This window comes from Thalia democratica, chromosome 2 (assembly GCF_965202585.1).
Source record: "Thalia democratica chromosome 2, ktThaDemo2.hap1.1, whole genome shotgun sequence".
NCBI lineage: Eukaryota > Metazoa > Chordata > Thaliacea > Salpida > Salpidae > Thalia > Thalia democratica.
Window position 1 is genome coordinate 106,606,985 of NC_139166.1, and position 72,089 is coordinate 106,679,073.

The following is a 72,089-nucleotide window of genomic DNA, read 5'->3' on the forward strand; positions in this document are numbered from 1 at the left end:
TTTTTAATATTGTTTAAGAAAATTTTTTGATAAGTGCAAAAATGTTAAAATATTTTATAATAATACTAAATAATACATCATTATAAACATATCTACTTCAGTTTAAAGTTATATCTGATATTTTAAAGTTTGTATTATTGTCGCAAAACTAATTTCTCACATAGATAAAACAAATTATAGTATAATTATCATACTTTTTTCGCAAAACATATTTCTTACATTATTTCAAAGTATACTGCAAAATTATATTTTTATTTAGATATTTTAGTACATACACTGAATTCAACATTTTCTTATAGAATTTTTTATTTTTTTAATTTTTACAACTGTATTTTAACGATTAGCTTTAACTTTTCAAAAAAAAAACAAGAAAAAGTATCTTAAAGATTATTTATAAGTTGTTTTTTAGTTTAAATTAAACTTTAGAAATAAATCTTGCAAACCTGTCTTAACAAAAACAACAAGTTATTAATAATATTGTATCAAACATATAATATTTTTTTGTATGTTAAACTTAAATTTAAAAAAGTTTGGTTTAATTTTTGTTTATGTTTAAGACTTTCTACGCTTATACTTTCTTAAACATTTGTAGAGTAAATAAATTTCGTAAAAACAAACTTAGCTTATTTTATCATCATATTCAAACTAACCACTAATTTTTTTAATTTGTAACATAACTTGCAAATTATTTTAGTTACTTGCAATAAATCATATAAGAATACTTTTGTAATTAAAAACGAATTTCACACAATAAAAATTATTAAATAAATGTAGCTCTTAATAATATAGTTAACTTTAACTTTAAAGACTTTATAAGTAAATATTTGTTCTTTAATATTTTTTATTATTTTTCTACGCAGTTAATAACTATAGATATTTTCTTAAATTTATAACACTTTAAAAGTGTTTTAAGTATAAACCAAGTTAAAAACAAATTAAACAAAAGCTGAGTATTGTAAACAGTTTCTAAGAAATTTTATTGATAATATACTCATCAAATATGCTGCTTTCAATAAAAAAAACACTTATTTGTACAATGCATAAATTTCAAAAGATTATTTAATGGTGACTTTAAATGCAATTAAAGTGTATTTTCTGTATAAAATACTGATTTTACTTTTTGCTATCAACTGGGTATGTTTTGTTGATTATATGTATTTATTTTTATTATCAACGACTGTCTTTAATAAACCGAAAAATAAGGTAACTTTTTGGTAGATTGAACTCTTTTCAATAGTTTTTATAAAAAAAAAATATAGTCTTAATAGTTGTAAACTACCTATTGAAACAAAAATTCATGAAGTTTATTCTTTTAAACTGAAAATAACAACTTATCTTACCAAAATTGAAGGACATAAATCTGCACTAGTAGTATAGCAAAAGGACCTGATTTTAGTATTTACGAAAACATTTCAGTCATTAGTTATAACTAAAATATAATTTAATGTGATCGTTCAAACGCTTATCGATTTTGTCTTCACTGATTTACTATTTACAACTATTTATTTTTTAAGCAACTACTATGAATTCGTTTTGTTGTTATCTAGTGCTTAACAAAAAATGTTTTGAAGAAAATTTAAAATTAATTTATTCGATGTTTATTTCAATATTTGAAATACTCTTGAAGCATTTTAAAGGTTTCATGAAAGATTTTCATTCAAGCTACATTACCAAAAGAAATTACATAACTTTATTTTTCAAACAACAAACTGGCAGAAGGGATTATATTAAAAAGAAAAAGCTTAAAAACAACTAAAAACTAACAACCAGCAATCCAAGTGTCTTTTTTTTCTAAAAGTAAAGTATGTTTATAATATATAACAAAAGGGTTGATTATGCCAATTTGATCATCAGACCACAAGCTTTCAGTAGACTGAGACTGGTTTCGTTTTTGTTAGGACTCATCAGTCAATAACAACCGAAAAACTTGAAACTACAAACACAATCTACAAACGATTTATCATGATAAAACATGACTACTGTAGACTTTCGCAATTTTTTCATTTATAGATGTTTTTAGTGAGGCAAATATAAATAGCAGTATAAGAAAATATAGTATTTGCTACTTGGAGCAAAACATATTTGCAAGAGTAAAATAAAGTTATGATTGTAGTTTTTAACTATAAAATATAGATCAATTTACATAAGGAATTTTTTATTACTTTATTTCTTAGTAATTTTTTGAACTCAGACGCTTTAAACTTAATCAATTAAAAAAATTGTTTAATTAGTTTTTTGTTAACTATTACAGTGTTGCAATATAATATATCTAGTTTATTAATAGCAATAATTGACTTATAGTATAGGTGATAAATTTTATTTTAATTTTAGTATTTATAGCTATACAATAACATCGTACAAAAAATTTACTTTTACAAAGTATAAATTAGTTTCAGTAGTAATGACATTATTCACAAAAAATTTTCAATTACCTATAAACTACTTGAAAAAATTGTGAGTATGATTTTTTTGCTTAATTTTGACTTAATTTTGATGAAATAAGTTCTTTTGTGTAAGTTATTTTTTTAAGTTAAACTTATTTTACAGGAAAAACTTTTAAAAAGGAATAAAAAAAGTTTCAACAAATTGGAAATAAAGGTTTTTTTAGAAACTGTAACATCTAATAGCAGCAACATTTTTTTTAAATTGTTTAGAAACATATCCTACAAAAACTAAATAGCTATACAGTTTTTATATTTATATATATATATAATTACTCAAGTCAAGTAAGATGCTTTTTAAAACATACATTTTCCAATATGGTGAAATAAAAAGTTTGTGTAGAACAGCACATATTAAGGTATATAAAAAAGCCTAGAACCTAACTTCTACAAAAAAATAAATATAACAACTGTAGGAAAAATATTATTGAGTTAAATTTAGTCAAGTTTTAGTAATACTAATTCCGTTTTTAAAACTTGAATGTGAATGGAAGTATTTCTTTTTAAATTGACTATCAACTTGTATTTAGGTTTTTCATTGATTTATCCTGGACAATATAATGTCTTATCTGTAATCACTATCGGAATTCTTATTAGAAAAACTATTTTTAGACTTTAACTATATAAAGTATCTCTTCAATTGAAAGTCTTCATAAGTAGTATAGGATTAATTTTTTTTTTTTAAATACTTATGTGCAACATTTTTAAGAAATATCTTACTACTTTATAACTTTTATGTAACATAAAAGATCGATTAAGTCGTTCTAGCGATGTTTATATATCTTCTCAACTATTTTAAATTTAAGTCAGTCTTACTACTCCAAAAATTTTGGTCTATAGAACATAATCGTTTACTATTTAAATATCAATTCTACTTATACTAACGCAAAACCTTGCTTACTTGTTTTACTGCTCAAGACATTTCAGTGTTTAAGAATTACTCAATTGAACAAGTGTTATAACTTTATAAACAACAGCTTTTCATAATAGTTTACATGTAACAATTTTAGAAAGATTTTTAATTGTTTAGCTTACAACTTTTCAGTTTCTAAACGTTATTAAATTTCCAGAAAAAAACTGGTCTAATTTGCTTTTACAGATTTGTTTTTATACATAAATAATTGCTTATCAATATGATTTAGTTTTATCAATATGGCAGTATGGACATTTTCTTAAATACAAATTATCATTAAAATATGGTTTTTTATTTCAGTTTAACCTACAATGCTCGAATTTAATTTTAAGTATTTATTACTTACTAGTTGGTCTTTGATTTATGAGGGACATTATTTTTTGAACTTTTTTTTATTTTAAAGATATAAATATTGATGTATTTCTAAAATAAACGAACATTTTCAAAATATTTGCTATTCAAAACTATTAGTTTATTAATCATTCGTTGGGTTTATTTAAATTTGTATATAATTGTGGCAGACTACCTAAAAACTTAGTCACACAGTTTCTCTTAACAAATATGTATTAATCTTATACATTAATTAAAAAGTTTAACAAATACAAGCATCACAACTTAGTTTATTTAACTTAAAGCACCAAAAACTGCAAAAAACATCAATATACAAAATCAACCAAGTAATTCTTCAAAAATAAACAGAGTATTTTTTTTTTAAGTTTTACAATTGTGTTAGGATATTAAATTTAATAAATTCACCTTAACTTTTTTTTATCAGTTCAACTAACTTTGGGAGTTTTATTTATAAATTTTTATCAAGCCATCCCAATGAATATTATCAATCTAAAATTTAAATATGTTTAACAATCTAAAATGGCATTCAACTGTTTGACAAACGAAATAACTACCGCTTAAACAACTTAATAAATTGATTTTTTTTAAATACTTATATTAGCATATTACACTGGTAAAAGTGGCAACTCAAAACTTTTAGCACAAAATCAAATCATCCTGATCAAACTCTTTTTTTTCAGACTCAGGGTTCTCAGAAGAAGTAGATTTAGGTTTTAGGTAGTAGACGAGTCGGGATTTTCAGTAGAAGGAACATCAGTTTCTGTAGTAGATTCAGGTTTTTCTGAAGTAGGTTCAGGACCCTCAGATTCTTGGTTCTCAACGGTCCTGGAATCAGATTTGTCCTGAGTAGAATTTTCAGCAACTACAGATAAAGAATCAGGACTGTCAGTAGAAGATGGAATCCCAGGAGAGGAAAATACAATGCTATCTTTTTTCTCCTCAATATATCTGAACAAACTTCCTACCAATTGGTTTCTTTGTTCTTTGTTCGGAATAACAGAATCAGGATAATCAGTAGAATTTACAGAAGAAGCTTCAGGTTTTTCAACTGAACTTTCAGGATTTTCCAGAACAAATTCAGGTTGTTCAATAGAAGTTTCAGGATTTTCTTGAACAGATTCAGGTTGTTCAATAGAAGTTTCAGATGATTCAGAAACTTGAGCAGTAGGTAGAGGTAAAACTTTGTTTCTTTCCTCTTGAGTGTTACCATACAACTTTTTCAGCTGTTGGCTTGAGACATAAATATCAGATTCTTCAGTGGATTCAGGTTCTTCTTGAGTAGCAGGACCAGGTTTCTCAGTAGAAGTTTCAGGAGTAAATAATTCAGGCACAGAATCAGTTTTTTCATGAGTAGATTCAGTATCTACAGGAATAAGTTCAGGTACAACATTATTTCCTTCCTCTTCGATATTCTCGTACAAATCTTCAAACAGCTGATTTGTTTCTGCTTGATTCGGGGCGTGCTTGGAAAAATTGTACCTACCAACTGGTTGATAAACAAGAAACAAAGTTATTTAAACTTATTTTATATGTTTGGGTAAGGTGGGTTAGGGATATGTGTATAAATATTTTTATAAAAGCTTAAAAGTTAGATGCTGACTCAGTAAATACTAGGGGTAACACCTTAACGTTCCTATCGAGCCGCTACATTTATATTATATTTAAATAAAGTAGTTATTCAATTAATGGAAATTTTTCAGTAACTTCATAACATATAATTTAAATCTGTTTATTTATTCCTGTACAAATTGAATGTACTGTTTATATAATTATTACAAATAAATTGGACTCATAAATTATAACATGAGGTATTATAATGACTTTCATTTAATTAATTTTTAATTATGTTACTTGGACTAAAACAAATAACATTTAATACGTATTGTAATAAAATCAGGTTAGCTTATTACAATTTTGGTTAATTTTATTACAAATAACATAATTTATATTTTCTATTTTATTGCTACTGGACTAATCCTACACCAAAAAAAAAGGTAAACCTTAATAAATGTTTTTTTAATTAAAAAAAACTTTGAGGACAATAAAATATCTTCTATAGAGTAAAATTTTCGAGCAAATTACAATTTTACTGCTTAACATGTAAAAATAGTATAAAATACCATGTTCTTTAATGCATTCTGTTCAAATTCCAGGTTTTTTTCAAAATTTCTCAATTTCCAGATTATTACAAGATTCCAATTTTTTGGCAACCCTGAATCTTGCATAAAAATATAAACAAACTAATATATAAATTGAAAAAATAAAAACAAAATCAAACGAATGTGTAAATTTTATTAAACAACATAGAAAACGCTTAACTGAAGTTATAGCTTCATACTTAAATAATAAGTCGAAAAATTTTTACCAGAAACAATTTCAACAAAAAAGAAGTTTTTTGTGCAGAACGAAAAAAGAGTACTTTCAATATTTTGAAAATTTTCATAGCAACTACAACTTTTTTTTAATAGAAAAAAATTAACAGATCATTTCTAAAAAATGAAAAATAACCGTTTGCAAAAGGTATAGAACTATTTAAATTTTACTTCAAAATTCTAACCCTATAAATATAAATTAACTAATTAACTTGTTTATAGCTTTTTAAAAATTATTTAATAAATTCATCTGTTAAAAAGATGTAGCACTACTAAAATCACAAAACATTTTCGGTACTGAAGTTAACTTGATAATTTTTCAACTAATTTTGTTGATAATTTTCTAATTTTTGCAACCTGGAGACTGGAATTCGTTTTTGTTTTTGAGAAGGTAGGCAGCAAGAAATTCAATCGGGTTTGGTGGCCTGTTTAAATATTTAATAAAAATTAAAATTGATAATACTTTTATACTTTTAATCTTATTTATTATACTACTTATTAGTAAGTTTTTTTTTCTTTTTTAAGATTAGAAAAGAAATTTAATCGGGTTTGGTGGCCTGTTATAATTTTTATTAAGAATTAACTTTAATAATACTTATATACTTTTTAATTCATTTATAATACTACTTATTAAGAATTTTTAAAAGATAAGCAGCGAGAAATTCAATTGGATTTGATAGCCTGTTAACAAAATAAAATATTTAACTTTGTAATAATTAGTTATTTTCAAATTTACTAATTTAATTACTTAGTTATCTATTTAAGAAATATTTGGATTTGGTGGTCTGTTTGAATAACTTAATCTTAATCAAATAGAAAAATATATAAAAACTAATAATTTAATTTGGTTACGCTGAACAGTTTTTAAACTTATTTATTAGATTTTTATTTATTTGGAAGTTTTTATATTTCAGAAGAAAAGCAGCAAAAAATTTTACTGGGTTTGGTGGCTTATTAAATTTAACAGTTATCTATATTTATCATAATTTAACATTATTTAAGTTTTTATATGGGTAAGTATTATGTGGGAAAGTGTTTTGTCTAAAATATCAATTGTACAGAATAAAATTATTAATTGTATGGTCTACATAACAAAAACACTTTTCATCCAACTGCAAACAAAACAGTTGCTAGCCACAAAGTAAAAATAACAAAGCAAAATAAGAATGTATGAACAGTACAAACATTGTAAGTAAATATTTGAATAAAATATTTTTATAATACATTTTAACTGGTTGATTTAGCATGTTTTATGAAACATCATAAGAATTATAATATTAGCTTGAGTTCCTCTTTAGTCATAATGAAATTTAAGTAAGAAATGTTGTCATTTTTTGTGGTAATATAAACGTTTTTTTTCTTGGGGTTTTTACACTATAACCAATTAACTTTATTTTAAAACATTTATAAACATTTGTATTTTTTTCTTTTTTAAGGCAGGTTTCATGAAATTCTAAAATAAAACTTGATTAGCATGAGTTGTTTTCGTCCATAACAAAAAATTAAGAAGGAAATTTAACTTTAAAAAACAACAACTAAAATCTCATTTTAATGCGATTTTTACATTATGACCAAACAACTTTAACAAAACTATCAATAAAACTTTATATATCTTTCGATTAATTAGACTTTTTAATTCCTATTTAAATTTAAATGTTTAAGTACTAATTCCTTATCTCATCTTATTACATATATAAAATTTTACTATCGGTATATTTCTAGTACATAGAACTACAACTGAAACTTTTCTTTTAACTATCAACTTTTTCATTAATAAGCGTACTACTTATTATATTATTTATATACTTGTATATCCTTTAATTACCAATACAGCTATAGTATATGAAAATTAAAACTTAAACTTCCGCTTACATAATTTTACCAATAAAACTTTATATCATATTTCAATGAGCCGGATTAATTTATTTTGTTTTATACAATTATAACAATTAAATATCAACAGATCTATACAAAAATAAATATATTTATTATATAAAAAAGCTTTAAGTTACTTTGAAAATTATGTTTTAAAACCTTATGTTGGAATCAAAATTCATGTTTTTTAAATATAAATATGACATTTGAAAATATTCCCTTATTTTAAATAACGGTTCTAATTATTAACTTGAAAATAACTTATAATGTATAAAAATCACCTTTTACTCCTAACAATTTAATTTAAAATCAAACACTGAAGATAATTAATGCTTTGTTTACATTTTTAATTACAATGTAATTATGCTTTTTGTTTAAAATTATTTTGATAGTTATATTTTAAAAACGATTGTTTATTTCAAAAAAAAACTTTTTAGGAATTTTAAAAATACTTTCTTGTTTTTATAAACAAAACTTATAACTTAAAATAGAAAACTTTAATTGCTTACTTAAAGTTTTATTACTCAGGTTAAGAAAAAACATGACATTTATTTTTTTTTTTACAATTCTAATCACAATATAACTATGACGAGTATCATAGACCTTAAAAAACGTGACATTAGCATAACCAAAAATTTTCTTTAACTTAATCAGGTATTTAGCATGCAAATATGTTTTTATTTATATGGTTTATGAAAATGTTTAAATAATAAACTATTTTAACTTTTATTTTCTGAGCTTCATAAAACTTTCATGAGTTAGATTAATTTATGAATTAGTCATAATATCTTACACCTTTGAAGTAAACAAGTTCTTTTTATTTGTTGAATACAACCGACTGAACATTATTTTTTAAAGTATGCTACATAAACATGGAGCTTTTAATAAATCCCTTAGTTTTGAATATTAGTTAAAAATTAATGAAAATATTCTAGTCCATTTTTTCTAAAACTTTACTTTTGTGTTAAAACAAAATCTATCAACTCAAAATTTTTAAAGTTCAGCTTAAAAAAAAATTTTTAGAACTAACATAATAAGGTATATTAAATAACTTATATTTAGATCTTAATAATAAGGAAACCATTACAATTAATTTTTGGCAAAACTACAAAAAACAGATATTGAGAAAAGTTCTCTATCATTATTTATATTTCATTAGTCAATGCATGTAATACTCTCTTGTTCATAGCTTATTACTTTTTAAGTATGTAGATATTTTTGTTATTGAGATTAAAAAAAAATTATAAAACAATAAAATACAATACTAATCTCTTCTAATCTGAAATCTTTTTACATTATTCCTTGGTTTTTTAATTTAGTTTAACCATGCATTTTGATTTAGAATACTTTACAAAAGAAATTAAATAATCATATTAATACTAATCTATACACTGTGAAGTAATAGATAATGTATTGGAGAAAATACTTTTAATCTTATTTACTAACAATAAAAAATAATTTAAACATTTTAATTAACTATTATGTACAACAGTACAAATTGAATTAATCAAAACATTTTAAACCTAATATTTTGTATAAAGATTTACTGTTGTTTACTTGTTAAACAAATTTGTTTGAATAGCTTACTTTTATAACTGCACAGTAATATTCTGGTTAATAATTTTCACTTATACAACTTTTTTATAAACCGAAGAGTTTTTTTTTCAACACTAACATAAATTTCAGTGGGCATTTAACTTTGCATTCATAAAAGCACAAATATAATATGCATGTTTAAAACTATTTTATTTAAACGACATAGTTTACATTTAACAACAAAATAAACTCGTCTATTAACCAAGTGGAAAATAAATATGACCAGACTTTAAATTAAATGCTTTTCTAATATGAAGCCAATAAATTGTCAAGATACACAACAGTTCAAACATTTAATACATGTCTAATTTAATTTTAATTATAAGAAGTTCACTCAACTTAAAACAAAAATAACCTATGTTCAATACCAAATAAAAAACAGATTTAAGTAATCAACTTTAAAAGACAAATTTACTATATTTTATATTTTCAAGTATTTTTTAAGAAAAATATAGGTGTTAAATAACCATATTAAAAGTAGTTTTAAAAACCACACACAGATTTGTAGAGTATCATGGGAATTATATATACTTGTGGTTTATTATTTCATACTGGCTTGAACTGTGAACTGAATTTATAATTAATTGATAATCCTTCAAGTAATTTGTTGCAATGCAAAGCATATTGCAAGAAGCAATATGTAAGAACTTCAAGCACTAAATTTAAGTATGATTTTTTATATTTGGATGTTCATTTCATTATAAAAGGTGGTCTTTTAATCAAACAAGCTTTAAAATATTTAAACTGAAAATCTAGAAAAAAATTTTAACTAATTATTTTAAGTATACTTTATTTAAGTTTAAAGTAAACCCTCACAAAACTTTATCACTTGGGTTAAAATTACCTTACAGTACAAACTTTTCAGCTAAAGCAAGTACTTAGATAGAATACTCTAGCTTTAGCAATGTATTCAAAATAATATAGGAAAAACACTAGAAGATTGATTCATAATAGATAAATTAAAAAAAAACACCTTTAATAGATAAGTGACCACTTAACGCTGAACAAAACTAACACATATGGGATAAAAGCCACAAATGCACATGCACCCAATTTAGTTATGATATATTCATTAAGTACACTGATAATAAGCCATCCATGTATGTGACGGCCCCTTATAATCAACTACCCCTTATGTAATAGTAACATTACATCCATAACTTTAATACAACTGCTTAATAATAGGCATACCAACATTTATTTAGCCAATGTACTTACACCACCCAATAAAACAGAAACTACAATCTGATCCAAATAAGCTATCCATATATCAAATACCCATAATAAGCTACCCACATATAATACCAATCAAAAAACAATACTCTTACTACCTATACAATTACAAGTCATACTTACCTCTCCTTAGCAAGGCTACTCATGCCACCCAACAGTACTGGTATTACGGTCTGGTCCAAATAAGCTACTTATATAGCAGCCATAACAAACTACCCATACAACATATTACTTATGACAAATAACCTATATAACACCACTTATACAATTACTAAATCTCACTTTTCTTTAGCAAGGCTTGACATTCCACCCAAAAGTACTACAGTTTGGTACAAATAAGCTACCCATATACAACAATACCAATTAAAAAACAATTACTCTTACTACCTATACAGCTACAAGTCATGTTTACCCATTATAAAATAATTACTTACCTGGCTTTACTCATACCACCAAACAATAAAGGTACTATAATTTGATCCAAACAACTTACCCTTATATAACAACACCCATAATAAGTTACCCATAACAAACTACCCATGCAATTATTATTACCTCTCCTTAGCAAAAGTTGACATGCCACCCAACAGTACTGGTACCACGGTCTGGTCCAAATAAGTTACCCATACAACAACACTCATAACAAACTACCCATACACATACTAATCTTACATTTTCTTCTAATTATAAACTACCCATAAAATGTATTAATTATACTCACCTTTCTTTAGCAAGAGTTGACATTCCACCCAAAAGTACTGGGACCACGGTCTGGTCCAAGTAAGCTCTGGTTGGGAGTCCTTGGAGCTCAACTGTCGGTTTCTGGGCTGCAGGTTGCTCTTTCTCCTGGACTGCTACCGCCTGAAAATAATAATAATTACATATCTTATTTTATTTCTAATCAAATATTAGTAAAGAAGGTGGTTTTTTCTCCTTGATTGCTTCTTTGTTGCTTTTAATTGTAAAATAATATTTTGCAACAGTATATTATTGAAGATATATGATTTCTTTAAATAAGTTATTTAACTTCTTGTTAGTATATAGTACTCTTGGCAGCTAGTGCCTTGGCAGTAATTAAATGTACCATTTAATTTTAATCATATTTAAATAATAATAATACAAGGAGGTTCTTTCTCCTGAACTGCTACTGCCTGGAAATAATCAATATTTAATTAATTAAATAAATATGTCTTTTGTTTTATTTTTACTTATATTTTAGAAAACAAGATTGTTCTTTTTACTGCTACTGTCAGTAGATGGATATTAAAATTAATTAAGGACTACAAATAATATTTACAATAAATAATACTTTGCAAAGTGTTGTTGTATATAAAGAAGGAGGATAAATAAATAATAAACATAATTTATAATGCCTAGATAAACATATTAACCCGTAAGAAAATGTAATCCTTATTTGCTTTTTTTGATGTCTCTACTACTGCCTAAAAAATTATATTTTAATTTAGTTACACCGTTTATTTTATGTAAATATTATATATTTCAAATAGTTAATGCTTTTTTTTTTTGACCTGGAAAAATTTGAGTTTTTAAAAGATTATAAATTACATGATTGAAAATTTTTTAATAAAATAAAATTGTGCAAATTAATATTAATTTACTACCAGGTTTTGGTTGCAAAAAATTACGACCTATAAATTTTCAAGTATACTAAATTTATTTTAATTTTATACAAGCTCTTTACATTTTAGTATATCGATCAATCATACTTAGTAAGACTAACAACCATATAATAATTAGCTTAAATAGAAGTTAATTATTGTGTTCGATCTACTTTGTGTAATAAGTGCTAGTTAAAGGAGTTATCATGACTGAAGAAATTAATTTCCATGATTGAAAAAGTGGTTTAAGTATTGTAATTTGTAGGTTATACGACTGAAAATATTTCAACAAATGCTACTTCCTATGTGGATGAATGACAATAAATAAAAATACGTTAGTACATATAAAAAAAATAAATGTAATAAAAGCTTAAATGGTGGTCGAATTGCTAGAAATACAAATTAAGTGAATTAATTAACCGCTACTTAACTGAATAGCTTTTTTAGCTATAAAATGTTAAACTGTTAATAGGGATTTAGTGCATTAGTTGAGGTTTTAAACTATTGTGAAATAATTTATATCACTACAGTTTAGTTGTAAGGTTTTAATTTATGTAAATACAACTTATTTTGACTATTGTTTCTTCCTTTGTTTTTACAGAGTAGAAAATTTATAGGATGTTAAAAAACTAGAACAAATGAATAATTTGTATTTGTTGTTAAGATAATGAGATTCTGGTATATGAAACTATTTTTTCTAAGTTTGTTTCTTAGAAAGTATTGTGTTATTAATAATGGTTAAAAGATATATTTAAATATGAAATAAAACAAACAAATCTGGTATTTGTTTTAGATAATTAAATTTGCTTTTAAAGTATTTGTCTGGTTTATGTTATCTTTGAAAAAAATATTTTTAAGTCCTTAAATAAATTTTTCAATTAATTAGTATGCTTTAAACACTATCTTAAAAATACAGAAACCAATTTAATTTTCATAACTTGGTATATACAGCTATTGGAAATTCGACTGTTTAAGCTATTATTTTGATTACACAAAAACTTATGTAGAACTACAAAATTCTATAGGTAGTCAAAATAATTCCCAAGTGCTTTTTAAGTGCAAACACTCATTGAATTTGCATAGTGAACTTTATGATTTACAAAATTTTAGCACGTTTTTATGTGGTTGATAACAGTTATATAAACATGTTTTATTTTACTCACAAACAATGTTTTTATAGTTTTTTTTGAATTACTTAGCCGACCTTAGCAAATTTGATTTTGTATAATTTTAGACTTTATAAATTTTAAAAACAAAATAATTGATATTAATTCTTGGCCAGGTTAATAAACATTAAAACATTTTAGTAATATATTTATATAGCCTATAACCAAGACACTGCATAAATATTAAGGCAAGTTATAAATACAGCTGATTAAATAATTACAAGCTTGTAAATTACTTGATAGTTAATTTTCAGTATATCGTGGTATATAAAAGTAACCAAAACTTAAAAAGTAAAAATAAATTAATGTTTGCTTAATTAATAATTTGTTAGAGATTAAACTAGATTATCCAATGCATTAAATGAAAGTAGGAACAGATTACATAGTAGATTATGAACACTTGTTGTAGTGAAATATAAGGTAAATTTTAACAATAGTAAATGAAAGTACGTATAGATTAAATAGTAGATTATAAATACTTAAAACCACTTGTAAATACTCAACTCAAGTTTTAAGTGGCTTATGTTTTATGCATAAAATCATGTATTTTTGAATAAAAAATATTTATTATGTAATTAATTACATAAGATAAAAATAAATTACCAACTTATTTGTTATTAATCACAAAACATATCTATGACTTTGTAAAAACAGTTATGTACTTATATTCAATATGTGACGTATGGTACAGTATAGTAGCCTTCAATTTTTTTTTTGCTTTAGTGTAATTTGTGCTTTTTTGAATTAAATCTTCATGTTAACATTTTTGATGAACTACTTGCAAAAAGTATACCCTAGTTATACTCACAAGCTTTATTTATAATGGCTCTATTTTTGGACAATAAGCCATTCGAAAATGGCAATACATTAACCATGGTAAGGTTTTCACTTCTGATGGTTTCAATCAAAACTACATGAACATAAGTTAAAGGTAAATAACAATATGAACAAAAGTTTCTAATTTTAAAAGGTTACTTTTATACATTATAAAGATCTTAATCGAACTTGAAATATGTGGTAGAACTTCAACAGGGACCATTTCTTATTGATAGCTATATATAATGTACGTTTATTTTATCTTTTTGTGACATAATAATTTGTATTTGTTATTAAATATGTACATTATTTAATTAAAATATATTTTTTGAATTTTCTTATAGTATATCAATTATAAATGTTAGAAAAATTGAACTTATTGACTTTGAGAAGGCAAAAACCGTTTTTCATTACTGATTATGAATACATGTATACTACTTAACTAATTATAATAAATTTATTATATCTAAGCTATACTTGCTGAGATGAAGCTTTAGCAGTGACCATTTATTATGAACATATTAACACATACCTAATATTTATGACATAAAACTGTTACTTACTTGAGCTTGCTGAGATGGAGCTTCATTAAATTATTTATTATGAACAACTATTAGGAACCAACTATTACCATAAATACTATATTAACACATATTTTATTTTATTAGTTTAATATTAGTAAATCTTACTTAAGCTTGCTGGGATGGAGCTTAAGTAAATTATTTATTATGAACATACTAACACATACTTTATTTTATTAGTTTAATATTAGTAAATCTTACTTGAGCTTGCTGGCTTGGTGCTTCTGCTGGGGTCATTTCCTGATCTTTTACCTCCGCTGGTTTCTCTTCATCAGGTTTTCCTTCTTCTTGAGCCTTAAATAGTGTTTTTAAATTTATTAATTTGAAAACTTTCATTATTTATGTATCCCCTACATTACCAACATTTTAAATATTACTTGAGCATGCCAAGCCTGACTATATAGAATTGTGTTGTTATTATTTAAATAAATAAACTTTGAATTCATACGCAGCTATGGAAATGCTTAACTAAGTTCAACTAAGTAATAATGAGCATTCTAATTAAGGGCATAGGGGGGGTAAACACCCTTTTTTGGTTTTTCATCTTATTTTATATAGTTTTTACTAAGCTTTAAGATGCTTTTTACAAATTTTAAAAATTCAAAATAATTTTTGAGATATAGCCGGTCAAAGTCAGAGCCAACAATAGGTTCCTTATGGGAGGCGCAAACTAAAACGGCAAAAATAGACTATTTTACTAAAAATCTATCTTCTCCCACGTTTTTTGAGATAACTACCTCAAATTTTTAGGAAATGTTCCTTGATATATTTAGAAAATTCTGTCGGAAGGAATTTTGAAAAAAATAAAAAATAAAAATTTTATATAAAAAATAAACAAAAAAAACAGTTTTTTTTTGTTTTTATATTATAAAATTTTTATTTTTAAATTTTTTAAATTCTGTTCCGACAGAACTTTTTAAATATATCAAGGAACATTTCCTGAAAATTTGAGGTAGTTATCTCAAAAAACGTAGGAGAAGATAGATTTTTAGTGATTTATAGTTATTTGCCGTTTTAGTTTGCGCCTCCCATAAGGATCCTATTGTTGCCTCCGACTTTGACCGGCTATATCTCAAAAAAATTTATGAATTTTTTAAATCTGTAAAAAGCATCTTGTAGCTTAGTAAAAACTATATAAAATAAGATCAAAAATCAAAAAAGGGTGTTTACCCCCCCCCCCTCTATGCCCTTAAAAATTTAGCCACACCTAAAAAGTATTAAATATTTTATCAATTTATACCTTACCATTTAATTACCATTACATCATTTTACATTACTATTAAATTTTTTAACAAAATATATTAAATAAAGATGTGCAAATTAAGTATTTTATTCAAAACCGGGTTTCGGTGACAAAAAATTGTGACCTCTTCAAGTTAAACAAAATACTAAACAGTTTAATGAGTTTAATTTTATTTCATGCAACTCAATCTTTTTATTTACATGCATTATGTAGCTTAAACAAGATCATAATAAATACTCAATTTAAAAATAACAATTAATAGGAAAAAATAAGCAAACTGAACATAAAATTGCAGTGCGTACAATATAAAGTAATTCAAATGTAAGCCAAAATATAATAAATAAATATAAAAGCAAGCATAGTGAATATTTTTGAGAGCAAGTTTTTTTTCTTGATCTTAATATAAGCTTTTAACAAGTAATTAAAAATATATTGTCATTAACAAATAAGTCTTAATGCAAGCCATTCGACTCTATATTTTTTGAGGAAGGCATTGACTTATAAAACATACAAATAAGCATATATATTTATATAGAAGCAACATATACAATGGTATAAAACAAGCCGAAAAAATATATATAAATTTGTGTCTCAAAATTAACAGAAGATGTTTAAATATATACTATAAAGTGATTGAATAAATATATTTTTCAATTACTGAATCGGATGAATAGTTGACAAGTTTGACAAATTCTTTCATTGGGTTTCTCCACTGAAAGTTAGTATTGAAATATACATATAATTTAAGTGAGTTAAAAACAAGTGTAAGTTTCAAGCAAAAATTTATATTATTGATTTATTTTTAGTGACAACGAAATAGATTTTTTTTTCATTTCAAAACTTTACAAATATTTTAAAGTGGAAATTTAATAAGTATTAAGGCCATAGGGGGGGGTAGACCATGTTTTTTACAAGTTGATCTTATTTTATACAGTTTTTACTAAGCTTCAAGATGCTTTTTACCGTTTTTAAAAATTCGAATTAGTTTTTGAGATATGACCGGCCAAAGTCGGGCCGCATAACAGGTTCCTTATGGGGAAGGAAAACTAAAACGGCGAAAAAAGACTAATGCATTCAAAATCTATCTCCTCCTTCATTTTTTAAGCAATCTTCTTCAAACTTTCACAGTCTATTCTTTATACAATAACAAAAAAACGTTATTTGTGACTTTAAAAAATTTCAAGTAAAAATACCTTTTTTTTGTAATTTTATGACAAAAATTAAAAAAAAAAGTGAATTTTCATCAAAAAAAATTTTTTTTTACAAAAAAAAGGTATTTTTACTTGAAATTTTTTAAAGTCACAAATAACGTTTTTTTGTTATTGTATAAAGAATAGACTGTGAAAGTTTGAAGAAGATTGCTTAAAAAATGAAGGAGGAGATAGATTTTGAATGCATTAGTCTTTTTTCGCCGTTTTAGTTTTCCTTCCCCATAAGGAACCTGTTATGCGGCCCGACTTTGGCCGGTCATATCTCAAAAACTAATTCGAATTTTTAAAAACGGTAAAAAGCATCTTGAAGCTTAGTAAAAACTGTATAAAATAAGATCAACTTGTAAAAAACATGGTCTACCCCCCCCCCTATGGCCTTAAAATGTAAGTAGATAATTAAATGTTCGTAAGTTTTCAAGTTCAATTTAATTAAAAGAAATTTAACTTACAACTTATTTTCAGTGACATGACAGATAATTTTTTCATTGGTCTTCAACTTAAAGTGGACAATCAAACAAGAAAATAAAATGAAAGTGATAGAAATATTATTAAGTAAAATAAATAAATCTATTGATTTATTCACTGAAGTGGGTATTTAATTAACTACATTGTGTAAAAATAAACAGATATTTTTTGTGTAGTCTATACCATCTTAACTGAATGAGGCTATTTAAATAAATAGTGTTTATGTGGATAATTAAATAAATAATATGAAGTGAAAAAGGAATAATTTTAAATGGAAAATTTGAAAGGTATATAAAAATTCAGTGATAATTAAATATTATTTACTGATTCATCATCTGTCTCTTCGTTGTAATTGTGCATTTTTTTACTTGATCTTATTGCTCTCGCTTTTTTTAACCAACCAGCGGAATCTCTTCCGTACTTCTATTTGAAGAAACAAGAAAATGCATATATAGTTATCTAATATTAAAATACTTCAGAAACATTATATGTTGATTTTTTGTGCAACTATTTTGTGGGAATAAAAATATTTAACCCCCTATAATTAATCATTATGATTAAAATTTTTCTCATATTGGAATGACTCAACACATAACTTACTAAACTTATAAATGGGACTAATTGCTGTAATCTGCATCTTATTTGATATATTTTTGAATTAAAATAATATTCAAAATAAATTATCCTTTTAGTTTGTAACTCAAACAATATTCACATCAGAAATTTGAAATCTATCATTAGCTATACATAATGGTCCATTATTTCAATAAACTTAACAGATTGGATAAGGAAATCACATAATAAAAGATATGTTAACTACAATTATAAATATTTTTACAGAATTCATCTTGAGAAATTTGATGTCCTTTTCTTTCTTTTAACTTTCTAGTGTTAAAAAAAAAACAAGAAAAAAATATTTAAGTAGCATAACAAAAACTTACATATTTTAAAACTTTTCAATTGAGTTTTTACAATTATAATTATGTGACCGATGATATAACTTGATTCTAAAATTTATTTAGTACAACTATTATGAATAATTATTAAGCTTTTTGTAAGAATATAGATGAGCATAAAATAAGTATACTTAATTTCTTTTATTGTTTTATCCGGCCATCAAGTTTTAGTTAATATCAAAAACTTAAACTAAAGCAATACTTTACAAGGTTAGAAAACTAGGCTTATAAAACTTTAATGAAACATGTATACATCTTCAAACTTCTATTAAATGTTTTAAATTATATTTATTAGCACCAATATAAATTTTGATATTTTAAAAAACATTAATAAAACTTATACATACACACATTTCTAAATAAAATACATTTTCCTAATATTATAACTAACATTTAGTTCATTTTGAATCTCATATGCACCAATATAAAACAATAAACTCTAATGTATCTGCATATTAATAAATACTTATACTCCTAGAAAAACATACTTACAGGGTTGCCACTAGTTTTTTCGAAATACTCTACTAGATACTTTTACCTACATATATCATCAAACACATTCCTACTCACATTTGCTTAAATATTGAATATATACTCTTAAAATTAAATACATATATTAAAGTTTAAGTTCACATTAGCCTCATAATACAACAATATAAAATATTTAAACTCACATTAACTTCATTCTGAACCTCGTTGGCACCGGCTGAAACTTGTGGCGCTTCCATTGGCTGATCGCTCGAAACCACTGGGGCGGAAACTGCTTCTTCCTTCTTATTGGCCGGTTCTTCTGCTGGTGGTGCATCTTCAGCAGGCTTCTCTGCAGCCTGTAGGATTGATTTTATTTGTTTATTTACATATGATAAGAATTTGCAGTCTATTATAAAAATTATTTTTTATACTTTTCGCCCATATCAGTTTCAATTATTTTTTATTTTAGCTTTTATGACAAAACTAATTTGTTATGAATGTTAAATAATATCAAGGCTCTATTTACAGGGTTGCCGCTTGCTTTTTCAAAATTTTTTCTAGGTTTTTCATATTTCTTTCAGGTTTTTAAAGGTACACATTTTTAGGTTTATTTTTAGTTAAAAGTTAAATTTAAGGTAAGAAACATTGTTAAATAGTATAAATAGATTGAAAAGATACTGTAAAGCTACTTAAAGTGAGTTTTTTAATAAAAAATATTTTGGTGATAACAAAAATTTTTTATCTATATGATAAAGTTTTTGTGTCAAACCGAAATTTTACTACTGAACATGTTAAAATTCTTTTTTTATTAGACTATATGTGGACTAAATGTTGGGTTTATTAAAAAATAACTTTTCAATATGGGGTAATCAAAAAATAACCCAACAAACCTCAAAGTAGTTATTGAAAATATTTGTTTGATGTAAAAATTTTTAACAATCTCAATGCTGTTATATCATTTAAATAAATTAACCACAATTGTTTTTTTTATTTCAATATTTTCAGCTATCTCAATATATTATAGTATTTAAGGCCATATAGGGGTAAGTCATGCTTTTTACAAATTGATCTTGTTTATATTTTCTACTAGGCTTCAAGTTGCTTTTTACCATTAAAATGATTGGAATTATTATTTGAAACATGACCTGCCATAGTCAGGCCGCATAATAGGTTCCATATGGGAAGGGAAAACTCAAACAAAAAAAAAATACTACTTTACAAAAAATCTATCTCCTCCTACATTTTTTAAGCAATGTTCTTCAAACTTTCAAAGTCTAATATTTATACAGTAAAAAAAATACGTTTAATTGGTCATTGAAATTTTAAGTTAAAAACTTTTTGTCAATAAATATTTTTTTTTATTATTAAAATTCATAAGTAACATTTTTACCTACAATTATTTTTACCTCATAATATTAGAAATTTTAATTTCTAATAATATAAGACAGATTCCCTGAAAATTTGAAGAAGATTGCTCGAAAAATGAAAGAGGAGATAGATTTTTAGTGACTTTTAAAATTTCTGAGAAAATTGACCCCAAAATATTTGAGGTCTATACGTTTGTATCGGACACTTTTTACAAGAAATAAAATATCTCAAAAATTAATTTATATTTTTAAATTCTATAAAAACTAGCTTGTAGCTTGTACTTAAAGCTTTCATATAAAAGCCAAAATTAATTTTTGAAAAAAAAATTGTTGGACACCCCCTATGTTATTAAAGTGAATAAAAAAACAGGTGTTAATTTCAATAAAAAAATTAACTAATGACTTTTTTTCAGTGATATAACTGACTTTTTTTTCCTATTGGTCTGCAACTTTCAGTGGACATTTAAAAAACAAAGGATGAAAGTGATTGGAAATATTATGAAGTGAAATATATAAATATTTTTCTATTTACTTACTTAAGTGGGTATTTAAATAACTATATTGTGAAAATTTAAACAAAAAGTTTTTGTTTAGTCTATTCCATCTTAATTGAAAGTGGATATTTAAACAAATAATATTAAGTGGATAACTAAATAAATATTATTAAGAGAAAATGAAATTATTTCAAGTGGAAGTTTTGAAAGGTATACAAAAATTCAGTGATAAATAAATATTTTTATTTACAGATTCATTGTCTTCGTCATCTGAAAGTTCAGAGTAGTCGTGCATTTTTTTACTTGATCTTATGGTTCTCACTTGTTTAAATCGCTCCCGCGGATCTCTTATGTACTTCTATTATAAGAAACAAGAAAAAACACTTAACTTATTAATTAAGTTAATAAATGTTTACAGATGCATTATAATAATCCATTTGGTTGGAATGAAAAACAATAAAAATTTAATAATTAATAATTGTGATTTAAAACTTTTACATGTTATTTTTTAGTCAATCTTTTAGTTCTTACTCTTTTACACAACATACAGACCATTATAATTTATTTACTATAAACAATGGCATTAAATCAAATTAACCACTTTCTAATTATTTAAATATTTTTAGCTATCTCAATACATTACAATATTTAAATCAAATAAAACCTGAGTGGCTGCAGGTTCAGGTGCAGCTTCTTCCTGTTGTTGTTGGGGTGCGGCTGGTGCGGGGGTCTCTTCCGTTTCCATGGCAACGGGTTCCTCTTCAACTGGAGCTTCGGGTTGCTGGGCAGCTGCTGGGGTGGTTTCTTCAGCTGTATATAAAAATAATAACAAAAATAATAAAAATAAATAAAAATGAAAAATTGTTATTCAATCAACAACTTAAGCTGAGCAAATCAAAGATTTAAAACTTATTATTATCAGTTTCAAACTCTACTATAAATATTCTTGTTGGAGATATAATTAAAATATGTTTAAGGTGACATGTTGTAATTATAGTAATATAAATTTTTAAGTGTGCATTTTAAACTTTCCAAAATATTAGCTTTAAGATCAACAGCAATAAATTAGAAATGGAAATAAAAACTTAAATGGCAATTATAAAGCCTGATGTTATTTAATGAAAAAAATAAGAACAAGTATTTAACTTACAAAAAAAATTATTATTTTATTGAGCTTAGCTCTGGATATCTTTTTTTTACATTTATTCTACTAAATTTCTCATCGCCAAAGTATTAAAATTGTTCTAGTTTTATGCAGCTAAAATTATTAAACACATATTGTATATAAGACTTTTTTTGGTATAATTGTTATATAATAAATAGATAGATATTTCAGTTTATTTTTAAACTACATCATAATTGATTTAACATTATAAAATAAGAATAAACATTTAGTAAATTACTTTACATGTTTAGTGTTCTTAAGTGCTAAACATGATTAATATTAATTTAGTTATCATTTACACTTTTAATCATTTTTGATAATAAATATGAGCTTTGAGTGAAACATCTATAACGGGCTTGAAGTATGCATTTTAAACTTTCACAAACTTCAATTTTAAATTAGCAGCAACAATCAGAACTATAGATAGTGAAAATTACACAAAAAAATGTAGTTTAAAAATTAATTTTTTATGAACAAGATTTTTATTTAAGATAAGAAGGTTTGTTTTGTATTTGTAACACTATATTACCTATACAACAATAAATTTATTTGCTTTATTTATTCAAGTCATTTATACTTATGACTATTTTTAATTTATATAAATAAAAACAGTGAGACTTACGGGCACTCATTTTTGTAGATTAATATGGAGTGAATTTAATACAAGTCTGAAAAAAAATACTTGTTTTACAATTAGTCAGTGCTAACATAGTTATCAACTCAATAAATAAATGTAGATTATCTAACAAAAAAACTATTCTGTCAATGCACTAAAAGCAAATAATCAACTTAGTAATAGTATTAAAATTTAAATATAGTGTTAAATCTTAACAATTACTAAATAAGAATGAGACTAGTGTTAAAAGTTTTAAATAATCTTGGATAATGCAACTTAGTATTTCAAAAATATTACCAGAATTATATAAAACTGCAAAAAAAGGAAAACAAAATACTTCCAAAATACATTTAACTTACATAAATTTAAAAGTAACTGATTCCAAATGTAGAATAAAGATAATTATGTCAAGTTATAAAAACCTTATTAGATAGGTAATTATTTTTACTCAAGTATCTATTGAAAAAAATCAATATTATATATCCAGTTTATAACCATTTTCAAAATGTATAAGTGTAAAATAGCTTAAAGCTTTTTATTTAGCTGTTCAATTTATAAAATGTAAAGTAATTTATAAAATATATGGGAATTATATTTATTTTATCTATCTTTTTTGCATTTCTGAAATAAGAATTTCCAGGTTTTTTTAGCCTAAATTATCAAAATCTAGTTTTTTTTTTCCACGATTCTAAATTTTGTAGCAACCCTGCAGAAATTAAGAATTATTTTAAATCTGTTTCATTTTAATTTTTTCAAACTTCAAAAAAACCATGGTTTATTTTGTTAAACATTAAAGCTAAAATTTAAAGAAAAGATAATAAAATAGTGCTGTATTATTACAAAAATTTTTTTTTCTAATTTTTTGTAAGGTTAACTTCTTTATTAAACTACAACAATTTTTAATAGATATGGCCAGTCAAAGTTGGGCCGCATAATAGGTTCCCTATGAGAAGGGAAAACAAAAACCGCAAAAAAAACTATTTTATTTAAAATCTATCTCCTACATTTTTCATGCAATCTTCTTCAAGCTTCAACAGTCCAATCTTTATACAATAACAAAAAAAAAATTTACTTTGGACTTAAAAAAAACATTTTAAAAATATTATTTTTTAAAAGAAAAGCTTTTTTTAACATTTGTGATAAATTAAATTTTGTTAAATTATTTAAATTCATGAGTAACGTTTTTTTTTAATATAAGGAACACTTCCTGAAAATTTGAAGAAGATTGCTTGAAAAATGTAGGAGGAGATAAGTTTTTAGTGAACTTTAAAATTTCTGAGAAAATTGAACATAAAAAATCTGCATTGTATACGTTTGTATTGGAAACCTTTTACAAAAAATAAATCATTTAATATCTGATATTTTTGAATTCCATAAAAACTGGCTTGTAGTTTGTAGTTAAAGCTTTCTAATAAAAGTTCAAGTTATTTTTGTAAAAAATACTGTAGTACTCCCCCCACCCTATGGCGCTAACTAAAACGTCAAATAACTAGAAATCACTAAAAATCTATCTCCTCCTACGTTTTTTGAGATAACTACCTCAAATTTTTAGGATATGTTCTTTGCAGTATTTAAAAAATTCTGTTGGAACAGAATTTAAAAAAATTAAAAAATAAAAATTTTATAAAAAAAAAAAAAACAAAAAAATATTTTTTTTTTTGTTTATTTTTTATATAAAATTTTTATTTTATTTTTTTTTTTAAATTCCTTCTGACAGAATTTTCTAAATATATCAAGGAACATTTCCTGAAAGTTTGAGGTAGTTATCTCAAAAAACGTAGGAGAAGATAGATTTTTAGTGAAATAGTCTATTTTTGCCGTTTTAGTTTGCGCCTCCCATAAGGATCCTATTGTTGGCTTTGACTTTGACCGGCTATATCTCAAAAAATATTTTGATTTTTTTAAATCTGTAAAAAGCATCTTGTAGCTTAGTAAATACTATATAAAATAAGATCAAAAACCAAAATAGGGTGTTTACCCCCCCCCTATGCCCTTAAAGTACCATTGATAGATAAATCAACAACAATGTTGCATTTTTTTGAGGCAGAAATGCTTAAAGAGACTAAAAATTACCCAGAGTTGGCTACTTGAGTCATCCCGGGTTGAAAAAATTAAAAATATTTTTAATGAGCAAAACACTGAAAAAAATAATATTAATACACTCTGAATATAAAACTGTACCAAGACATTACCATAAAAACTTTGAAAAAAACATAAAACTATCTCAAGTTTAAAAAAACTTTAAACTAGTCATATTTGGTTTAATTTTTTTTTTAACTAGCTTGAGAATAAGACAACCCTTAACTATTTATATTTGAAATATTAAATTCCAAATACTTTAAGTTAAAGCAATAAATGAATAATGAAACATATAAATTTGGTGTGGTAGTGATTAGAAAATTAAAATAAAAAATTATTGGCGTGCCAGAATCTTATTTATTATTTCCCAAGACGGTTTTTGAAAAACTTCTACCAGGTTATCTGAATAACTTCCAGGTTTTTGAAAGTAAAAGGTTTTTTAGCCTATATTGTCAAGTTCAAAGTGTTGCCGGGATTTTAGGTTTTAGTTCACCCTGTAAGAGTTCTGAATTTTTGTTATAAAATTCAGAATGATATCATACAGGGTTGCCAAATATTTTTGGCAAATTATCTCAAGATTTTTAAAATTTGTTACAGGTTTAAAATTCCAAGTTTTAGGTCTATTTTCAGTTTAAAATCAAGTTTAAGCTAAATAACTATGTTAGAAAGTATTAAGACATTGAAAAGATATGTTGAAGCTTATTTAATGTATATTTTAACAATAAAAAATTTGATGCTGACATAAAAATCATATATATACCATAGATTTTAATGTCAAATTGAAATCTTACTACTTAGAAGTAAGAGTTGTTAAAATTTCTGGGTATTTCCAGGTAGATATTTTTATTCAAAATTTTGCTATTTCCAGGTTTTTCGGGTTTTTAAAGCCTAATTTGTCAAATCCAGAATTTCAAGTTTTTTTTAGCCTGATTTGTCAAATTCCAGGTTTTTTGGGAATCCTGTATCATAGCATTTAAAATGTATTTAAACCTTAATGAACAATACCCAATTGTTGTAACATTTTAAATCTTTTACACTTATCAAATATATATTTTATTAACTTGAAATTTAGGTCAAAGAAGAAAAAAATCAAGAATTTTATTTGACTTTTTGCTTTTTAACTATGTTATTTTTTATTAATTAAAGTAACTTATGTGATATATGAGTGAGAGATAAATAGAACTCTATATTTATGTATAACATTTATATTTATTATTAAACCCTTTGAAAAATATAAAATATACTTGTTCATTAAAAATTTAATTTTTTGAACAATATCAAAATATTGAAAGTTGTACAACTAACACTAGTTATACTGGGCTTTTTGGGCAATAAAAAAATAGTTACTTTTTATCTTAATTTTTTTTCAAATAGCCTGAGTGTACTTGATATGTTTATGTGTGGCAATCACGGCCTTCTCTAAGCATTTTTATAAACAAACTATCTCAAGTTTTATTGCCCAAATTTTTTGCATAAAAAACTTAATTTTTGAAGGTTTTTTAGAGAATGTTCTTAAGATGTTATCTAGGGCATAGGTGGGTTAATCACCTTTTTCACAATTTAATCTTGTTTTGTAGAGTTTTAACTAAGCTATAAGATGCTTTTAAACATTTTTCAAAAATATCAAAAAAGAATTTGAGATATTGCAGGTTAAAGTCGGAGGCACCAAAAGGTTATTTATGGAAGGTGCAAACTACAATGGCAAAAAAGATCATTTCACTAAAAATCTTTTTTTTTTATTTTTGAGATAAGTACCTCAAATTTTAGAAATTGTTTCTTGCAATATTTATAAAATTCTCTCAGGAAGAATTTTTTTTTAAATAAAAACAAATTTTTTTTACAAAAAAAAAAGTTTTTATTTTGTTATTAAATTTTATACTACAATTTGTTTAACTCTGTTCAGTCAGAACTTTCTAAATGTTGGAAGGAACATTTCCTGAAAGTTTGAAGTAGTTATCTCAAAAATAGTAGAAGATGGATTTTTAGTGATTTCTAATTATTTGACATTTTAGTTTGTGCCTCCCATAAAAATCCTATAGTAGTCTCCAGCTTTGACCAAATGTATCTCAAAAACTTTTTTGAGTTTTAAAAATTTGTAGGATCAACTTGTAGCTTAGTTAAAACTCAATAAAATAATACTTAACTGTGAAAAAAGTGATTTTGAACCAGAAGTTTAAAACTTTTAGATGCATAAAAATTACAACCTCATAAGGTTTATTTGAAAAATGACTGCCAGCTAAATAGCTTAATATAATGATATATGATTAATAAATAGCTAAAAAGCTGAGTGGACAATCAATAGTAGCACATAATGCTGTTGGTATGTGTTTTGGCCATGGGTTTTGAGTTTGAAATATTCAATTCAGAGTTTTAAAGTCTCCATTAGGCCTTACATATGCCAAAAAGTTACAGATGAACAACAATAGAATTTTCTACTTTTTTATTTGATTTCTTTTAAAACTGTAATAAACTGAAAATAAAATTCAGCAACTGTTTTTTATTAAATAGAAAGCAGGTGTACTTTTAAGGCAATTGCAAAATTAACATTTGATTTTCTTTCTGTGGGTCGCTTGAGATTTCCACTACTAGCAAAATTCCCTCAGGTACACAGTAACAAAAACTAATTAAATTTTATAACCAGAGCGAAAAATAAACAGTACACATATAAAACAAAATAAAATAGAAAACTACTTTTTACGTAATAAATTATTATACGACAAACACTTTATTTTTAGAAATTTATTATGTCAAAAATCGAACAAGACAAAATTGCAAAACTAATTTTGTGGTAATATTTAACTAATAGTTTATACAAGTTGAAGTGAAGCAATTAGTCTTAAGTTAATTTATACAAAACAAAAAGGGATATGTCTTAAAATACTTTTTTTAGTGAAAGTAACTAATATATAATAAAAAATACATAATAATAATAAAACATAACACAAAAAAGATGTTAGTTATTGAAATTTTAGTAAATTTTTTGAACATAATTAAGTGTTTTTAAACTATAGCTGAGTAAAATATTTTATTTAATTCCAAACATTAATTTTAAAGTAAAATAACAAATCAGACAAAAAAAAAACATTTTTGTTAGTAAGTTGTTTAACTAGCGATGTACACTAACAAACTTTATTTTTGAGTCCTATAAATTGTTTATTATTAATCAAACGACAAAAATACGCACAAAATATCAGTTATCGAGTTGCACACTACTTGGATACCTTTTAACGTCTTGTCTAACTATCTTGCTTATATTAAAACTTCTGTAAAAAAAAAATTTGAATTAAAGGAATCTGATAAATCTTGATTTATTGTAATTAATCTAATAAAACAAATTTTAACCTTTATTTTAGAACTTTAATAAACTTGAAATATGCAACCTTGTTCGAATACCAATGATATTGTAACTAAATTAGACTATTAATTCAGTAGTTTTGTTCAAAAGTTGCTTTTATTCATAATTAGTACTAAGATTAAATTTCTATTTCAAAAATTAAATTCTTAATAGTGGAAACAAAAGTTTTGTTACAAAACTATATAACTTTGAATACTCTTAATAACGTAAAATATTTTAAAACCATTGTTTTTATTTTTTTTTTTTTTAATTTTGATAAAAAAAAACAAATTGCGGTCATTAACCAGCTTGTCTAACTTTTTAGTGCAAACATTTTAAATACGTCATCTACATGGTTAGCCAATGACTAACTCGCTGTAAAATAAATTTTGGTAACAACAACAGATCATTAACCATGAAAATGCTAAGACTTAATGGTCTCACCCACTATATATTCAACCAAAGCATATTTTTCGTTTGCAAACGCAACTGCGCAACTTTGCAAGGGCAAAATTAGTTTATATGTAAATGGTATATTATAGCTGTTTATTAAGTTTCGTACATTAGTTAATAGAATTATAAATTAAACTGAAGAGAATTCTTTTTAGCGGCGATTTTGGAATTAACTAGTTATTTTTATAACGTTTCACATCTAGATCAACTGTATTTAAATTATTAACATTGGTGAGGATAAATAAATAGTTTCCTTTTTAAAAGGTAGTTTTTGGATAATGTTAACAAGCTCTAGTATAGTTAGTAGTAACAATTGTAAAAAATTTCAGTTAATGATTTTTGTAAAAGTAATTTATATACCGGAATACATTTTGTTATAGTAATTAGTTTTTAACAGTTTTAAACTATTTTAAATTGACAATGTCGGTATTAAAATGTCTTCCAGGTTTTAAAAAGCTACACGTTCAAAGGTCTATTTTTGGTTTAAAATTAAGTTTATGGTAAAAAATTGTATTAAATAGTATTATTAAACTGAAAAGATATGTTAAATCTTTTTTAAATGTTTTTGTTTAATTTATTTTTTTTTTATGATGAAAGATTTTTTTTTATCTTTACAATAGATTTTTGTGTCAAATTAAAATTTTAGTACTTCACATGTAAAAGTTTTAAACTGCAGCTTTTCATTTTTTTTATTGATTTTTGTTCAAAATGCTAGATTTTTTTTTTAATTTTTCAAATTACATTTTTTTTTATATTTTATTTATATAATAATTTTTTTAAGTACAAAGCTATGTTTTAGGATTAAAAAGATATTAAGTAAAATTTTTTACTTATATGTGTTTGTAAAACACATAGTAACACGATCAAAAATGCTCAAATTGTGAAGTTTAAAAAGGTGTAAGATATATAAATGCAAAACCCGCGATTCAGGAAAGCGAGCCGTAACGTGGTGGGTTAATGTGTCAGACCAAAATTTTTATGATCTAGGGTACCTGGGTTCAAAGCCAGCCAGTTGTACATTTTTTAATGTGCTCATTTACCATTTCTATAGAATAAAATATTTATGATCTATAATCAAAGATGTATTTTATCTTAAAGTATATTACTTAGTTCAATAATTTTCACAAAATTTTGTTGTAAAAAACAAACATTAAAAAATTATTATTTTTTATTTCATAATTGTTACTATAGTACAGATAAATAAATATTTATTAATTAAAACTTTATTTTTTGCACAAAAGTGTTTAAATATAACAAAAGTACGAACATGTTTTCATCAAAATGTATAGAAAATAAACAAAATAAGAAACAGTAAAAATATAATAAAAAACTGGTAAAATATTATAAATTTTTTAGTTTGTTTGAAAAAAAAATTTTTGCAAAAATATACTCTATTAACTTTTACACTATTAAAAATATTTACTAATACAAATAGTTTACTACCATCCGGCTTTATAATAAATTAAAAAACTAAGCTTTTAAAAGCATTTTATTAACTATAAATTAGTTGGAAATTAGTTTGTTTTACTTAATTATTAAAATCAATCAAAGTTGAGCATTTAAAAATCAATGAATTTTAAAATAAACAAAATTTATGTAGCTATAGTTTAGTAAATGTAAAGAGAAAAATAAACATCAGTAATAATTTTTTTGTAGATATAAAGTTGACTTAAAATGTAAAGAAACTTTTAAAGCAATTGATAAAAAAATGCTTTAAACAGTAACTTTTTTTTTAAGACACTTAATAAATTCATCAAAAATAACATCAAAAATTGAAAAAAATAACTAAAAAAAGGCAAACCTGTTCACATTTTTAAATTGTAATTAAAAACTAATAAATAAAAAAGGCAGACATGTTTACATAATTAATAAAAAAACTGTATTAATAATCATTGATAAAAACTGTTTCTAAACTAACATACAAAAGCTAATTTGAATCTAACTAATACACTAGTTAAAATCAATGCAAGCCTGGTCACATTTTAATAAAACAAACTATATGAATTAACAAAATTGAAAACATGGATCAAACTTAATTTGTCTAAGTAGTACACTTAACATAATTTAAAATCAATTTTTTTTTTGGTTTGTAAATAATTAATATTGTAGTATAAATAGACATATAATGATCAAAATGAAGTTTTATTTTTTTGCACTAAAAATAAGTTAAGTATCATGTGTTTTCATCAAAAACTTATAAATAGAATCAGAAACAGTAAAAATATAACAAAAAACTTTTATAATATAAAAAAACTTTAAGTTTGTAAAAAAAATAATTTTTCTAATATATATCATGTTTACACTCATTGTTCTAAATTATATAAAATTCAGAAACAGTAAAAGTACGATCACCAACTTAGATAAAAATTGTTTATATATGATTTTTCAAACTGCTACCAAAATTAATATAGCAACTTTTAATTGTTAAAACAAAGATTAAAAAATGGTTAAATTCGAATTGGAAACATACCAACAATTGTATGCAAACCTATCTTGTCAATTCCTCTGACTGCTACAGAAATCTATTTCTCCCAAATCTTACATACATTGTTTGACTTACCTACCCATGATTCAGAGGCATAGAATTAGAGGTGCACGATTATTCAAATTCCATCTAAAAATAAAATAGGCTCTTATATGCTTATAAGAAAGCTTTAAGTATAAACTACAAGCCAGTTTTTATATAATTGAAAATTTATATAAGTTTTGAGATGTTGTAATTTTAACATACTTGTTTAAAAGTTTTTGAATTTTGCTATTTTAAAACATTAGAAATAAACAAAAAATCTAATTACTACAAGGAATGTTTATATAGCAATCAATCATATAGAATAATTTTTTATTATAATATAAATAAAAACTAACATAAGTGTGAAGTATGATGTCCTTTTCCAAAGATTGAGCACTGTCATCCTATTTCTCCCTCTTGTATGAAGCCATTATTTACTTTAATAAATAATATACAAATTTATTTAATTTGTATATAAAAAATCATAAATCTGTAAATAAACAAAAGTTGAATAATATTCTGTAGTTAATTATCTTAATAATGTTACAATTTGTGAATAATAAACTTTTAATTATTATTTATATATGATTTTAATACATACAATTATTTTTTTTTTATAGAAAAAGATCAGTCTCACTAAATCTTCTACAACAATAAACTCTCATTTACATTATTACAAAAACAATTAATTGGTTTGTGACTAATAAAGTTTATAATTTTAAATTCTTTAGTAAAAAAACCTGCATATAGAAGTTAAACCCACACTTGGGCTTAAACAATCTAATAAATAGTGTTATTGTATTTGGATATATACCGATTAAAACTTTTTTCTTAACAAGTTTTGCCACATATTTTTTATCATTTAGATCAAAATAATTTTCAAATAAATGTTTTTTATTGTCTTATTTAAATTGTGACCAGTTACAAAAATAATGAGTATGATCATAATTATTAGATGTTATATATTTATTTTTATTAGATATGTCATTGCTTATAATGTCAGTAATACAAAGAAAATTTGAACAATTAAAAATTAATTCCAAAGCTTTTTTAGGTTTTAGTTTGTTGGTTAATTAGCTATTTGTAAAAACTTGGTCACCTAAAGTCAACAAGGTTAAAGGATTTGAAGAAGGTGAAGAATAAGAAGGTGAAGAAGAAAAAGGTGAAGAAGAAGATAAAATGGAGAAGTAGAAGAAAGAAAAGAGTTTAAAAGGATTGAACCTGAAGGATTAGAAAATTGTTTAACACAAAGGGGTTTTTGTGTTTTTTTAGGTAAAATAGCTGGTGAAGTCAACAAAGTCATTTTTTAGAAGGTGGAGAAAGGTAAGCATTTAAAAGGATTGAACCTGAAGGTTCAAAAAATTGTTTAATACCAAGGGTTTTGGTGGGAAATTTTTTGGATGTAGAAGTTGGTTGTACGGGAACAAATAACAGATCAGAAAAGTTTAAAAATTAATAGGTTGTGTTTTACTATTTTAAAGAAGTTTGAGGAAGTCTTATCGTTTTTATTTGAAGAACTTTACCTGGATTTACAAAATTCCAGAAATTTATTAACTTCTAATAAGTTAGTGTTAGTTTTTTCTAACAAAAATACCTGGTATGAAGGGCTTATACAACTTCTATCTTCTCTGTTGCTTGTAGAAAACAAAAGCTAAAAATATTTTATGTTTTAAAAGCGTTTCAAACATAACACTGATAATTCATTCTAACTTAAAAATTAGTATACAAAAAATACACTTACCATTTTTTGTAAATTACAACTCATTCTATTTAAATGCTACAAAGAATAATAATAAGAAGTACCTCAACGAATTTAAATATTACTAAACCAAATAAAAAATGATGATATATATTTAACCTTAATACAAAACTTAACATATAAATTATTTTAAATTTTATTAGGACATTACTAGCTAATTTATAACTATCACTATATATTGCTAAGAAAACGAATTAATTTCTTTATCTATAATTATATATATTTTTCATTAAATTCTTCTTTTATTATTTATTTTATTTCTTATTTCAATGAATGCTTTTACATTTCTCAGCTTAGCATCAGTTGTTGTTAAGCTACTGTTACTACTGTTAAAACAGCCTCTGATTGGCTTAAAAAAAGCTTGCTCTAATTGGCTAATCTAGTAGTGGAAATCTCAAGCGACCCTCTTTCTGTAGTTAGTAGAGCACAAAACTTTGTTAGAAGCCATTTTGTCCAAAAGTGTCAAATTAATCAGTTTTCTTTAAGCTAGAAAATTAAATTTAATTGCATTTATTTCAAATGTTAAAAAATAACTAAAAATACAATTTAAGATTAATCTATAAAATTTTAATATAACAATAGTTGTTTTCACGGTGATTTCTTTAGTCTTAAGTTGTTTTCTTTCTTAATAACTACCTTGCAACAGGACCTTAAAAAATTAAATCTTGTTTTTGGATAAATTGCCGCTGTAATTACCAAATTTAATTATAGCGTAAATCTAGCTGTGTTAACGCTAAGTTTTGTTATGCTTGGATCGTTAAGCATCATAATTAAAGTTTTAAAGTCAGAAAAGTAGAGTTTTTTCAAAGAGATAGAATTAATCAGTAAAAGAACTTGAATACTAATGTTGTTATAACAACTAAACAATTATTAGTCAAAAAATGTTAGTCTAAATTATTTTTAAATTATAAGCAGTGGCAGTTGTGTGGTATTCAACTATTTAGTTTTTGGCAACTATGCAACTCATGCAAGAACATGCAAGAATTAGGGGAAAACTCCTAAAAGAATTTAAAATGCTTAGTTTTGGTAAGTGTAATTTCTCTAAAAGTCTGGTTAGCTTATTTTTAGTGACTAAAACAAAATTGTTTAAATGAAGAACTTCCTTATATATTCATTGTCTTGTTCAATAAATAAGGCACCTCTTTTAAGATGATAATTAAAAAAGTTTTTATTACTTTTCAGTTTAGTTTGTAAAACTTTTATCTAGCAATATACTTGTTTATCTTTTAAAAAAACTTTACTTAAAAATTATTCTTCATAACTCCTATCAGTTTTAGTTTATTAGTGTTATAAACTCAAACATTTCTAGCTTTAATTGACTGAAAGTTTAAGTTTTATGCTAGAAAATTAAAAAAAAATCTTTTTTTTTGCAAGTAATTTTTCAAATTATCTTTTCATAAGTAAAGTTGTATAGATTAAAAATATTTCGAACTTAGCTGGACTATCTTAAAGTCTTAAAATATATTTTTTGAAAACTCAGATTTTTAAAAGTTTCATGTCCTGGACAAGACGTAAAAAGATATCCAAGTGGTGTACGACTCGATGACAAAATGACAATTTTAAATAGTTAAGAAAATTGATAGTTAGTTGGCGAATAAGTTAATTTGGCAATGGGTGTTAAGCAGTATTATAGTCTATGGCCTTAATTTGCCAGAATAGTAATGTTGCTACACCAACTGAATAATGAAAAGAAAAGTTTGTTTTAACCTAAAATGTCATGTAAGAGTAGTTAGTGGTTCTCAAATGATCAAAACAGGCAATTTCGTAGCAATTTGTGACCTGCTGTTCGTTTAGTGAAAATATTGATAAAATAATTTTTAAATGCCTTAAGAACTTTTTTAATCGTAGAATATGGCTTATTATTTAGCAATAAATCTTTATTAGTGTTTTCATGATGCTAAATTTTATCACCTTTTTACCTGATAATCACTTATATTTAAATAACTGCAGACGTGGAGTAACTTTATCTGGAAAATTAAGACTTGACTTATACAAAAATACTGATGCCGACCCGTTATATAAGTAAAGTTAATTTCAACAATAAGGCTTTATTGCTAAAGTCAATCGAGCATGACATTTTGAGTTTAAACTGACAGAAATTTGTTCGTAATTTAATTGAGTTATAACTTGTGGCATTTATTCAAAGTAATCTCAATAAAAATATAGGTTTAGCAAACTAATATTATTTATCAAAAATATTTCAGAGTATAGTTTTGAATAACTTATTTAAAATTTTCTTATAAAATTGATTTTAGTTTTGAACATAGAAAAAAACTTTTTGATCAAGAGTTGGATATGATCCCTGCCTGACCTATTGTTTTTAAACAAATTGGTCCTTTTAAAATTCATATGAAAACTAATATTTGTGTGTATAAACTAAGATATTAACAAAGTTGTAACAAAGCAGTATGAAGTATAGTTAAGTATTATAATCAAGTGAGTGCTTAAAATAAAAATAAAAATATTTATTTTTGCAAAGGGTTGGTATACAAACTGATTTTTTACAATTAAAAATAACGCATTTGAAGTCTCAGGCTTAAAATAGAAATAAGAAAAAATTGAACAGTTGTTTTTTATACTTCATTTTACTAATTTTTGTGCTAACCCTAAACATGATACTATATAAGTAAAAATATTAAGGGCATTCATTGGAGGTGAAGTATTTTTTTAATTAATATCACTGCCTCTTATATTAGGCTGAATTTAAAAAATATATCGTGATACAGAGTTTCTAAAACCTGAAAATCTCTAGAATTAGACAGTTAAGAAAAAAAAAAAAACATGGAATTTAAAATATTTTAGAAAAACATAGAATTTTGAACCAAAATCCTTAAAAAACCTGAAATTCTAACTAACTGTTACATGCAAAATAAGAAAACTTAGGCTAAATACAATAAATTTACTTATATCATTACATTGTTTTTAATTTTCTTTACCATTTTAGACTTTAATTTCAGTTTTATACTAGAAATGTTTTTGATTTTATTAAAACTCAGGCTTGCTTGTATACTTATATTTATCTTATACCTATATTTATAATTTAGAAATAAAGAGAAATAGATTGGTTAGTTTTAATGTTTTTAATTAATTTTTATTATATCTCTATGTTCAATTGAATCTTTTTCAATTGGTTCATGTTAAACTTTGTTTTTTTTTTGGCCTCTCTTGGTTTTCTAGTTTAATAGCAATAATTAGTATTTTAGTTTATGTTAAGTCAAACAACAGAAAGTTCTCAACTTAAGTAGTCTTAAGGAGATAAGTTATATATTTTTTTTAATTTTACAGTAAATTATCAACAAAACAGTTTATAAGAGTGAAAAATTGCTTTGTTGATAATAAAAATAAAATAAAATGTATATATAAGAAAAACTAAATCAGTTGTTGATCATAACTACTATTTTTTAGTTTTAAGATAATTTTAGTCTAGTTTTAACAAGGTTTCAAAAAGATTCAGCCCTTAAATATTTCTATGCATAATTAGTTTTTGAAAAGCTATAAGAACAAGATATTTACTTTATAAATTTAATTGAACTACACAAAAACTATACCGAATTCAAAAAAAAAATAAAACTTACAACTAAAAATAATTCCATATGTAGATTATTACAAGATTAATAACTACTTAATAAAATAATATTAATAAAATTCATTAAAAGACAGTAAAGACTATCACATCAAATAAAATGTTTTATTAGATGTGCGTTGTCTGTTACTTTCCTCATTTACTAAAAAGTTGAAGCCTGTGATACCCAGATAAAAAAAGTTCAAAGCATCTTATGATAGGGAATAGAAGTATACTAAAAATTTAAATCATCATGCCAAGAATTAACATCTTCAGATATATCCTTTTCTATAGATTTACTTTCTCTAACAACTTAGAGTTAAATACTTAATTATTATAGTTTAATGATTTATTTAACTGACTTATGCATAACATACCTAATTTTTACAATTTTTTTTATTCCACATAAGCTAGCTTTATAAATTGTTAGTTCTAAATACTACCCTTATTAATCATAACATGTACTCATATTGGATATACTCAAAATTAAAATTCTTAAATCAACATTATTATTTTTTGGTATATTTTTCTCCACTGAATTTAGTTCAAGTTCTTCTCAAGTTTCCCAAGAGTTTTCTTTTAAATTTATTTAGTTAAATAATATCATAAACTAATTTATGTATTTCATATCTAATTTTAACACAGTACATTATAAGCTATTTGTAAAAGTACTTAACTTTAAATACTATTGCTATTCATCATAAGTCTGATTTTATTAAAAGTATTTATAACAAATATATTCACAACATAACTAAAATGATACAGTTTGCTATTATTCTAACTTAGAGTATATTATTCTTATACTTGAGGTCTTTTGCAATATCAAAAATTTAATTTTGAAACGCTTTAGTAATTTTTAGATATTTTTCTTTTACTTTAATACAATTTGATATATATATATATATAAATTAAAATACTACTTTACAAATGTTTTATTTATTATTAATATTTAAAAATTATTTATTACTTCTAAATACTTTTTTTTTTAGAATTTAAAGTATTTAAACAGCTTTTAGCTATGCACAAATTAATAGAAAATTTAAAGATAAATGCTCAAAAATGTTTAGAAGAAAATATTGCAAAATCTTCGATAGAAAATTTCAAACAAGGTAAGGATAAAACTAATTACTTGACATTTTTAAAAAGATACAAACTAACAGAATTTTTGTTAAGCCAAATTTTGTAATTTTAAAATGTTTAACAAAATAAATTTGAACTTAATCTATCAAAGTTGGGATTATGATATTTAAAAATTTCTCTTAAAATAAAAACGTTTATAAATTCATATAGTACTAACTGAAGTAATAAGTTTCCAAAACAGACTTAAAAAATGTTTGAAGCGTTTAAAATACTAGTAAAATAATTTATAATACACTTTTATTTAACTATTAAAAATATTAAGTTCTAAAGTGAAAAGTTATTAAAACAATATAAAAGACAGTGTAACAAACAACTTAGTATTAAATATTCAGTCCGTCGTGTTTCATAGTTTTTTTTACTTACTTTTAGTCTTTTTGTCAAAATAATTAAACTTACGAAACGGTTATTAAGATTAATATTTTAGATTAGTTTTGTAATTAAACCTAAATAACAAAAAAACTCTTTTTATCAGATAAAACAAAGATTGTAGAAAATGAATTATTAGGATCTCTAAAACTCAATAAGTTAATGTTATATGATGAAGGTAACATAAATATTTTCGATTTTATGAAATACAAAATGACTAAAGACAACGTTCTGACATTTTATAGTTTAGCTAAACTTTACAAAGTAGCTACCATTTCTGAGTCATCGTTGATTTACATAGAACGTTGTTTTCCGATGTTAGTTGAAACTCCAAACTTTTTGCACTTAAGCTCAAATTTTATTGCGAATATACTTTCAAGATCTGATCTAAATATTCACTCAGAAGTTGAAATATTTGATGCAGTAGTTACTTGGTTGAAACACAACAGTGAAGAACGTATAAAATATGCAAAACAATTGCTATTAAAAGTTCGATTTCCTTTGTTGTCAGAACATGCATTGAAATCTATTTCAAATCGTTTCTCAACACTCATTAAAAACCAGGATTGTGCTAAAATATTAGAAGAAGTTTATTTAAACTGTATAGAAGATAAAGTAAGTAGTTGTTGCACAAGAAGATATTGTTGTCAAAACATGTTTAACTTGTTAATATGTGGTGGTTATAAGGCTAACAGAAATAAAGTTGTAAATACGGTAAAACAAGTAGATGGAAGTAATTTGAACAAAGCGAAAGTTCTTTCTTCAATGACTTTTAAGAGAAAAACTTTCCAAGCTGTTTGTTTGAAGGGAGAAGTTTACGTATTTGGTGGTTGCGACAACACAGTTAGTTTAGTGAAATCAGTTGAAAAATATTCACCTCTTACTAATAAATGGAGTAAAGTTACTAGTATGTTCGATAATCGTGCGAGATTTTGTGCTTGTTCATTTGTGGACAAAATATATATTTTCGGAGGATATTGCTTAGAAACAATTAGTTCCTGTTTATATTTCTATACAAAAGAAGAAAGTTGGGAAACAGTTGCTTATATGAAAGAAGCGAGAGAATCTGCGGCGTGTGCGGTTTTTCAAGGAAATATTATAGTTTCCGGTTAATTAGATGATTTGTTATTTGAACTCAGTAGAATCTTATGACGTATTTGCTAATGAATGGTCGTCAATGCCTAATATGATAAATGGTAAAAGTAATCATAGTTTAGTTGTTGTTAAACATAAATTATTTGTTATTGGCGATGAAGTAGACTGTTATGAAATTTTTGACAATGTTTGTAAGAAATTTGTTTCATTTAAGCATCCACTTAGTATTGATTTTAATAAATCTATGGTAATAGGTAAGAGAATTGTAGTTTTGAAGAAAATGGATCATCAGTAATTTGTTATGATGTCGATAAAGATGAATGGTCTGAAGAACCATGTGAAGTAATAAAAGGTCTTTATGATTTTTCTTCAACTATGTTACCTCAGTATTAATGTACTCTGTTAATATGCTGTTATTAATGTATTAAATTAATTACTGTTTTTTTTCTATGAAAAATATAGTTTGTGTAAAATGAAGTTAATTGAATGAACATATAATTTTATAAACATATACCGAAAGTTGTTAAAAACTTTATAAAAGAAAATATTATTAATCAGACGAAAACTGTTATAAATGCGACAAAAAGATGTTCAATAGCAGAATATTTGATTAACAACGTCTATTGTGCAAAGAACTATGATTTATCAAGATTTAAGGGTATTTACAGCTGAACATATTCCATTGAGTTATTTAGGCTAGAGGCAATCTCAATATTTTTTAAATAAACCACAACTGTGTAAGCGGAAAAAGTTTGACTAAAAGGTTTCCTTATTTGTTTAAAAGTGTCTTTAGTTAATTTGTTTAAAAGTTTCCTTGCTTAATTTTTTACTTAAAAGTGTCTTTGGTTGTGTTTATCATTTTGTTTCGTTTCGTTATTTAAAATGTTCGTTTTTTGCTTTAATTGCTATTTTAAATTAATATATTTTTATTGATTGGTTTTTTACAACAATCTTATTACTTTAGTATGTTTCTAGTTTCTATTGTTTTTAGTGAAAAATCTATTGTTTTACTTCAAATTTCTTCTATAAATTTCTGATGAGTTGCTATGAAAGTATAATAAAGCTTTAAATGAAAAAAATTAATTTTTATTTATATAGGTAAAAAAAAAGTTTTATAAAAAAGTCTAAAACTTACTTAACTGTAACTATTAACATCCTTTGATACTTGTTTACACCTACACCATCATTTTTCATAATCAAAACTTGAAATATGGCTAACTTCTCATTTTTTTATTTGATTTTAATTTTGCTTTGTCTACATAAAAGACTGAAGACGCTATAAATCTACTAATTAATTTCTTTCATAAAATTTTTACAACTAATTTGATATTTCACTTCATTTTATATAGTTTAAAATGTCTATGTAATTTTTGTATTTTTAAAAAAAAGTAGTGATAAAATAAAACTAACGAATAAATCACCACAATAAATTATTAGAAGTTTTTTAAACATCTCGAACAAGATGCTTTCAATAAAAAAATATAAAATAATGTTATATTATAAAATAATATAAATAAGTATAAGTGCTTAAGTATAGATAGAAATTAAAGCATAATTTTTGAAAATGTTTGTCTTTACAGGTACACTTACAATTATTTTTATCAACTAGTGATATTACGTTTTAAAACAAGCAAATACTTGGTAAAAAAAATTAATACTTATATAAATATTTAGTTTAAACTTCTTTAGAATAATTTTGTACAATAATGAAATAAACAATTAAAACTGCGAAGTAATCCACTTATTAAATATCTGAGTTGGAAAGATGATATAAACTTAACATTTAAGATTAAAAATTATTATTTTTTATTCAAACTCTGATAAACCTTAAAAATTATGTTTTACATATTTAATTTATTACACTGTACAAACGTTTTTAAAGCTACAATCTTTCTAGGCAAAAGTAAATTTATTTATTTAATTACGTAGTGACATAAGACAAGCAGTATCAACGTTATAATTATATGTTTAAAAGTTTATAAGTTTTATAAGTTTTCGGTTACGGAGTCATACTGTGGGCTAACGATGTTGGTGGGCCAACATTTAAAGCCTCAGTTGGGTCAGGTTGACTTACTGTGGGCAGATAGTCAACCCTACCTTCTTGTTCATACTTTTCCTGCAAGCGGGGTGACGTTCTAACAGGCTTACTTTCAGGACCCGCTTCAGGCAACTTATCATTAATATTCTCTAAGTTGGACAAAGTACTATAACTAACAGATAAGTGCTAGTTTGTAATTATCAGTGGACAATACATATAAAACATTTAAAGCTACTCTAGGCTACTCAGACAGACAGTTTTAAGTGATGAATCTTTTATATAAAACACAACAAGAAATAATAGCATATACAAAACTATAAACTACTATGACAAACTTTTTAGAAACTACAATCTATTTAAATCTATTTAAAAGATTTTAAACAATAAACTATTTTATTATAATAAATTTATAAAATTAAATAAAACTTTTAGTAAAGAAGAAACTGTAAAATAAACTATTAACTATAAACCTGGCTCAAATATTTAAACAATTAAATACCAGTTAAAGTGTTCATTTTTTAAAACATAACAATACTTACAATACACAATCACAAATCAGTTCGAAGTAGTTGTTGTTTCCAGCTGCACACCAAAACTAACCAACTGCTTACAATCAAACCGACTGTCATTTTCTGATGTTTAGTTGCATCAGAATTAGTTTGAAACACGTCAGATGATTCTCATAGGCTAGTGCAATGAAGCGTATCAAACTCAAAATATTCTCTGAGCTCAACTTTGAATAATGAATAATGCACGTATTCATTACACTATCTTCTGTAGTCCTTTTTTTTGAAGAGGATTATCACTCTATCCTCTGCTTTCATAATGTCTTGTCCAGATTTTAAGAAACAAAATATCAACAAAACAGCTTAACAAAAGATTTAAAAAAATAACTTTAGCTTACTGATGGTCTACAAAAGTCATGACGAAAAAATTTTATAATTTTTTTTTAGTCATTTTAAGATAATAAAATACTATTCGTTATTTAAGTTATTATTTTTTTAAACACAACAACTGATAAAAAATTAGAATTTACTATTTTAGTAGACCTTTAATTTATAACTTTAGTCAGTTTAGCATTTAATTTTAGGCTTCTACGACAAAGTCAAAAAGTTTGAGTGTTAGAGTTAAAAAACATATAAATTTAACGTGCTATAAAAAGAGTAGATATTTCTAGATAAATTTTTATTATTTATCCTCATTGACAAAAAATGTTTCAATCTCTTAATAGTGAATTATTATTTTAAATAAAATTTATCTAAAAGTATTAGCTGTAACTTGTTTTTTTAATGGTAAATTAACATCAAATAGTTGGTCAGACACTTTTTATTTAGGTTTTTTTTCAGTGAGCATTGGTTAACAAGATATAGCTTTACAACGCTTTAATGTTATATAAAACAGTATTTATAGTATTTGATAGTGTATATAAGTTAGATAATTTAATTGTTTATTACTAGAAAAAGTATTATATTTATTATTATAGTAACTTTACAGTATTTACAACAAGAGTATACTGTCATTAATTGCTTTTAAATAATATGAAGTACAGTTTCAATTTCAAAAATAATTTGTCACTTGTAGTGCTTTTGAAAATGTTAATTTATTTAACAATAAAAACTTGACCGTATAAAAAGTTTTAAACAATAGGTTTTAATTTTAGTTATACCTTCATTTTATTCTTAGCATGAGACTTTATAGAAATGGAAACTTACTATATACTAAAGAAATAGAACCTACTACACTTAAGAACAATAATTTATATATTTTATATTATATTATGTATAAATAAAACCTACTACACTTAAGATAAATAATTTATATATTTTATATTATGTTATGTATAAAAAGCGTGTTTAACTAAAACTAGCTTTGAAATTAATTATTAGTCAAAACATATGTGAAAAACACTTTTTTGTACATTAAAATACTTTGTTCAAAAATTAAATTTATTTAGAATAAGTATTAAAGTAGATACAGTTTTACTAGATATTTTAATCTGTACTTTCAAGTTGTTTTAATGATTAAACTTGTTTGGTTTGTTTTTGTTTTTGCAGCTCTTGTGCATAGATTTAGTTGAAATTTGTAATGATAGAAAAAGTTTTATTTAAATATAACAATGTCATTATTAAATCTTGTTGTATTTTATGAAATATAAACAGTATTTCGTCTTAAAACTTATTACTTCATTTGAAATATGATTCTATATAATTTTTAACATTCTTATTGCCTTAACTAAAAAATATTGCTCAATTTACGGAAATGTAAAGAGCTCTTATAAATATAGGCATGTTAATTAAACATTTTACATTGTTTTAATTTTTAACGTTTGATATTTATTTTGCTTGAAGGGTCGCAATTTTTCGCTACTGAATCTGGTCGTAAATAAAATATCTAATTAGCACACTTTTATTTATATATTTTTTAACAAATTCCTTATAAAAGTTTCTATAACCAAGTATAGTATGCTAAATAATAAATACTTAAAAAACATACACCTCTACTCTTTACTAAAAGTATACTCTACAACTATAAATTATTAACAAAAAAAACATGCTTCAAAAATTTTAGAAGTAGAGGCATAAAAACTCTTAATCATCGATTATAATTTAAAATTTGTTTTAGCACTAAAATGTTATAAGATTTTAACTATTAGTAATAGCACTAATGAAAACGAAACAATATAAGCTACTACTATTCATATCTGAATTTTTATATAAAATATTTAATTAAAACAAAACTAAAAGAGAACTAAATTCATTTATAATTAATATATTTTACAATAATTGTGAGATAATTTAAAATTTTTTCGTTTTTTATCTTAAACATTTTGCCATGCGTTATGCAAATTAAGTGAACTAATTAAAATACTCATTTTTTTGTAAAATCGTGAATTAATTCAATGAAAGTTTGATAGTAACAAAAAATTAAATTTACAAAATACAAATCATTATCAGAATAATAAAACTAAGATAAAATGAATGTTAAATTGTTTGTGCAAACTAAATCATAAATTAAACTGCATACAGTTTAAGTAAATCATTAAAACTGTAATTTTTAAACTTTTTGTTTGTTTTTAATTGTGTTTCAACTGAAGCAGGTTTTCACAAACTCATTTTTATACCACATGAACTAGTAAGAGAATAACGTATTAATAAAAAATAATTTGCAAATTAAATTATTATTGTTTATATTCTTGTAAAAGAAGCGTTTATTTTATAAACTTTAAGAAGTTTAGAACTAATTGTATAACAAATCAAACAAATTGAAAATATTTTAATTAATATATATATATATAAATATCACAAAATATGTATTACAAGCATTAAATTAATTTTTAGTGATGTAGTAAATTGTTACTTCAATTAAAACTGATAAAAGTTTAATGTTAACGATATGAGAACGTTCTATTAAATTAAAGTTACACTATTAAAACTGTTTTAATCTAAATACTTTGATTTCATGTAATTGCAATTTTCAATGATTGTTACAATACAAGGAAAGAAGACTAAGTGAATAATTATTTGAACTTAAATTTTTAAAAGTGTTCAAAAAATATGCTTTAATTTTTTAGAAACAATGTTTTAGCAACTTTAACTTACGTAGAATTTAATAAACAACATGAGTTACTTTTTGCGGATATTTTATTGTTTGATCGCCAAAGATAAAATCGACAATTTTTGTTTGCAAACATAAACATTTTTTTAACGTATTTTAATTAAACGCAGTTGACTGCACTTAACTTTATTTTAGTCATACCGAAAGTGGTTTATGTTTCTAATGACTAAAGTTTAACCTTACACTTTTAATCTAATTATTTTAATAACCCTTAATCGTTTTTAACACTTAATTTAAACATATTTGTTTATTAAACGCTAGTTTTCAATTGCTTAAAACGGCAGATTTAAATTCGTGCAACAGTTAAAAAGTAACTAAGTTTTACTAAATGCGAGTATATTGATAAATTTAAAACTTAAAAAAATGCGAAATATCTTTGTGACGTTGCATTTTCATTCCATAAAAAATTAATGCAACAGCAAAATAAGTATTTAGCTAAAAATTATGTAAAATTAACAATTGACATTATATCAAAAATATTTATATTTTAAGAGTTGTCAAACCAACTCAAATAATACTTAATCATAAATTTAGTTTTAATTAGTATTCGGTCATCTAGATTATACATGAAAAGTTAAACATTGAAAAATATGCACTGACTATATATAATATAAATAAGTGCAAAACCATATTAAACTAAATTAAATTTTAAGAAAATAACATTAAATTCATTATTTGTTAATAAATACTGTGTGTCAGTGGTCGTCAAGCTTATTAGAATCTGTGTACACCAGACTGCAAAAAATTAAATCGGTGCACCTAAAGATATAATTATAATAATTCCTGCTGTGGTTTGTATTTACATGCAAACCATAAAACAACTGAAGCATCATTATTTTATCCCTTTTTTTATCCCTTTTTAATTGACTTCTTTATTTGTTTTACCTTATTTTCACAATGATATTTTAGTTATATGGCTTTGTCTTACTTACTTATTGATTGAACACTCCGCAATCACTGCAAAATCTCCAGTTCAGTATTCTTTATAACTACATACTTAATCTAACTATATGTATTTTTTTGTAATCTTAAAATTTCGTGCACCTTTAAATGTGCACCTCTAAATGGGTTTCGTTTACCCTAAAGACTTCGTGCAACCCAAAAAAAGTTTCGTGTACACTAGTGTGCATCAGTTTACACTAGTGTGCATCAATGTACACTAGTGTGCATCAGTGTACACTAGTGTGCATCAGTTTACACTAGTGTGCATCAGTGTACACTAGTGTGCATCAATGTACACTAGTGTGCATCAGTGTACTTTAGTGTGCATCAGTGTACTTTAGTGTGCATCAGTGTACACTATTGTGCATCAGTGTACATCTTGACGACCACTGCTGTGTGTCATGCATCAAGACAATGCTCAACTTAAAAAAAACTTTATAGTTCATCACAAAGTTTTAGAAATTATAAAGTGTTTATTTCAATCTTTTTTGTACAAAAAACAATTATAAACAAACTTATAAACTTTATCAAGGTGTCATTTAAAAATCTTAAAAAGCTTTCCTTATTTTAAAGTTTTGACAGACAAAGTTTATAATTGAAAGAAAACTGTATGTAAAATTCAACATAAATATATGTTCCAAGTTTTTGGTTTAGATAATTTACATCTTAAACCCTAAGCGTTATTTTAGTTTGTTTAGTTATGGTTTTATTTGTATGTTATATTAATTTTTTAAGAACATGAATAAAAACATATCATATTAAATAGTAATTAGTGGCAGTACATAATTATTTCTAATTGTCACTTACGTTGATTATTTACTCATTGTACTTGTTTCTTAAAAAAAAAGTTTATTTTAATTTTTAAAAACGATGCGTAGCGAGCTACATTATAAAGTAACTAGTAATTGCAGTTATATATAATTTGAACATAGTTAAATTTTGTACTTAATTTTATATTTAGAACTGGTTTAGCTCTTCAAAGAGATTAACACGTTTCAAACATAGTTCATAAATGATAAGTCAATATAATTGTTCTTCAGAAGTAACAGATCGTTGTCTTTTTTTACATAACCAAATACTTATATATCAATAGCCATATCTATAAAAATAATTTTGTAGCAAAAATTAAATTTTCAGAATTTGTGATAAAACATTTTCAAAAGTCGCTAAATTAAATTTGAAATTAAGGTTTCAAGTATATTGAAATTTTTGTTGCAAAAACCTAAGTAAATATATTTTTATTTTTCATATAGAGTTAAAATAATGAATATACACTGTATTTTAATTACTAAAGATAAAAGATATATTAATATTATAAAAATATTATGTATAATTTTTTGCACGTTCTGCACTTATCATAGTAATTTTTTTTTGAAAAAATTTGCATGCTAGCATTTAAAAATAGATCTGAAATAAACGATCTTAAATTATTTATACCTTATAACTTACTTATACATATTAAGTTACACATCAATATAACATTGACATACATTTAACTAAGTTTTTGTTTTTAATCATAGCTTGATAAAAACTAACAAAATTTTTTTGTTTTCAAAAAGGTTATTAAACATAATTTGTTATGGTTAATCTAATGTTGATGCTTATTTATGTTCATTGAACAATAACGTCGAAACTTGACAACTATTTAACAACTATTGCTCAAGATAATGTTCTTTATTATGCGTTTTTTGTTGTTTTAATTTTTGTTATCTTAAATACTATAAAAACATTATTTTTATTAATATTGTAATTTTTAAGCTATAGTCAGCTCAGTAGTTTATAAGCAATTTTCCTAAATATTTATTTATATAAATTGTTTATTTACAATTTCATCTCTATATTTGGTGAACAATCAACAGCTAGCGAACAGAAAAATACTCAAGGTGTTTGAGAGCATATTTATGAGCACAAATTAAATTATTTTTAGTTGCTTTAAGATAAATGTAATTTTTTGTTGTTACACCTATTTATAATTGATTCTATTTTCTCATAATCTTCAAAACTCTGTTTCAGTACAATTAACAGTTAATGAGATTTTAAAATACACCAGAAGAGTTATATAGTTAATCTTATAACAAAATCAATTTTAGTAAGCTTTAAGCTACCTCTAGTTTTATACAACAACCCAAGTACTAAAACACAACTTTACCAAATTTTTCGCCATTTCCCCATTTTAAGCGAAATTTTATAATTAGAAGTGTTAGACTATACTTTTGAAATCAGTAACTATAATTAAACAAAAAAAAAGTTGTTTCGCTTAATTATCTAATGTTAAAATTTTGATTTTAGTAGCATAGAATTAACCTAACAAAATAATCGACATTAACTAAATTATTGTACTTAAACATTTAACAAATACTATTAGATTTTTTTTTACTTAAAAAAATTGTAAACTTAAAGTATAATTAGTAAAATACTAGGAAAACATTCTAAAAAGAAGTTTTTATAAAACTCTGTTCTTATTTAACCTTACTAACTATTTTAAAAAATATATAAGTATTTTATTTATTAAATGAAAAATACATAAGGAATTTTGTAAATTTAGTATGGAGTAAATTAGTTTACCAAGTTAAAACAAACCAATGAAAAATTTTTATATATATTAATATATTGAATAAAAAAAGTTCGTATAAGAAATGTTATTAAAAAAGTCACCTAGAACTAAAAAAACTTTTAATTTTGTTTTCATAAAAAAAGTTAATTTTAACCATTTTATTCATATTGATATACTAAAAAAAAACAGTTACATGTGCTCATTCCAAAATTTTAGTGACGCCACTATAAAAAGAAGCAAACTATCGCTTTAAAATAAAGTACCTAAACTAGCTAACTATGCAACCAGTAACATTTTCTTCAAAAAGTTGTTATAAAAGATGTTGTTACTAACAAAGTATTGATTTATTGAACGAAAACAAAAAGTAGTCATTATTATTTAGTTCAAGGTCTTGTATACGTAAAAAGACCATTCGGTCATCTAGTTACATACCCAACTTAATCTAAATTATAATGAGCTACAAACGAAAGAAAAAAAAACCTAACAGTCAAAATTTTAACTCTAAAACGAAAAACTCTATAAAATAGAACTATCAAACTAAAAACATTTAATATTTATGTTGAAAAATATCAAGAAAAAATAAAAAAACATATATATTAAGCATTATATACACATATAATATATATTGAACTCTACGTCAAAACCATAGTGGGTATTTTGTAAGACTGTTCAGCTTTACTTTTAAACTCAAACTATAAAACATAAAACCACGTTAAACCTTAATTATTAATAAATTAAAAAAAGATATGGTAATAAAACTAAGGAAATTAAACAGTTAAAAACAATTAAATTGAATTTTAGGTTTAGAATTTTATGTATAAAAATATAGTTTTTTAATTAATCTAGTATTACTACAGATTTAACGTCGTAATTATGTTATTTTGTTTGAGTTCTGAAGTTAGACTGAACAGCCTTACAAAATACTAAATAATGATTTTGAAAAATTAAAAAAATGTCTAAACAAATTTAAACGTAGTTAACATTATAACTTCTTGCATTTCAAATGTGACGTCATTAGCAAGTTTTTTTTTTAAGTTTGTTGTATACAAAAGAGTTATTAAAAATATTTATTTTGACGAAAAGTGTAACTCCAACTCTATTCAGTATCTTAAAAAATTTACTCTAGATTTCATTCAAAGAATACTTTTTTGTATTTTATAGTTTTCTTAGTAAAAAAAAATAATCACTTATTTTTTTTGGGTAAGCGCTAAGAATTAGTAAGATTATAATTTTTCAAGCTAGTTTAAAATTTAAAAATATTAGGTTAAAAATTTATATCACTTCTACAATAAAAAAATTTAAATTAGAAAAAGGCAGTTCAAATAAGTTTGTATATTTACAGAACTTTTTTTAGGAACTTAAAACAATAAAACAATAATTTTTGCTTTAGATTTCAAAGGATGATAAGCATTAGACCAGTGATTAATACTGCTAATATTAAACTTTAAAACGAAAAATGCTTCTACGACGTAACGATATATTAAACTTATCAAATTTAAGAAGAAGTTATACTATGAATAAAATTGAATGAAATTAATATACTATTATAGAGATCAAATGTTATACATAGGTTTAATTTAGTTTGTAATTTAAGCGACAATTATTTTAAAGAAAGTATTTACGTTTTCATAGAACTTTTGCAATATAATAAATTTAATATTTCTTTTAAATTTAAAAATTAGTTAAATCTCATAAGCAAATTATTTGCTGTAATTTGATATTATTTACTTGTAGCGAAATAAAAAGTAGTATAATAGCAAACATTTACAACTAAAATATAATTTTATTATTTAAAAAACTTAAAAAGTGACTAAATTTACTTAAATTTTAGTACAGCTAAAATTTATTGAACTTCATTAGTTTATAATTCAAACCCTTTCACTAAAAACACTTACTATAACTACATGGCTAGTAACATTGCTTTTCAAAAGTTCTCATAAAAATGTTGTAAATAACTCAGTAATTGCAACAAAACTGAGGTAATTAAACAACTAAAAACAATTAAATTTAACTAAAAATTTATAATTTTACATACAAAAAAGACTTGAAAATTGAAAAACGATAATTATTTAACTTTATATAAGTAATTTTAAGTATTAAATATTTTGTAGTGAATATGTAACGTTATTTTTTAACTAAATTATATTTTACAACATAAGTAAAAACAGTTAACTGCGTTTCATAAAATAAAATTGTGCATTTGAGCTTTGTTTATAAAAAAAGTTATAGCTTTTAGTTTAAGCACTTGAATATTATAATAAACGTTAAGAAAAATTAAAGTTATGTAGTTAGTTGGGTTTTATAAAAGTTTTTAAAAATTTGTTCTAAAAATGAAACAAGATTGTATTGTCAGTTTTTTTTAACTATTCATACAAAAACCTTTTTTTTTAGTTTAACAAGTAAAGAAAATTATTTTAAAGTTGTGTATTCAACTATAATATATTTTAAAGTATCAAATTTTACTTTTAAGTTTCTAACTATAAACTATTCTTAAACAAAAAATACTTTGTTTTTATAATACATTTTTTTTTGTTTAATATTATGATTTTGTAAAAATAAAAATTTTCTTGTCTTATTTATTAAAATATTTTTTTCTTCTAATATTATGTATATATTTTCAATTTGTAACTAAAATGTATAAGGAACTTCATTTGTGTACTAACAAAATTTTAAGTATACTTAAATTTTAACAAGTGTTGAAATAGCTTAACTAAACTATAATCATTAAGTGTCGAATTTAATTTAAAGTCTACTTTTATAGAATATTTATTTGAGTTCAAAACAACATATACTTTTATAAGCTGTATATAAAGTTATTTTCCATTTTTTATTTTAACTCAATTAGTGTGTGACGTAATCGTAAATAATAGCGAATTCTCGCACCAGTTATATAACTAAATTTAAGCATTATATTATTACTATATTAATTGAACTAAGTGTTAAAATTTAAAGAGCTCTAAAGAGCTCAATAGAGCAAAGAATTACATAACTTTCTTGGTATAATCAGAGATTGTGCATTAGATAAATATTTTTGTTTCGATTCGTATTTAAAAAAGTTATTTTTTTTTGTAGTTTAATTAGTTATTTAAAAATAAAATGTCTAAATTTATTATTTTATATAGTTTGTAAAGTAATTAGATTTAAATTTCGCATTTTTGTAACGCTAACTTATTACAAGATACATATTACTTTAGAATAAGTAAGTAAACTTTAACACAAGAAGTAATTATGAAATAAACTTCAACTGAGTTAAACAAATAATAATGATTAGAATAAATTATAAGTAAATACCAACAACACTTTAATAATCGTAAAGCTGAAGCGTAGTCAAAGTTAAAGCTTCCTAGTTCGTACATTTTTTTATATACTACATGCTGTTTACTAACAACAGCTTTTAACTTTTTACTTTTAGAACACTTTCCAATTAAATTCATAATTTTTATAAGCAAAGTTGGTTTTAATGTTGACCATTTTACATAATCTTTTTTTTTTTTTTTTTTAAAATAATGAAGTAACAACTGAAACCTAAAATTTGTTAGTGTTGCTTTATAAATATCATGGTATTATTAAGTTTAAGTTAAGACTAACTATATAGATAATACAACTGTAATAAATAAGCAGGAACATTTTAAATTTAAATAATCATTTCCTCAGGGTAAAAGTAAAATTTTAAGCATTATGGTAACAAAGTGACAAAATGATTTCATTGCATCATTTGTTGATGCAAAAACGAAATACTTATTAAACTGAAGTTTTATATTCAATGAATCAGCAACATAGGTTGAATATTCTGATTAAATAGTTGTTTAACAAACTCCATCATAAACTAAATTCATATCTATTTTTAGTATGCAGGATAAACTTTTATTTTTAAAAATATTTTAAAACCAAATATAACTATGATGAAAGCAATTAGCTAATATTTATTCCAGTTTAGGTTATTTAGCAATGGTTTTAATAAAAAACAAAACAAATGTAAAAAAGTTGATAAGGTTATCCTAATTTTTTTAAATTAAATTTTTATTAAATTAATTTTATGCAAAATATAAAAGAATAAACAATTTAAATTTAAGTCTTTAACTATTTATCATTTTTAGTGAACAATTCATTTCATATAAATATAAACAATTTTTTATGAAAAAAATAAGTTATTGATTTCACTAAAACAGATTAAAAAGATATGTAATTGTTGCAATAATAATTTTGTAAAACTTAGTACAAGATATAGTAGAAACAATTTTTAATGAAGTCACTAATATATTTGTTTAAATGGTGTTTATTTGAGCCGGTTTAAGCTCTGGTTCAAAAATAATCTTAAATGTTTCTTGCAAAATCCATAAGGGTCATCTGTTGAAATACTTTTTATAAATGCGAGTGTTTGCTGCTTTTGAAATATGACGTAGCTTTAATATCTTTAAATTTTAATTTTAGAAAATTATTTTTATATTATTCTTATGCAATTTGTACAAAAAATAAAAGTAAATGAATATTTTGAAAAAAAAACATTTTGTAAGAAATAGAGCTATTTTTTAAACACTTCAACCTAAGAATGTTGTAACTGGTAAAAATCCTACTATGTACTAACAAACACTAAATAAGTTACAATGTTACATTGTTCTATAGCTATTTCAGTTGTGTAATTATTATTATTTATTATTCTTAAGTTTATGAAAATAATAAGTAGAACGCAAAGTTTGATTAACAAAGTCTTAAACAAAAAAATAAATACATTACATAAACTAAAAAAGCTATTTAACACTTATAAATATATAAAATACTATATAAACAAAGTAATTACTTGTAAATAATTATAATACATACAGAAGAATTGTTAAAAAAATTCAGAACTGCTTAAACGAACATTAGCTTAAAAATCAAGCAATCACAAAGTGCAAACTTGCTTATTTTTAATATGTAAATATGAGGTGCTTCCTTATTTTAAAAGGCAATAAAGCTGTTGGTATTTAATGCTTATAGTATTTATGACACTAGTTTTTAGTGATGTCAGAAGGTTTAAAAGAAAAAAAAATGTTGAAAAATAATTATAATGTTATAGTTGTCTGATGAATGATCACATTTTTTTGTTAACGTTTAAAACCTGTCTAAAACAGGTAAACATTATTAAATTAAGAACTATAAAACCTTGCAGTTAATTTGATTTAAGACATTTCGTTATACAATTAATAAACTAAGAAGTTACTTTTGGTCTGAAAAAATGTAAACTAGTATTTAATTGTAAGTGTAAAAAAATATTCTTTAATGTTAAGGTATAATTTATACTTAGTTAGTGTATATCCCAATAATATAAAAAATACTACTATACATCTAGTTTTTTAAGCAAATAAAACAACATTTAAGGAATAAGTCTAAACTTTTCTAAACAAATGAGCAAAAACTCAACTACAAGTTCATGCTAATGTTTTTAGTGTTGATGTACGAGTCTTACATGTTTTATTTAATTTTTATATTTATAAGCATTTTACTGTTTAATCTTTAAAAATACTAATTAATTGTTTCATTTTTAAGGTTTTTACTGATTAAAAAATGTGAGATTTAAAAATTTTAATTGCGAATTATCTATGTTCAACTAGTATTAATAATATAGTTACTAAAAATCAAATGAATTAAATTAGCTAAAGTAAGTATATACTAAAATAATCGATAATTAATGGTTGAACGACAAAAAATCTCTTTGAATGTATATTTTTAGGACCTAGTGCATGAAAAAAAAAACTGGTTATTGAGTCGTTCACCACTTTGATACAGTTTATTGGCTGTCTACGACAACTTAGTTTGTAACCAAATATTTGATAATCACAACACAGACAATAGATTTAAAATTAACGTTGGAAATTGTTAAGTTTTACTTAAAAAAAAACTATTCTTATATAATATCGATCACAGATAATAATTTTTATTAATAAAGTTTCACTTACTGTTTATTATGCTTAACTTAGTTAAACTATTTCATTAGTTGCTTATACTATTTAAAGCAACCATTTTAAGTATAAGATCATACTGGAAACATTAATATCTGTTTAAAACTAGAGAGTGTAGTTAGCAGTTTTAGCATAAGTTAAGCACTGTTAAAAAATGTTAAAAAAAACTACTTTATTTCAAAAAAATGTGGTACATTTACTTGATTTTTTCTACTTCACAATAGTTTAAAAACTTTTAAATACTGACTTTTTGACTTTTTTTCTTCATTATTATACTAGTTATTCATTTAAAAAAATAATGTGCGTTTTTTTTTACTACAAAAATATTTGTATTGCTATAAGAATGATAACGATCCACTAACATAATTTAAATAAAACAAAAACTCACTAATTTTAACAAATTAAGAAAACAAAGTTTCAAGTTGAAAATATTAAAACTTTTTCATTTATTAATTTTTATATTTTTTAATTTTTAGAATTTATAAACACTACCTTATAAAGTGAGTTAAAAACAAAAAAAATAATGCAATTTAAAATTTACTTTGTTCATCAAACTATTGTTTATTATTTAACAAGCATATGAGTCAAACAAAAATCTAATTAAATACAATAATTGAAAAAAATGTCAAAATGAATTTTTTTTAAGTTTTAAAGGTGTCAAAAGTTGTTCAAACACAACACTTGTAATAGAAAACAAATAAAATTTTAGTGCTTATTAAGTTATTATGTTATTGGAAACCTGATAGAAAAAAGGCAAAAAATAAACGTAAAAGACCTTGGTAATTAATTATAAAGTTTATGAAAGACACCTTTATTATTATTTAGAATAACTTTTTAAACATATTTTGTTTTAAGATTTATAAAGTTGCTGTTTATTATAATGTTCAAAAACTAAAGCTCCTTTACAAATAGAATTAGAAAAATGAGACATTGACAGTTTCCTTTTTTTACTAGTCAAAAACCTTAACAAAGAGTTAAACGAAACAATCTGCTTTGAAGTTGTGCTAATTAAACATAAGTTAATATAAATTACTTTTTTTAAGTTGTTTAAAAACAACTCTCTAAAATAGAATGATTTAAACAGATGTCTTCAAAAATACGTTTTTAATTATTATAGTTTCATCTAAAGCTGGTTATAGTTGCTGGTTTTAATCATTACGTCACAAGAGTTAGTTAAATGGTTAAAAAGTTGTTAGTTTTAAACGTTACTAACTTTTTTAGTTTAATTTTTTTCTGATGAAGTCTATACTATTAATTTAATTTTGTTCCACTTAGTTTATTAAAACAAATACAAAAACAAATTATTAAGTATGGATAAACTTTAAATTTATTATTGCTTTAATAATTTAAGCTTGTTTTATTTAAGTTGTATTATGTATGAAAATTTTCAAGTCGTTATAAAACAAACAAATTAAATTAAATCCAACACTTAAAACTAATGATTTATCGGATTCACTATTTAAGATTTTGCCAGTTCCTGGTCAATTTTCTAATAACAGATACAACCGGTTTCGTTTTTTTTTTTCAGTTTAAGATCCAGTTTTTAATTTTAGACCCATGCCGGTTTCAGCTCCGCATCCGGATGCTAAATTTTTTAACTTTTTTGTAGTTTTAATAAAGAACAAACTTATATAGTTTAATTCAGTGCTTCTGAACCTTTTTTTAGTGGCGGAACCCTTTTCTAAATTTCATTTTTCCGCCGAACAACTAATTTAATTTTACATAAAATGTTTAATATAATATTTCCTGCGAAAAACAAAAGAAATTCAGTGAAAACAAGTTTTTTAGCAAAACTTTATCTTTATTACAAATCATACCAATTGTAAAAGTATTAAGTCGAGTCAAACTCAAAGTGCGCCAGAGGGAATAGGTATTTAATGTTTCTATAATAAATAAACTAAAACAAACATGATTAATCGCAACGTCATAAAAATCTTTCTTTACATAATAAAAATAAAATGAGAGCTACAAACAATAACGAAATGAACATGTACCTAATCGAATTCACAGATCACTGTAATAAACAAGTAAGATGCCTAACGAAAAATAAATAAAAAATATTTAGTGCGAAATTTGACCTTATCTCTTAGCAACAAGCATGTCAATGCGCGGCTGGATTTAGGATAGACTGAGATGGAGACAGGCAGATAAGACTGAAGTCAGCATACAGTTCATTTGCTTCGTTTTAATGTTTGTTACATGCGAAAAGCCGGACTCGCAAAGATAAGTGGTGGTGAATGGTAAAATAAATTTTACTGCACGCTTTGCTAAGACGGGGTACTCTGAAATTGCACATATCCATAAATCTAAAAGCTCTAAAAGTTTCAAGTAAAAGATAAGCTTTTATACATATTAAATTTTAAATCAAGCTAATAGACATCTTTTTAAACATTTTTACAGCATTTGAAACAATATAATATACCAGTAATAAGTTTCCGATAAAGATTTTTTATTTAGTTTTATTGTGTAAACATTTAGAATTTGTTTTGATTGCTCCTACATTGTTTGCTTTAGTGATAATACCAGTGTTTTCATGACTTCACTAAAAATAGAAACTCAAAAAATTTGCAAAATTTTGCGTGACCAGGACACCTATTATAATGAATACCCATTAAAAGTCCTACCGCTAGATACACACTAAACCAGTGCTTCTGAAATGGGGTTCCGCGGAACCCTAGGGTTCCGCGACGCCTCTCAGGGGTTCCGCGAAGCCTTTCGAAATTTAAATGTTTATGTACAATTTATTTTTATATTTATGTAAAATTTAAATTAGGGGTTCCGCGGAAAAGTTGAACTTTGGAAAAGGGTTCCGCCACTAGAAAAAGGTTCAGAAGCACTGCACTAAACAGATCAATGACTGCTATAATTATATATGTCTTCCATTTTTTTTTGAAGTTTTATGATTTATGATTTTTTTCTTTCAAATTTATTTTTTAAATTTTGAAAGGCTTCGCGGAACCCTAGGGTTCCGCGGAACCCCATTTTAGAAGCACTGCTCTAATTAATTTGTATGTATACATTATGTTACTATGGTTGTTGTAAAAAACGTAAAGTGGTGTTATATTTGTCATTACTATTTGCCTCGATTGCTAGCTTATTTGAAAACTAAGCCTAATAGTTTTTCTATTGAAAATTTCAGGTTCTCTTACTATTTTTAATAGTGTGTATTGCTTTTTTTAAATATAATGATTTATAACACTTATATTAGTTTTGTTTTAAGTATATATTCTATTAATTCCTAAAGTTTTTATTTTTAGCTTTTTTTAATATCTAGAACAATTTGTTTAGAAACATATAAAATTAACTAAAAGAATCAATCGATAAAGATTTTTAAGTGTTTAGTGACATTAGAATTTTTGACATAAAATCTTGTATTTTAAAGTATAATTTAAAAACAGTAGAAATTAATTACAGATATTAACTAATACACATTAAACTCTATGAAAAGAGCATAAAATTTTAAAACTAATTACTGTGTTTTTAAAATAGTTTGAGAAATTATTTATTAACTGCCTTGCCAAGAACTGAACAAGTAAAAAATAAGTTTTTTGGCGGAAATAAATAGTTTAGGTTTAGGTTTTTTGCAAATGTAAAACCTAAAAAACAAAAAAGTTCTTTAATTTAAAAATGCGAAAATTTACTTGTGTTTTGGTTTCACTGATCGTGTAAACATTTCGAGGTAATATAAAACAACAGCTTACAAATAAAACATTTCAGAAATAACAATTTATAATATTAAAAAACTGTATATACACCTTTTATGTGTTATAGTAGTACAAAACAAACGTTATAGTATAATAAAGACTCTAAATGAGAAATAATGAAAACAATTTTTTTTTAATTCTTCCAAAGCTCTCCGTCAATTTATGAACTTGTATGCGTAATGAATAATAAGAAGTAAATATAAACGTAATAAATGAATTTTTAAGTGATTGCTGAAACTTTTAAAGTGTTTTAAATATAACTTTACAAAATGCTTCCTTTTACTTATAAAAGTTTTATACTTTTTTAGTCTATTTCCTAAAGGTATTTAAAGAAGAAAAATGTAAGGCTTGGCCAAACATCACAAAATTTACTGTAAATTTTGACAAGTCTTATCAGCTATATATTCACCAGAATACAGTTTGTGCAAGTGGTTAAAAAAATGTACTTAAACCGACACTAAGAAGTAAATGATAATACATTCAAAAACTAATTTTATGTGATCTTTAAATAACATAAAATCACTAAAATATGATGTTTGTAGAACCTTTCATTATAAAAAAGCCGATCAACATGTGTTACAATAGGTGAATCAATAAACATAGTAGCAGATTAGAACAGATGCATATTTAAATCAAAATTGTTCAATATTCTTTAAATCCAAGATGACAAAAACAATGTTCAAGAATATACTTGAAACTTGTACATTCTCAGAGTATATTCGTCTTCAATGGTCGAACAAGTAGATAGACTATCCATAGGATCTCGATTGGCCCTCTTTTAGCTAACTGTTTTGTTAGTAAGTAAGAAACAGATATTTTAAGAGAAATTAAATAGAAAATGTACACTGACTAAAAATTGAACAAAATGGTATTTAACTTAATAAAACTAAAGTGTAATCATATTTTTCTTTTACGTAAATTAGGTTAATAAATATGTATATTAATTAATATGTTCTAGTCTTTACCATTTTACACTGGTTTATGAATAAGTTAGTATTATGATGTTATTTTAACGTAAAAGTTTATTAGTCACTTTTTTAGTATACTCTAGCTCGCATATACGAAAATCGCTTATAACGCAAACGTTTTTTTAACATGTATCATTTAGCTTTTTAAAAACTAGTGACGTAATATTTAAAATCACAGCAAACACTTGTTTATGTTACCACTATTTTGATGACTTGTAACTTAAATATGAGATTTTGAGTTCGCTATCTTGTTTGAAGGGCTTAAACCAGCTCAAAGTAATTTTAAGTTATTTTGTTTAACTACAAGCTAATTTATTAACATCCTCTTAATATTTTCTATAGAAGTGTTTCTTGTACAATGTATAAATTACGTATTTATCGTTGTTTTCAATACCAAAAGTATTAGTTATGTTATATTAAACAATATATTTGAACATAAAATTAGATACTGTAATATGGCTAAAAAAGACAGTTTAATTACTTTTTAAATTATAGAATACATTGTTAGCCAATGTAACCAAAGAAAATTAAATTTGCACTTATAATACGTATTTTACTTATTACTTGTTTATAAAACATCTACAACTAAGTTTAATACTTCTTTTTATTTTCAAACATCTAAGTTCTCACGTAAATTAAGTTGTTGAATATATGCATTAAACAAATGTTCATATTTGTTAAATTAAAACCAGTAAACGATAAAAGTTAGATAAAGTTATGCATTTTACATACTTTGATAATTGTAAAAAATAAATTCATTAATTTGAAACTTTCATTTATTTTGAAATTCTTAAATTTTGATTTTAATATGTTACCAAAATAGGTTTTTAGGTAAATAAAGTAATTGTTATATACTAATTATTCTTCTGTTCAAATCACTTATATTGAATTATATAGCTAAAAATGCAAAGTATTGTTTATGAAAAGATAAGTGATTGTTAACATGTAACAAGCAATTTACTTTAAGAATCCTTATTGAATTGTCTAAAACAACTCTACAAACTAAGATGTTATTTCGATGTAATTGGTGATAAAGTAACGTATTAATATAACTATTGTTGCAGCTATAGGTAGCTCTAATTTAATTGTTACATCCATGAAGGTTTTTATAATTAGCTTTATAATTGGACGGCTATTGATTTCAGCTTAAAATATGTTTTCGTAAATCAAATTAAATAAAGCTTTTAATAATAAATATTTAGAAAAGCACTACAAAGTTTGATTTTAAGTATAAATACAAGCTTTTTTCAGGAGTATTTCAATGCAATTTCGTTTTAAAATAGTATTTTGAGATTTATAATTACTATGCTCGTAAAACTTTAAGTTACAATTCAGCATTGAAAGGTAAATTGACCAAAAAAGAATTTTTTTTAGATCGATGAGCTAGAAAGATTATATTTTATATTAGTAGTGGTAATATATTTTACGAAATAAACTCGTGAAATAAAGTCATAAATGATAAAATATGTTTGAGTAAAAGTTTTAAAGACAATACAATAAAATTTAATTTTAACTGAAGAACATTTCTTATGAATCTTTTATTTACTAATTGTTTTTTTTTAGATGTAATCTATTTTACACTTATTTCACGCTGTTATTTTAAATAATAGTTAATCAAAAACAAATATGCAGAATTTATAATAAAATGAGCTCTACCAATAAGCTAAAATGTACAAATAAAATTTACTTTACTATATCTATATTCATAAGTTATTTTTAAATAACAAACTTTATGACTAATAAAAGTTTAACTATATCCAGTTTTTTATTGAATACTAAAATTTTATCTGTAATGAAATTTGTTCTGTTTCAAAATGAGATAAGTTTTGAACTGTTTACTAATTACTGTATGTATGTTTAATACGGTACTCTTAATTACATCCTTTTAATATGACTATGAAATAATAAAAATAAACCTAAATAAAGTTAACTAAAAAAACATAAACGAAGTTGTAATTATCTAAAATTTGTTTTATTGTATTGTATCCTTTTACAACAACAATGGAAAAATAAAATTTGAGTTTATTAAAGGTAACTATGGATTCTTTTGTTGTCCAAATATATCAAAGCAACCAAGATTAAAATTTTAATTTTGAGTTTACTACATATTTTATATTGAATTATTAATATAACTTATATCACATACATTGCAATAAATTTAAGTTTATTTTTAAGATGTATAATTTATATATGATGAATAAAAAAAAGTTTTAAATAATATCAAAAAGCAAACAATATAGAAAAAATTACAATCATAATTTTCATCTATTTAAGTATAATAATTAAAATTTGTTAGCAATTTTAACTTTGCATTACAAGCTAAAGCAAGCTTTTTTTTCTTTAAAATTTTATATATTTTTTAGAGTAATAAGCACACCAGAAATTAGTGACGTCATATTTCGAAATAGCAAGTAGTTGATTTTTTAAAGTATATTTAAATAATTTAAATATTTAAAGTTAACAAATTCCTTCGATTACATATTTAAAGAGCTAAAATCAGCTCAAAATATCACTATTTCCTACAGAACTAGAGCTATAAAATTCCTAAAGCTATTTTAGAAACATTTATATGTTGTACTACTAATTCTAAGTTAAACATCCGATACTACAAAAAATTTAATTTACTCTTTATTTAAAACTACCAGCCCATATTTTGTTGCAAATAATTTTATATGCTTTTTTTAATAAAAATAATCTGTTATAAACTAATAAAACATGTAAAAAATAAGATGAATGATTAAAATTGTATAACATTTGTATATTTACTTACTTAATAAAATTATAAATACTTAAAAAATAAAACTTAAATGTATGACAAACAAAAACGATTTACTTTAGCAAATTTTTTTTTCGGTACAAAAAATTGAATAAAAATTATAAAATTATTAATAATTTGTTTGCAATAGGCTATAGTTTTTTTGTAAAGTATATTATTTTAAAATATTAAAAATGATCGACTATTCCCATAAACTGATATGGTTTGTTTTAATGCTTAAAAATGGAAAATAAGGTTAAAGTAATTTATTAAATATGTTTAATAATCCATTTAAATATAATGAATAAGCATTTTTAATCTGAAAATATTAAAAACATCAATGTTGATAAAATCAAGAATTCTAGTCTACTATTTAAAAATAAAAAACAATTTATTAACTTGATTTGGCCAGATCTTAATTTAAATCAAAACCAATTGTTTCTAAATGATTTGGCTCGACCAAGTCTGAGAAAGTTAACAAAAAGAAAACTTTTTGGACTTAATAGAGTATTACTCTTTTTATACTAAATGTTTTTAGTTGTAAAAACAAGTTTAAGTGTTTAATGACGTAACTAAAAAAAAGCTCAAATATTGGTTACAACGTAATCTATATTATCAAGCTACTAATTGTTATTACATGATATAAAGTTAGCTGAAATTTCTATAAACTTTTTAAACAATCTCTATAAACATTTTTGATTTTTAATGACTGTTACATATTTTTTTAGATTTATTGAAGAACTGAAGAAGTCTTAGACCAAAACTTATTTTGTAAAACAAAGTCTTTAAAGAGTAAAATCATATAAAACTATTAATAATCTATGGAAACTAGTAAAATAGTTTTAAATACATATTAGAAAAACATACTTCACAAGGCTTATTGGTTTATATTAAGCTAGTATTTGAAGATAAAAAGATTTATAAAGTTATATAGTAAAAAAAAATTTCTAGGGTTTGATCATACCAATTCATCAGACTTTCGGTAGACTGAAACCGGTTTTGTCCTGATTAAGACTCATCAGTATGTCACAATTGAAAAACCTACAGTCTTCATTTAAAACCGGTTTATACATGCCAGCATAAAGCAATTGCATATATAATTTTATTTATTTTTATAAAAAATGATTAAATTATGTTAACAAACTAAACTATACTTAACATCTTAAAATTATTACTTTTTGTTCACAATATAGTTTTAATTTTTAAGTAAATGCTAATTTTCTCAAAGTATCAAAAACTGTATAAAATATTATAATTTGTAGATTGAAGTAACAAAACTTAAAAACTGTATGCTAATAAAACCAGGATAGAATAATCATTAGCGAATTAAGATTGTAATTAACGACATAGTCTTTCTCATATAAATTCTTGCGTATTACTTATTTTTTTACTTTTGAGACTAAAAACGAATTATCACATTTTTTTAAAACTTAGATTGTAAATTTATAAAAAAAATAAATGTTATTTAATAATTTATAAATTTTAATGAAACTAATTATTACTTGCTAATTTTTTTAGGTATTTAGTGATATCAAACTTTTTACACACTGAACTTGATTTACAAGTAAGTTTAAACGTGGTGTGTGTTAAAATCGATCTTATTCTATTAAAAAGGAGTAATTTAAAGTATATTAGAAAGCGGAAATCATCCTATTATATAACTAGCTTTGCATTTTGAGTCTAAAAGTTATCACGTTTTAAAATAATTATGTAATTTGCAAATCTTGAATAATAGTCAGATAACGTATATCTATCTTCATGTGTTTAGATTAAGCTATAATTAGAGTAAATTACCAACAAGAAACTTTTAACTAAAACTATTTTAATTACAATTTATCTATGAAAATGAACGTACAAAACATTAGTATATCTGATGTTAAAAAACGTTACATTTAAAAAAAAGCACTAATTACACTTGATTATAACAACTGTAAATGACTTGTGAAAAAACTTTACAATGTTGAAAAATAAATTAAACGTCTCTATTTTAAACTTTAGTTATCTGATGTTTAAAAAGTTGTTGTTGAAAATTTAATTAAATAAACTTTTTTTAAAATTTAATAATTAAATTAATTAGTAAATATTAATCATCTAAAATATTTTCAGCATTTTTATATTTTCAACATTTTTTATTTCGATTAATGAAGATAAATCGTTTACAAAATATAATATAAACATATTAACATTACTTATTTTAAATAAGGTAGTATTCGAAGCTTAAGAAAAATAAAGCACTGCTGTCAATTAACAAAATTAATAGTTTTTTTAAAAATAGTATAAACATTATAAAAACTATTAAAAACTGGTTAGACATTAAATATTTTATAACAATAAAAGGCTAAATAGAATTATAACCATTAAGTTAATATTTGAAAATACAGAGGTTTGTTTAACAAAACAACATTACACAAAGTAAATAATTTTCTAAATTTTACTGTAGACTTATTAAAAAATCCCTGCAAATAAGATACGTAAGCTTTATGAGGTATTCAATTATTTAGCTAGTCTTTTTAATATAATTGGTAATGCAGCAATAAATTGTTTCTTTTCAATTGTTACGTCACTACTTTACTTCAACAAACTTTAGCAAAATTTAGCATTTAAATTGTAGTTTGAATAAATTTCAGAATCTAAATCAATTTGTTTAGAAATATATAAAATTAACTTTAATATTCAACTAATAAAGTTTTTAAAGTTTTTAGTGTCGTCGAAGTACTTGATACTCAAAAGTGAACTACTTTACTAAGAAACTATTTACTAGAGTTGTTTAAAACTTTGAAAAGTAAAATAAAATTAAAAAAACTAGGTATTGTGTAACTAAGATAATTGAGAATGTTCTACATATATTATATTAAATACTTTACTATATAAAGCACCATATGTATCAATGCACTACTATTATAATAATCCAAGAAGTGAAGATCTACTTGGATTTCTTTTTTTGCTAACTGTTATCTATTCAAAGGCTAAAAAACCTTAAATAGAAGTAGTAGTTTAACTATGTAAAAAAAAACATTAAATTATTTGTTGCACTCTTTTAATATTTTACTTTAAAAATGCATTGTTAGCAACACGACAAACAAGTTAAAACTACATTGTATTTTCTTTAAACATATTATTTAAAAATGAAAATAAAAACTCGGTGCAGTTATTTAAAGTCATTATTTAGTTAAATAATTTAGATTAAGTGCACAGTACAGTTATACCTTGAAGAAATATATTTTCAATTATAATTTTGCTCAAAAATCCAAGAATTTTAAGCTGTTTTAAACAGCCCGTTAACTTTTATAGACTTAAATATTAAAACTCGATGACAATTTAAGTAATAATAAAAACTAGTTTTGATTGTTAAGTACATTTTGTTATCAAACTTTACGTCACTGTTTAACTAAAATCTTTTTTGTTTTAATAAATAAAAAGAAACTACGGTTAACTGTGTTTGATTAAATTGCGTTTAAAAAAGTGCATATAAGCTTTTTTTAAGTAAAAATTATCGATTTTAGTTTAAGCCCCTTTTATTTTAAAAATGAGTTAAAAAAAGTAAAAATTTTGTTGTTTATAAGACTTATATAAACTTTAGTATCTAAAAAATATTTCTAAAAGTTAAACAAGATTTTTTTGTGGTTTTATAAATTTGAGCTGGAATAACACTTGTTAGCTTCTTTTTTATTTAATATTGTAATAATTGATGAAAGTTTCAATTATATTGAAATAATTTTTATAATTTAACTATTATTAAGATATCTAATTTAAATTGAATAAATATGTTAACTTATCAATATTGAATCTATACGCAATTAACAATAACTTATAATTGTCTACATAACAACGAAAACATATTAAGTTTAAGTTTCTTATTATAAATTGTTTTTAAACTTAAATAAAAGATAAATTTGTACTTAGAAAAGTATTTTTGTTAAAAATTATTTTGTCTTAAAAATAAGTTTTTCTTGCCTTAGTTGTTATAAAACAAGTCTTTTTTTCTTTTTACAGTATACATATTTATTAATTAGTATCTTAAATGTGTAACAGACTTTACCAACTAAAATTTTAAGTATACTTAAATTTCAACAAGTGTTTAAATAGCTAAAGTTTACTGTGATCATTAAATATGAAATATAATTTTAAAATCTAGTTTTATTAAAAGTCTTATTCCGATTAAACAAATATATATATATTTATAAGCTCTAGATGAAGTTATTTTCCATCGATTATTCTAACTTGAATAATTTGTGATTTAAACATAAATAGTGGCAAATTCTTTCAACTACATTATAAATAGATATGAGCAAAATATTACTACTACATTGATTTAACTTAATTATAAAATTAAGAGAGCTCTTAAGAGCTTAATAAATCGAACAGTTACATAAGTTTCGTAAAAAAAGTTAAAGGTTGTGCATTTGATTACTACTTTTGTTTTAGTTCTTATTTAATTAAATTAATTTCTTATGTCTTACATTATACTTTATTTAAGTATTAGCATATTTAATTAAGTAAGTAAATATATAAATTTTATACAATCTTAATCATTTGTATGATCTTGTTACATGTCGTATTAGTTTATAACAGTTTATATTTATTTAAAAGAAGCATATAAAACTATTTGCACTAAAATACAGGCTGGTATTTTTAAATAAAAGGTACAATAAAATTTTTTGCATTGTACGATGTTTAACTTAAAATTAGCAGTACAACATATAAATGTATTTGTAATAATAACTGACTTGTACACTTTTAATTTTGTGAAAAACTATGTTATCTTGAGCTTGTTTAAGATCTTTAAATATGGGTCAAATTGAAATAAATAAATATATATAAATAATTTTAGTGTATTTTACGAGTACATTTGCAAAATATGACGTCACTCGGTGGTCGAAAAAGTTAAAAAAGTAAAAAAAAAGGTAAAAAATCAAACTATTGCGGATAAAAGCTTCTTTTATTCTCAATAAACGGGGTTAAAATTGCTGATAAAGTTTAAAATATTTAATTTAAAATACTAAAAAAATATGATAGTGTTGTTTTTATAAATGTTTAGTTTTAAATTATTATGTAATAAATACTATTCTCATATATAAGTTATACACCTTAAAAATATAATTAATTTTAATGTTAGTTGATTTATTATAAGCTTTATTCATAACTTTTATACTTGACCAAGTTAGTAAATTCCAAAAATTTACTGATGCGTTACTTGAATATGTTTAAATAATAAAATTCTTTCTTAGCTTTCTCAATTTAACTCAAATTAGGCTAATGTTATTTGTTCTATAGTTTTTTTAAAATGATGTTATTCATAGTACTAACTTTAGTACGCATAAATGTAATTAAAACATTAAAAATTATAATTATCAAATAGTTGAAAAGTGACCTTTTTTTTTATTCAAAACTAACTTTATTATAAATTATTTTTTTAAATTTTCAGTTAAGTCTGCATTAAAACTATAATTATTAACTATTAAGTTTGTTATTTCAAAAATTATTTTTAAAAATAGATATTGTGAAAAAGTTTTCTAAAATTCGAGGTTAATGTTAGAACTCTTAAAGTTGTAATAATCGTTTACAATATATTGGTGCGAAATTGTTGAGATTTTAGTGAATTATTTGTAACTTACTGTTATTTCGACAAGTACTTAAACAAACTTATGATAAAAAAGAAAATAAGCAAAATTATTTATACTAAAATAGTTTAAAAAAATATCTGTAGATACCTTCTCACATTAAATTAGCCTAAAATTTCAACAAAGCACATTTTATACAAAACAAAATTAACTATATTCATTGTTTATAGTATTTGTAACTTTAAACAATAAACTTGTATTATTTAAGAAAATGATCGTGTAGTTTTAACACTTTTCGAGAATAGTTGTATACAAAATCCAAACAGGATGTTAACAAAATAAAACTTTATATAAACGTTAATAGTAATTAGTTTGAGCTAGTTTAAGCCCTTCAAATAAAGTATTCCACAGAGAGTTTGTTATTTATAAATACTACGTCACTAGTTTTCTATAGCTGCATGATGCTTAAAAAAAATTCAATATTTTTTTTTTCTTTTGCGAGCTAGAGTTAAATTATTAAGTTATTAGAAATATTTTGTATTCGAATTTATGAAAGAAAAATATTATTGATAAGCATAATATTTTTCGATTCATAATTTTATTTTTGATTTTGTTTAAACTTATAAAAATGGTTTTAACTTGTCTAAATAAAAGATTAAGTATTTTTCTTATAAATTTTACTTAATTTTATAAAGATTAAAAACACGACTTTCTAAAAAAAACTGAAGCTCTATTTAAAAGTATGTTTTTGAAACCTTTACTTTTAAAAGTAAGTATAAACCACAGCAAATTTAGACAACTGAAAATGATTTTGATATTTATTAAGGACAATTACAAGCTACTCTTAGGTTTGTAGAATGTAATATTTAAGTTTAAGTGAACTTTTTTTTAATGTACAACATACAGGTACTTAAAGTAAAATTGTAGAAAGAAGTTAAAATTAAGTAAATTAGTTATACACAGCTTTTTACCAAAAAGGCGTACTATGCAGCCAAGTTTCTCAGTTATGTATTTACTCAGTTATGTATTATAACTTAAAAACGATTTTTGATATAAAAAGCTAACAAAAACGACTTAAAAACGAGCAAAATTTCTTTTAAGCAAAATTTTCTCTGATATATTTCTTAAAGAAGTACTGTGTAAAAGATAATTTATTTAAATGGTTGTTAAAACAAGTTAAGTAGATTTAAAACAACCAAAAAAAAAAATTTCTAAAGTTAAGAACGAGTTAAATCAATTTTTGAATTTTTAATAAAATTTGTTGTATAACCTTTTTTTTGTAAACAAATATAACTTATGTTACTAACGACTTCTTTATATAAATAAAAATCTCTTATGACGTATCATCAAACTTTAGCAACAAACATCTAGAAATAAAGTTATAATATTAAACTGTTATTCATAGTTTAGTCTTTGATAATTGTTTTGAAATTTCTAGAGTAGTACAAAACAACTCATTACTAATTATTGCGTTTCACTTGGGTCAAGCACAGTTAATAGACAAGCAGATTTCGTAACTATCTTGTCTTGATTCTGGTTAAGAAAAAATAAAAAATATCTCTTTTTTGATGTTTTGCATTTATTGCAAACTGTTTTATTAATTAGTTATTTTAAACAACAATAATTTGTAATCAAACATAATTAACATTTACTAAGCTTTTTTATGAGGTAAAATTGAATTATATCAACTAACAATTTTAGCAGTAAATGAAGAGTAATTCTATTAAATTTCAATTTACAAACCGTTAAAAAGAGGGATAAAGAAAATAAAATAAACTTGTACTTAAAATAATTGACATTTGATCTTAAAATAATTACTGCAACAAAAAGTAAATATTAATTTCAAAACAAAATAAAACTGTTTATAAATTTTTATTAGTTTTTAGTGAGGTCAGATGTTTTAACAAAATAAAGTATTTGATAGTAAATATAAAATCACTGTTAGTGTAATCTCTACTTCAATTATGTCGGAATAAAGTTTCAAACTTGTCTAATCTATGTAAACGACATAACATGAAAAATATCAACTTCGTTTTTTAGGGAATAGACTGAGTTTATTATAAAATAATTAAACCTATAGGTGAGGATATAAATAAAGTACAGTTACCTAGCCTATAACTTATAATTGTATACTCAACTTGTTTAGAATTACAAAAAATACAAGTAACTAGTATTAAACTTGAGAAATTTAGTAAAATACTTGTGTTTTTTTTTCAGTTCAAGTATAAAAAAAGTTAAAAAATAATTATGAGTAATTAAAAAAAAATTTACTTCTTTTGTTTCAACTATTTATGTAAATTTTTTTTTTTTGACTTTTATCACTTTAATTATAGACAATTTTTCTTTTAAGTAGAAAAAAAAAATTATACCTCACTTTTTTATTGATTAAAGCCGTAAAACATAGTTCAAAAGTTTCGTTGCTTTTAATGTTCAGTTTAGCTTAATATTTTTTAGTAACTAACTTAAAAAGATTAATATTAGCTAAAGTTAATAAATGACTAAAATATACATATTTTTACTTAAAACAAGATTTACTATCAACATTATTGTTAACTTTCGAAATATTTTTTTTAAGCAGTTAATAACAACTTTTATGAAACTCATGTCTGGTGAAAACCATTACATTACCTAACTAAAAAATGTTTTATAAACAATTTCATAAAACTGCATATTCAACTTTTTAAATTTATCGTGTTTTAGCAATTAAATAATCAAAATGACTTAAAATATTAAACGATCTTAAACGTTAATAAAACTTACCAAATTTTTATTAAATACCATAAATTAAATACTTTTTTAAATCCCTTGTAGTTATTTTAGCGTAATGAAATTATTGATAAACTCGTCTTTTTACTGATTAATAAAACTAGAAAATTTACAATAAAAACTTATTATTGAAAAGCTTTTATTTTTGCAGATTAATTAATTGACACTTTTACTACCGACAGTTATAACTTTTAATTAATTCTGTAGGCTAAATTACTCTTAAAAAATACTTTTTTCAAAATGTTTTAAATTTAGAAGGAAGGTAGAAGGAAAACTAAATCGCTGGGCCATATAGGCTCCCGCCTGTCTACTCTATACACACTATACAAAACAGTGAGTTTTATTAATTTATGTAAAAAAAAAAGGATTTTTTTAAAATTTCAAAACATTTTGAACGAATTTGATTTTTAAGAAAACATATTTTTTTTCATTCACTATGCAAAAAATTATTGACGATATAATTGTAAAAAGCTTTAAATAAAATTTTTTGGTTTTGCGATTGGTTTCGGCTGTCGTCTTCATGCTAAGCTTAGGTCCCAATCGTAATACCATTTCCATCTTGAAAGACATCCAAGTCTTATAATGTTTATAATCTAATAGACATCGGGCTGACGAAAGTTCTAGCCGCTGATCTTTTATACTTGCATAGTTGTCCCCTTAATGAGCAACCACCGAGACTTGAAATTGGGACAAAAGATCAGTTTTCGGATAAACAAACAGCAAACAGCCTTAAGAAAAACGGCTTAGAACATGAAATTGAAAATGGATATAAATAAAAAAAGATATTTTTCAAGCTTTTGCAGTTTTTTAAGTACTCCGTTTTATAAAAATAAAAAATAATAAATACTTAAACGACAAAAAAAAACTTTGAAAACCAATAATTTAAGTTTCTAAACAACTAATGATGTAATAATTTTGAAACAGCTAATATTATATTTTATAAATTTTTTATAAATATTTTTTACAGTGATCGCTAAGAAAATACTTGACGAACTTCATATAAAGAGCTTAAACCAGCTCAAATTGAAAAAACTGCAAAGAAAAAATAAAAGTGTCTTTATTTTAGTTTCAGCCATATATTACACCAATTACATATTTGTTTCCGTACTAGGCAATTTTTTTAGTGTAAACTGTATTTAAAAGTTTTAGTATTTTTTTTGTATAGTATATATGCAATGTTTACAAACTAATGCAAAGTATAATAAGAATATAATAATATGTATTTATTTTTACAATTACTTTTAATATTTGTATTAAGAATTTAATATTTTACAAAAAGACCTCGAGTTTTTGCATTTAGAAAACACGTTGTTTTCATTAACTTAAAGTTGGAAAATAAATAAAAAACCACCAGACTCTTTAAATTTTAAGTTTACATACTTTAAAAAAGACAAAAAAATAAATAAGTTTCCTAAATAGATAGCTAATAACTAACTTATCAAAAATAAAAACAAAAAACAGATTCCTTTTACATTATAGTGAATCCAAGATTTACTTTTGTCTTAAATAAAGCTAAGAACCTCTGTCTAAAATTGTAGTCGTGCAATTTTGTCTGTATGCAATTTTGACCTCTTCACATTTGTATTTGTTTGAAAGTAAATATAAGGTATATGTTTCTAAGAGTTCACAAAACAAACACTTCAAAATAACCAAACTTTGAAAAAATAATATATAAATATCAGTTAATATTTATACTTGCTGCTATTCTTTTGTTTTTAAATGTAACGTCAATAAATATAATCATTAGTGTTAAATAAATAGTTAGTATTAATATTCATTATTGTGGTTAACTTTTATTTATATACTTCATAAATATATTCGATTTTAGTAAAAATTAAGCTAAAAACTGATACTAATATAGAAAGAAGTTTTTCTCTTCTATTTATAATATAATCAAAATGTTTTACAAAATAATAATAAGAACCGGTTTTAAATAGGTACACTTGTTCAAAAAAAAATTACTAATGTTTTATTTTACCCTTTTGCTTATTAAAATATA

General features: G+C 23.4%; 2 protein-coding genes across 2 annotated transcripts; one reads left to right on the top strand and one right to left on the bottom strand.

Moving 5' to 3' along the window:
* Nucleotides 1-5,982: 5,982 nt before the first annotated feature.
* LOC145850016 (uncharacterized) lies at nucleotides 5,983-23,003 on the bottom strand. Its single transcript, XM_082955152.1, has 6 exons — nucleotides 22,958-23,003; nucleotides 21,835-21,980; nucleotides 19,513-19,665; nucleotides 15,165-15,257; nucleotides 11,503-11,642; nucleotides 5,983-6,502 (listed from the first exon to the last, which is right to left on the bottom strand). The coding sequence occupies exons 1-6, from the start codon at nucleotides 22,965-22,967 to the stop codon at nucleotides 6,421-6,423; spliced, it is 624 nt and encodes a 207-aa protein (XP_082811278.1). The 5' UTR covers nucleotides 22,968-23,003; the 3' UTR covers nucleotides 5,983-6,420.
* Nucleotides 23,004-38,366: 15,363 nt separating this feature from the next.
* Nucleotides 38,367-39,266, top strand: LOC145829158 (kelch-like protein 12). The gene has a single exon (XM_082936886.1). The coding sequence runs from the start codon at nucleotides 38,367-38,369 to the stop codon at nucleotides 39,264-39,266; it is 900 nt and encodes a 299-aa protein (XP_082793012.1).
* Nucleotides 39,267-72,089: the final 32,823 nt, after the last annotated feature.

Bases quoted from the DNA above. Each gene is read 5' to 3' on its own strand.
- LOC145850016 (XM_082955152.1), bottom strand. The intron at 19,666-21,834 runs GTTTTATTTGAT...TCAATCCTACAG, and splicing joins CTGAACCTGCAGCCACTCAG to GCTGCAGAGAAGCCTGCTGA. The intron at 6,503-11,502 runs GTGAGTATAATT...ATATTTAAACAG, and splicing joins TCAACTCTTGCTAAAGAAAG to GCCACCAAACCCGATTGAAT.
- LOC145829158 (XM_082936886.1), top strand. From the start codon at position 38,367: ATGACTAAAGACAACGTTCTGACATTTTATAGTTTAGCTAAACTTTAC.